This window comes from Vicia villosa, linkage group LG6 (genome assembly GCF_029867415.1).
Source record: "Vicia villosa cultivar HV-30 ecotype Madison, WI linkage group LG6, Vvil1.0, whole genome shotgun sequence".
In the NCBI taxonomy this organism is placed as follows: Eukaryota; Viridiplantae; Streptophyta; class Magnoliopsida; order Fabales; family Fabaceae; genus Vicia; species Vicia villosa.
In genome coordinates, this window is record NC_081185.1 from 156,101,335 (window position 1) to 156,173,423 (window position 72,089).

The 72,089-nt window shown below is 33.8% G+C and overlaps 6 protein-coding genes and 1 pseudogene across 6 annotated transcripts; 5 read left to right on the top strand and 2 right to left on the bottom strand.

Moving 5' to 3' along the window:
- Positions 1–8,935: 8,935 nt before the first annotated feature.
- Positions 8,936–10,431, top strand: LOC131612886 (uncharacterized). Its single transcript, XM_058884634.1, has 4 exons — positions 8,936–9,387; positions 9,474–9,671; positions 9,791–9,994; positions 10,109–10,431. Exons 1-4 carry the CDS (start codon positions 9,382–9,384, stop codon positions 10,163–10,165), a joined length of 465 nt encoding a protein of 154 aa, XP_058740617.1. The 5' UTR covers positions 8,936–9,381; the 3' UTR covers positions 10,166–10,431.
- Positions 10,432–12,820: 2,389 nt separating this feature from the next.
- Positions 12,821–14,414, top strand: LOC131612887 (uncharacterized). The gene is made up of 4 exons (XM_058884635.1): positions 12,821–13,386; positions 13,482–13,667; positions 13,751–13,969; positions 14,064–14,414. Exons 1-4 carry the CDS (start codon positions 13,381–13,383, stop codon positions 14,118–14,120), a joined length of 468 nt encoding a protein of 155 aa, XP_058740618.1. The 5' UTR covers positions 12,821–13,380; the 3' UTR covers positions 14,121–14,414.
- A 2,741-nt stretch (positions 14,415–17,155) lies between these two features.
- LOC131615256 (glutathione S-transferase T2-like) lies at positions 17,156–18,238 on the top strand (annotated as a pseudogene).
- Positions 18,239–18,686: 448 nt separating this feature from the next.
- On the top strand, positions 18,687–19,979 carry LOC131615075 (uncharacterized). The gene is made up of 2 exons (XM_058886587.1): positions 18,687–19,248; positions 19,462–19,979. Exons 1-2 carry the CDS (start codon positions 18,732–18,734, stop codon positions 19,977–19,979), a joined length of 1,035 nt encoding a protein of 344 aa, XP_058742570.1. The 5' UTR covers positions 18,687–18,731.
- A 2,373-nt stretch (positions 19,980–22,352) lies between these two features.
- On the bottom strand, positions 22,353–24,159 carry LOC131612888 (uncharacterized). The gene is made up of 4 exons (XM_058884636.1): positions 23,653–24,159; positions 23,367–23,564; positions 22,882–23,133; positions 22,353–22,767 (listed from the first exon to the last, which is right to left on the bottom strand). Exons 1-4 carry the CDS (start codon positions 23,656–23,658, stop codon positions 22,711–22,713), a joined length of 513 nt encoding a protein of 170 aa, XP_058740619.1. The 5' UTR covers positions 23,659–24,159; the 3' UTR covers positions 22,353–22,710.
- A 24,660-nt stretch (positions 24,160–48,819) lies between these two features.
- On the top strand, positions 48,820–50,643 carry LOC131612889 (uncharacterized). Its single transcript, XM_058884637.1, has 4 exons — positions 48,820–49,298; positions 49,386–49,583; positions 49,888–50,139; positions 50,216–50,643. Exons 1-4 carry the CDS (start codon positions 49,293–49,295, stop codon positions 50,270–50,272), a joined length of 513 nt encoding a protein of 170 aa, XP_058740620.1. The 5' UTR covers positions 48,820–49,292; the 3' UTR covers positions 50,273–50,643.
- A 5,854-nt stretch (positions 50,644–56,497) lies between these two features.
- On the bottom strand, positions 56,498–58,046 carry LOC131612891 (F-box/FBD/LRR-repeat protein At5g44980-like). The gene has a single exon (XM_058884638.1). It carries the CDS (start codon positions 57,773–57,775, stop codon positions 56,693–56,695), a length of 1,083 nt encoding a protein of 360 aa, XP_058740621.1. The 5' UTR covers positions 57,776–58,046; the 3' UTR covers positions 56,498–56,692.
- Positions 58,047–72,089: the final 14,043 nt, after the last annotated feature.

Sequence of the window (72,089 nt, forward strand, 5' to 3'; positions counted from 1 at the left end):
TTCGTTTCCGATTTACTTGTACATGCATGGTTTGACTTCCATTTGACTTGTATAGATTGTTAGCTTATTAACAGTGTACTAATGTGCTTTAGTTTGTTTGATACAGGTTTAATGGCTCCGGATAGAGATGCTCCACCTGAAAACTCACAAGAAAACTCACAAGAAAGAGATGCTCAAGAAAGAGATGCTCCGGATACAAATGCTCCACCTGATACTGAAGCAAAAGAAGTTGCACGAGGCATCACCATTATGAAGGGAATCATTCGACATAGAGACCAAGGATTAGTATACCATTTGGATTGGAATTCTGATAAACAAGCAATTGGTCCTAATTCTGCAAAGTTGACAAGCTATATTGGTACACTTGTTCGTATGCATATTCTGGTCTCCATAGCTAAATGGAATCTGAAAAGCGAAGAGTTGGATGCGAAAAAAAAAGCGATTTGGGACGAGCTTCAGGTATATATCATATATGGTTAATTGTTGTTATTATCTTGACGATAAATTGTTTAAATTACTTATACTAACACACTATGCGTATGTTTTTTTGCAGAGGACTTTTGAGATACCAGATGATCGTAGACGCTACATACTTAGTTTGGCCGGCAAAAGATATAGAGGGTGGAAAGCTTTTTTGACAAACACCTATCTTAAGGATAAAGATGGAAACTTTCTTGAAGAGGCACCGGGACGGCCAAAAAAGTATGAGATCTTCATTGATGAAAAAGATTGGGCTGAGTTTGTAAAGCAAAGAGATGAAGATTTTCGGAAAAGGAGTGCCACGAATAGTGCGAGAGCATCCAAACCCGCGTATCCATACAAAAAAGGGCGTTTGGGATATGCACGCTTAGAGAATAAAATTGTAAGTAAATAGAAATACGTTTTAATTAATTGTCTAAATGTGCATGTTTTATTTGACGATTTTATCATTTGTGTCAATGCATAGTTAGAGGAGACTAAAAGTGAGGAAACTTCACTTCCTGTACATGTGTTGTGGAAGGAAGCTCGTGTGGGCAAGAATCAAGCTGTCGATCCCGATGTTCAGAGAGTTTATACTGAATGTGTAAGTATAATGTTGTGTCTTTAATTAAATCAAATGTTTTTTAATATATAAATTATTTTTTATCTCCACTAATAATTATTGAAATGTAAATGAATTACAGGAGACCTTGTCGCAATCGGTATCCACCCGTGAGGGGAGCGTACTTAGTAGAGCACTAGATGCTCCTGAGTATCCCGGTCGGGTGAGGGGTAAGGGTCATGGTGTGACTCCAACCTCTTTTTACAAGAGTCCTAGGAGAAGATCAAATCTTACCAATGAAGAAGTGTTGCAAAAGTTGCAGGAATTGCAAGCACAAGTCTCTGAATTGCAAAGAGATAAAGATATGTATATGAGAGAAAAGTGCAACACTTCATCGGTGAAAGAAACTAGTGATAAGGCTAGTATCAACTGTCAAAGGAAATTTCCCGAGGTAATTATAAATTTTTTTCCTTACAAATTGTTCTATTTTATTAATGATAATGACTTTATATTTACTATTGGTTTAGGGCATTTCATCTTGCCAACTATACTTATCATCACCGAATTATCGACTAGTTGGCAAGGGAAAAGTGCACAACACTTTGGGAGATTTACTTCACCATAGACCGCTCCCGGATGGACACCTGAAAGTATCGGTGGATGTTGTATTAGATCATGATGCGATGCTACCGGTACCTGACATGGTCTCAGAGACGACATTGCTGCGAGATGCAATAGGATCATTTGTTGCATGGCCCTCGGAGCTCATTACCATTAGTGATGAGGTATATTGAAAACGATTATGAATCATTTAGTTTTCGAATGTCAATTCTAAACCGTTTATTAATTATTTTTTACATTTTAATTTTAGACTGCTCCTTTAAAACCCACAATTAAGGGTAAAGGGATTTTACAGGAGGAGGAGTCTGTTGCATCACTAAAAGAGGTACATTTAAAGTGTTAATATATAATCTGAATCTAAATCTGCATGATTTTATATTTTACCTAACTTATATGATTTTTAGGCATCCGCTCGGGAGTCACAACAAGTGACGCAGCAAGTTCGTAGCGTACCACCCACTGGTCCTCCGAAGATAGCGGCAAAAAAAGGCGGTGCTTTTGTGCCTCGATACCGGACGATGCTCGCAACAATGGTTGATATGTCCGATTTGAAGGATGGTGCTTTACGTGAAATCAATATGGATGAAAGTGTCTTCGGTATTGAATTCAAGTCACATATTGCAATTGATGACTTGGAAGAGATTTTTACGCATGAACAACTAGGCGTCGGTAATATGCACTCATACATCCGGTAATATTCAGTCATCCGATATATTATTTAATTAGTCCCACAATATAATTTATTTACACATTTCAATGAAAATAATCTAATGTTTATTATGTTTTTATTTAAGGTTGTTGTATGACAGAGTGTTGCGCGGGACTGTATTGTCTAACAGATTCCGTTTCGTGTCTTCCGCCCATTGCAGCGGAATGGCAATTGCTTCGGAACCGGAATCAGTTAGACAGCTCTTAGTCGATAGATTCATGTCCACCGGCAATTCAAAAAGTCTGCATCTTTGGGCGTATAATACCCGACCAGTAGGGTTAGTTTCTCATTCTTGGTTCATCTAATCTCTGTTTCTTTTGTGTATAGCAAAATTTTCATATAACCTATTGTTTTAATTTATAGAGCACACTGGTTGTTGCTTGCTATCAACCCTATAAGAGAAGTCGTGTATTATCTGAATTCGGTAAATGGTGACTGGACCAATTATCCGGCTATGAAGGAAATCGTTGATTTGTAAGTGGGATCGTTCTAAATATTCGTGTATATTTATATATTTACTTATTTGTGGGATTGATCTAAAAATATGCTTTTATATATTTGTTAATTAGATCAATACAAGTGTTTCGAAGTCAACGGGACGCACAGGTATCCCGGACTAAATCAAACAAAATTACTTGGATCAAAGTGCAGGTACATTATTTTTCACAATTTTGCTTATAATATTTATGCTACTTGATAAAACAAGACAACTATAAAATCTTATTTGTTTTTCTATGTAGTGTCCGCAACAGCGAAACAGTTCAGATTGCGGATACTTTGTTTTGAGGTTTATGAAAGAAATCCTTCAGGCGAATCAATTAGAGATTCCGCTCACGGTATGAATTTATAACTTAAGATAATTTCATATGATTTATTACATTTAACTAAATATATCATTCATATTATGTTTTTGTTTTGTAGTACCTTGACGAATTCCGTGCTGCTGGGTACCCGAGACTTAAGTTGGAAGAAATCAAAGAGGATTTGTGTCACTTTTATATTAAGCAATTTTTCATGTAGGATTTATGTCGATTTGAACTATAATATTATTGATGTTGTAATGATGTATATATATATATATATATATATATATATATATATATATATATATATATAATTTTGGATATTATAATGGTATTATATTAGTATATATATATTGTCTTACTGATGGCTGAAATTATATCGTCGAAAATATATTACAGGTCGAAAATATTACAGGTTGAAAACATATTACAGATCGAAAATATTACAGGTTGAAAACATATTACAGGTCGAAAATATTACAGGTCGACTGGGAGGATTAAATTACAGGTTGCACATTAAAATACCTCATTTAGCAACAACAGCGCTTTTAAAAAGCGCTCTTAAAGGTCCACCTACAAAAGCGCTTCTTAGTAAAAGCGCTGCCAAAGAATAATAAAAAAGCATAAAAAAAAACGCAACATACGAAAGCGCTTTTGGAAAACCGCTCTTATAGGGGGGCTACCAGAGCGCTTTTTCCAGGAAAGCGCTCTTATAGGGGGGCCTACCAGAGCGCTTTTTCCAGAAAAGCGCTCTTATAGGGGGGCCTACCAGAGCGCTTTTTCCAGAAAAGCGCTCTTATAGGGGGGCCTACCAGAGCGCTTTCTGAAGCGCTTTTGTTACCTACGCCAGCGCTGGCTTTCACAGCGCTTTTAAGTGCTTTTAAAGCCCATAAAAAGCGCTTTTAAAGCCCCGGCATGTTGTAGTGAATAAATCGAAGCGTTGTTCGTATGTTGTGATCTTCCAGCGCATCTGGAAGAATATAATCACAGTTTATTAAGTTTTTTTATGCATAAATAATTAGATTATTTTACAAAAATATGGTTACTCAACAAATTGATCGCAAAGTAACTAACTTCGTCTGCTAGGAACTCCTAGCGCATTTGATATAATATCATCGCAACCTACTAAAGTTTTATAACACATAAAAGGTAGAGTAGTAGCCATGACTAATTTTGTCTTATTAATCTTAGTAGACCTACAAGATTAAATTAATTAGATGTGCAGCTCTACAATTAGTTATAAGTTTTTATCTAGATCAGTTATCACAATTTCATAGACAAAAAAAGCATTAAAATCACATAAAATTGTATAATTACGATCAATAAGGATTGCATGTTTCACATGGTTATGGGAAAATCATCTAGGGGTTAAGTTAATAGAACTTTTTACTCATCTGTAAGGGATTTATGGAAATTACTATGGTAAACAAAATTACGAAATTTCTAATGATTAGGAATGATTCCGTAATGGCAACCTTCGTTTCCCCATCTCTTTATCCCCATAAAATGTCTATTGTTCTATCAAAATCAAACCCATAATGATTAAACATGTTTCACAATATATAAATTTCTTTTGAAAATAGCAAATTGGGCTCATATCTACCCTAACTACATTGCTAATTTGCAATGAGTCTGACTTGGCAGTTTGATATCATAAGAATCATGTCGTTCTAGCTTGTGAAATGTCACTATTTTACTTGGCATAGTTTTAAGATAATGATGTTGTGGGTTAGGAGTGCCATTGTGGGAGAGTAGCTCGCATTTATTATTAATGTTTTGCAATTTCCTCTATTTTTCGTCATATTTTTATGTGCTAGTCACCTCCTTGCTATGTTATCGTAACTTTCATATTAAAATACCATGAAATTGGTTTGGTTAGGATGATTTTGACTTATATTTATATTTCCCACAAATCTCCATAATCTTATTTTTATTTTAATTTATCTCTCTTTAGTTTAATTTTCTTTTGTTTATTTTAGTCATTTGCTTTTAATTTTGTATTGTCGTTAATGATTAATACTCAACACACTAAGTTTATGATGATTCCCGTTCTTCTATTAATGAATGTATTTGTTATTTGAGATTTAATTGTGTTCTTGATTTTTTTTTTCCAGTTTATAGTGCTAATGACAAATACAAGGTGATTCAGAAATAAATTAGGTACCTACATGAAAACTTTAAAGATTCATGGAAGTTCAAAAAGACTAAGGGAAGGATAAAAACTAAAGATTACAATCTATCTAATTTTTTTAATTACCAAATATATAAATAGTGGATCTTTGTGCTTGCAGGTACACCAGACTACAATTGATGTTTTGGTCTGTTGATCAATCATGTAAGTTTTAATGTTAACATCGTTGTTCGGTGGAATCCTAATGTTGGATCCTTTGTTTATTCATGATATATAGTTGGTCCCTGGTGATATCTTTTAAACTTTCTCTAATAATGATTATCATCCTGAATTTATCTCAAACCTCGTAGTGGAGAAGATTCAAAATTCCAGTGAAGAGATAAAGTTAAAGACAATGTAGCAAAAAACTTCTTACCGCGCTCTATGTGAGATGTTGACCAACTAGAAGACAAACCCATTTTCCTTTAATAATTTTTCCAACCTATATGTATTGTTAGAAACAGAGGTCGTTCCCAAGACCTCATTTTCCACCCTAAGAATACTAATCAACATCGACAAGAAGTTCAAGATTTTCTTGCCTCATCCAAATCATCTCTTCTTCATTTCCAACAAACAAAAAATAACGATGACGAGTTCTTGAGCAATCCGAAGATTCAAGATACCTCAGAACCTCATCATTGATAGATATCTGGTTGTTCAGACCCCTAATAGATTTAATGTAAACACAAGCCCTCAAATTACCTTGGTAATCCTCAATCCTTTATGAGTTCACCACAGACACTTTAAGGAAAGCGAAACCACATACCACACCTTTAGGTCAATCAATCTTATACACGAGGAAGCATTGCTTTCCTTATCCCCATTGGATAAGTCTAAAAAAAATTATTTGGGTTTCTTAGATTGGCCCAAGGCAAAGAAAGAATAAAAACAACAATAGTGGAATTAAAAAAGAGGGACATTATCTCACACAATCTGCAAAGATGGAAGCAAACAAAATGTTGAGAAAAGGACCTAGAAACTTTGAAACAATGAAGGATTGTGATATTGTTATATAAATTGTATTTAGATATGTATCAAAATTTAAAATTAGCTATTAATTTTAAAATGAACAATAATTATACAACTCAATTGTATTAAATAATCAAAATAATTATTGTTTAAAATAATATGTATTGTGCTGATAGTAACACGTAAAATAAAAAGTTTATTTGATACAATATTAAATTTATTTATATACATATGTAAATTTGAAACGGGTTATTTGATTATAAAATAAAAAATAATTATCATGCAAAAAGGGTCTAGCACCCTCCCTCTTGTCAAAAAATAATAATAATCAAGCAAAAAATGACTCGTGAGATGAAGAAATACAAAAAAGGAAATTTGATTTTTTGAAATAAGGATTTTGTTTTTCAAGTCAAGGCAAATTATTGATTAAAATAAAATAGAAATAATGATCCGTGGGATAAAAAAATTATTTGATGCTATATAAAATGTATTTATAACAAATGCAAAATTTTAAATGATTTACTCAATTGTAAAATGAACAATAATCATATAAATTTACTTGTATTAAATAATTATAAAAAAAAGAAATTGTGAGATGGAAAAAAATTAATATTTAAAAATAAGGATATTGTGTTGATTAAAATAAAATAGATATTGTGTTGATAGTGACCTGTGAGATAAATAAATTTTAAATTTGTATTAAAATTAAAAAATAGATTATAGTGTTTTTAGTGATAATAAATAAATAGAGAAAAAAATTGAAATGAAAATGAGAAAGTGTGGGAAAAAGAAATGTGAGAGAGATATTTGAAATTTTAATGAAGAAAGAGAATGAGTGTATGTAATATTTAATTGTGATTTAGACTCTGTTTGATAAGGCATAATTTTGAGCTTATGTCTTAGCTTATAGTTTATAAGCTCGTATGATAATTTAGACATGTTTGATAAGGTTTTTTCATCAGTAACCTATAGTTTATTTTACTAGCTTATAGTTTATTTTCTAGACCCTATTTCAAATAGCATTTTAATTTATAGATTATAGCTTATCATTTTTTCTTCCTTTTTTATCCTTAATATTTTAGCATAAACTCATGTTTATCCTTTATAATTTATTTAATTTCAAATCAAATAATTACGTATTAAATATCTTTTATGTCATTTTATATTTATAAGTTACTTGAACCGCTAATTTTATCAAATACTTCAATTAACTTATCAGTTATTAGTCTTAACCATCAGCCATAACATAAGCTATAAGCTATAGATCAATTATCAGTCATCAGTTATAAGTTACCAACTAACTTATTGGTCAATCGCTATTTTTACCAAACAAACTATTAATTGGTGAAGTTTGAAAAATGAATGTCACGTGTCACGTTGTAATAAGAGATGAGAATGAAAAAAAAATAAACATTACTTAATTACTTAAATATCATTTTTTTAGTGAAAATAATTTATTGTGAAATGGCAATTTAGAAAATTCATGCAATTGAATTGTTATAGATAGACAATAGATTTTAGTATGACAAATATTTTATTCTTGAATTTTTGTTTTTTTTTAGAATATACGTTTCAAATATTTTTGCTTGAAGATATCTTTAAATTATAATTACTTAAATTAATTAAAATTTCAAATATTAAAATTAATCAAAAAAATTAAACAATTCTTTATTCAATTATTTAATTCTAGAAATTCAATAACAAAATTAAATAGTTGAACAATAGTAATTAAGAGTAATTTTGTAAAAATCTTATCTTTATTGATTCAATCATTATTTTTTTTTAATATGTGTGTAACAACCTTAAACGACATTTATTTTGAGACGGAGAGGGTAAAATTATACTTGATTTTAGAGGTTTTTAAAGTGAATTCGTGAAAAAAGTCACACTTGACAAGTTTGACTCAAGATTTTGAATTGGATTTGGTCTTGGTAGCTTACTTGCTTGTGACAACAAACTCAATCAGGTGAAGGTGTTTTGATGGCAATGCAGACTTGTTGATGGTCAAAGAAAAAGTACATCATGAATTCTATTTGAGGAGCTATGATGGATAGATATGTTTAGCGTTTGGATAGATATGTACACTCTTCCATGTTTCTCTCAAACTTTTTTTCCAAGATTTTACTTTTCATACAACTTATTCCCCACCTTGGTTATTTTTTGTATTTTTGTCAAATATTTTTCCTCCCTTTATTACCAACAAGTTTAAAGTTCATTTTATATTAATAAGTTTTGTTTGAAAAAAAAAAATTACCATGTGGGGAATAAAAGTAAAACATAAGCGAAAGATCCGGTTTAGTTGAAAAAAAGACTAGATCCATAAATATGAAACAAATAAAAAATGTCTTCCATGTTGAAAAAGTTCTGCCTTTGCTAGCAAAAATTGTGCACAGAGAGGCATAGATCCAGAGAAGTAGGGTGTGATTCCTTTATGAGTGGAAAAGTTTTATAGAGTTCAAAACTCATTCTTAGCCTTTTCAGATAGCCAATACTAGTACTTCTCAAAAGTTAAACTCACTAACTTTTCAGCCACACTCATTATTATATGATATATCTACCTACAACCCCATTCTATTTTTTTTACACATACTAGTAGTAAAAACTCAACTACCGCACCAATTTCTTTTCTTAGTAGTTAGTACTAGTATTTGTTTATTCAACCAATTATCTAGTAAAAGGAACAAAATCAATGCTACATACTTACAACAGAGCATTGGCCAGGTCCTGTTTTTGTTCTTCATCTCATTACCCTTGTGTTTCTGTTTTCTCTCTGCTTTTATGTCTCTTCAATGCAACCCTTTCTTTGTCTCACTGTCTTCGTAAGTAAAAAGCCTTAACCCACGCACCACCCTTTGTTTGCTTATTTATTTCTCTCACTGTTGCTCACATTCCTTGCCTATAAAATTCTGATCACCGTATTAAATAGCCTAGTCTCAGGTTTTTGGGAAACACATCATCCTGTCTTTTTGAATTTTTTCCCCCTTTATAGTTTAAACCCCACCCATTTTCGTAAGGCACAACAAAAACAATAGAAAACGGCCACTTTCTGGGTGAAGCAAGCTCTTTGTTTTGATTTAAGAATCCAAATATGGATGTAAGCTTATTTTCAGTGACCCTTTTGTTTTGTTAAAGTTCACGATGAATAATGATTGATGGGTTATTGTTGTTTGTTATCGATAGGAATATTGGAAGACAAGTGGACAAATACCAGCTTTTGGTAACTGGGATTATGCGAATGAGTGGCCAATAACTCAATATTTCGAAAATGCAAGACAAGCTGGTTTGGTTCCTTACAGTTCTTCCTCCGGTAACAGTGATCCATACGCGCGTGAGGAACACGATCTTTACATTGTGGAGTTTAAGAAACAAGTTCCAAAGGTAACATTGTTTCCTTTTTTTTTGTGTGTGGCTTTTATATTTTGATTCAGTTTCAGAAAAGAACAACATTAGTGATGTAGAAAGAGTGTGTGATGTTGTGTATGTTTTATTATCTGTAGGAGATGAGGAACCGAGAAACAAGAATGAGAAAACAGAGGAAAGTGTACGATGTAACGGATTATCCAAGGAAACATCCTACGAACAAGAAGAAGGTAAACGACGTCGTTTGCAGTGCTCATCAGTTACCTTCAACACAATTTCCAAAAGCAGTGGATGAAGATCTCTATAAGATTTCTCCTGAACTTCTTCGCAAAACCAAGAAGGTCGGTCACTTTTTTGTTTTTTACTATGAAATGTTGTGAATTGTGTTGTCGGTGATTTTGATTGATACTATTATTATGTTTGACCATGGAAATGAATGGAATGTTAATGTGCAGAAAAAATTGTTGGGTTTCATTTTCAAGTGTCTGCTGCCTACTGCTTGTCTTACATGAGTCACAATGTCTCCAACAACATTTTTTGGGTACAACATTAAATTTAAATTATGAATGGAGTGGCGGTGACTAACACAAACTCTATAGTCATGGAAGTTTTAGATGGTTTGTTTCATTTTGCTAGGACTAGTAAAGGTGCTGGTTGACCATGTTGTGCTGTTTTCTTATGCACTCTCATGCAAGGAAAATCACTTTGTGTATGTTACAAGTAATGAATGAAGTTAATGCTATCTTAAATTCTATTAATTGCCCTTAATTTCCTTTATTTAATACAACCAATGCTTCCATTTATTCTTTTTTCTGAAGTACTAAATGACTGTCTGACGTCACACTAATTAAACTGATTTATGGTTTATGTGGAATACGAGATGATTATATGGATGATTGGTAATTGTAAAAGTGAAAATAAAGTGATGGAGCAAGAAGAAAAGATACAACAATACAATCTGAATAATTAATGATAATTTCTTTATCCACCCTTCAACCTTTTTAGAAATCCGTGCGAAATTTTTAAAATTTCATATATTTTGGAAATAAATCTTCAAATTCACTTTGGTGATTTTGGATGTGCACTTCCGTAAATACCTTATTTTTTAGAAAAAAGTGTTTTCGGAAATGCATCTCCGAAATCATTTTTTTCAGAAAATAAGGTGTTTTCGGAGATAAATTTCCGAAAACAATTTTTTTTCTGAAAAATGTTGAATTCGGAGATACACTTCCGAAATAATGTATGCTGCAGAAGACAAAAAACAAACGAACAAAGTTTCTATTTTCCATAAATAATCGAAATTACAAAGATAGATCAACAAAATATTAAAGTTACATATTGTTAAACACGGGTTGTTAAGGATGTGTCAACATTTTGATAACGTCGGCTCCCGATTTCTGAAGTTTCGCATCCAACTCGATTGGACCCTTCGAAGAAAATCAGTCGAAAGTTGTCCACAAAACCGCTAAATCTTCGTCGTTCTTGACTTCAAATGGGGTGAACTAGACGTCTCCCTCGCCGTAAAGCGAAGGCGAGCGGTACTCAAGCTTGACAAACTTTCGATTTTCTGGGTATTGCAAGAGAGAGTTAACCGACGATATCAATTTCGAAAATGCCGTGTCGTGCGAGAACCTAAATTGGAACGACATCGGATAACCCCTGCTGAAGTATACAAAAGCAAGGTGGGATAGGTTTGCATTATTTATAAACTTTTTGGAGTAATAATGACCCAACAAACCTTATCTTGCTATTAGTGGATGTTTCGGAAATGCATTTCCAGAATAAGCTCTGAAGCATTAAATTTTTTAGAAGTGCATTTCCGAATTAAGCAGAAATAGAACAAAAAAAATACATTTTGTTGTGTGCAGTCTGTTTTGTCAAATTCCACAAATTGAACCAAATGATGACAATAACATCAACAAATAAATGAGAATGACATAAACATTGACAACATTAATATAGATATATTATATATGTATTGAATCCGTTTGATTTTACATTCTAGACGACAATACATTCAAAAAATGACACACATCCGGTCATTACAAACAAAAAAGATTCGGTCTAATCTAAAATGCCCTGAACGATCCGTTGGCGCTTAAATCTAAAACCGAAAAGTTTTTCGACTTCTCTCTATTTTCCTAAGTGAATTTAATGGGACCTGCACGAGAGACACGATCTCAGAGGTGCAGAACCAGTGACCACGGACCTTAATCAATTAATGTAAAAAATTATTCCCACTTATAATCCATATTTAATTATATATAACTAGCATTTAATTTTTTTATTTTTGTTAGATATTAATTTATTATATTAATTATTATTAAATATGTTAATTGGATAATTATTTATATTTTTATATTAATTAATTGTTAATAAATGAAAAAAAAAAAAAAAAGCTAAATAGCATGCACTTAAGTTGAATTTGTGCCCTCGGTTTAAAATACAAGGAGGCACCAATAGTGTTTATTTCTCCTTTAATTGGTGTAGGAGTCAGTAATATTTAAGTGCTTATTTCATATCATTTCTTTTGTCAGAAACATTTTTTTTATAAACAAAATAAAATATGGAGAAAACATGACTAGTTAGAGTTTAAGTTGCAAAAGTTGATTATTTGGATAAAAAAAATTATATAGTGAATTCATAAAATAAAATAAAAAAAGTTACACTTTACAAGTAAATTGACTATATGTTGGTCAAAGTCAGAGTAGAACAAAAATTTAATATTTCACCATTGTGTTGTATCTTCCATGTTCCCTGCCTTTCCAAAACTTTCTTTCCTAGTTTTCACTTTTCATACAACTCATCCACAGTTGTTTTTCTATTTTTGTGAAATATTTTTCCGTCGTTTACAAATAATTTTAAAATCATTAGTATATGATAGTACTAAGTTTTGTTTGAAAAAAAATGTAGGTACCATGTGTGGAATAAAGTAAAAGAAAAGCGAAAGATCCGGTTTGGTTGAAAAAATAATAGATCCATAAATATGAAACAAATAAAAAATTTGTTCCTTGTTGAAAAAGTTTAGCGACTTTACTAGCAAAAATTTCCACACATAGAGGTCTAGATCCAGAGAAGCAGGGTGTGATTCCTTTATAAGTGGAAAAGTGAGATGGATCAGAGTCAACATGAGAGTTTTATAGCATTCAGATACCCAATATTACTCTTCAACAGTAAAACTCAACAACTTTTCAGCCACCCTCATTATTTTACTTTACCACCAAATATTACTTTTTACTTGTCACCATTTGTTTATTCAACTAATTGTTTATGTAGAATTTTACTAGTAAAAGGAACGAAATCAATGCTACAACAAAACACTTGAAAGGTCCCATTTTTATTCTTGAATCTGAGTATCTTATTAATATCATCTCATTACCCTTCTGTTTATGTTTTCTCTGCTCTGTCTCTTCAATGTAACCCTTTCTTTGTCTCACTGTCTTCATATGTAAAAAGCCTTAGCCCACACACCATCCTTTGTTTGCTTATTTATTTCGTTCACTGTTGCTCACATTCCATATCTATAAATTCTGATCAGGGTCAGGCTATTTATTACTAATAGCCTAGTCTGAGGTTTTTGGGATACACATAATCCTGTCTTTTTAATTTTTTTCCCTTTAAAGTTTCAGCCCCACCCTTTTTCGCAAGGCATAAGAAAAACACTAGTAGCAGTCACATTCACATTCTAGGTGAAGCAAGCTCTTTATTTTGATTTAAGAAACCAAAAATGGACGTAAGCCTATTTTTCATCGACCCTTTTCCCTTTTTTTTCTTAAGCTAGTTGTTGAAGTTGATGATTGATTATAAATTTATGTTTGTTATTGATAGGAATATTGGAAGAGAAGTGGCCAAATACCAGCTTTTGGTAACTGGGATTTCCAGAACGAGTTGCCAATAACTCGGTATTTTGAAACTGCAAGACAAGCTGGTTTGATTCATCATCCTTCTTCATATGGTGAAGCTGATCCATACGTGCGTTGTGAACACGATCTTTACGCTGTTGATTTCAAGAAGGTAACATTTTTTTTCTTTCGTAACAGTTGGCTCTTATATTTTGATTCACTTTCGTAATAGAGTGCGTGATGTTGTTTGTGTAGGCAACGAGAATAAGAGACAGAAGGTATACGAATAGTAAGGTAAAAGAAACAAGACTGAGAAAACATGGGAAAGTGTGCGATGTAACGGAGTATCCAAATAAACCACTGAACAAGAAGAAGGTAAACGACGTCGTTCACAGTGCTCGTCCGTTACCTTCAAAACCAGTTGATGAAGATCTCTACAAGATTTCTCCTCAACTTCTTCGCACAACCAAGCGGGTTCGTATTTTTTTTTTACTAATAAATGTTGTGAATTGTGTTATTCGTGATTTGATTCATTATATATTGACTTGAATAATTATTGTATGTGCAGAAGAAAATGTTGGGTTTCATTTCCAACTGCCTGCTGCCTACTGCTTGCTTTTCATGACTCACAATGTCTTAATCACAACAATTCAAGGAATTTTTTTTTGGTCAAGGAGACATTTTTTTTGATACAATATTTAATGTTATTTTTATTTTTAATTTGTTACTATAAAGTAAATTTAAATTAGGAATGGAGTACCATGACCGACACAAATTCTAGAGTCATGGATGTTAGTACTGTAAAGGTGCTGGTTGGCCTATGTTGTGCTGTTTTCTTATGCACTCTCATGCGGAATCACTTTATTGTATGTTAATGCTATCTTAAATTTTATTTATGGCTCTTAATTTCTTTTATTCAATATAATCAATGCTTGCATTATTTTTTTTTTCTGAATTAAATGACTACTACAATTATCCGGTGGTTTATTACGTCCAAATCTAAATTAAAGTGTCTGATGTCACATTACTTAATTTGATTTATGCGGGATAGAATATGAATGCGCTCGTTAGAGAAAATTTTCACCAAACTAACACTATTATACAATTTAGATAAAATTACACTCACCTTTTAAGTTTGTTAAAAATACATTGGATCTTTTAGTTTTAAAATATGCATTTATTTCTCCTAATTTACATATACCAAGAAAAAAATTCTAACCAAAAAATTTCTTTTAGTGTATACAACTGGCGGTAAATAAGATTTTTTCTTTACCCACCTTCCTATGGGGTCACCCCCAGCGAAAAACCGATTTTACCCCGCTTCGGAAATGCATTTCCGAAATATTTTTTTTTTCTAAATTTTTCCAGACTTCGGAAGTGCATTTCCGAAAAAATCTCAAAAATTGGGATTTTGATAAATTCGGAGATGCATCTCCGAAAAAACAAAAAAAATCTAAAAATTCCAAAAATTAATTTTAGAATATGAATTAATTTATATATTATAAATTTGATATAATTTATGAGTAATAAATAATAATAATTATATATTTTGATATAATTTATTAGTTATGAATAATAATTATTATATATTTTTATTCTGATTCATATTTTAAAATTTAAAATTATTTAAATTAAAAAATTAAAATAATTTCACTTACAAAATGAGTTATAATTTTTTATTTATATATTTATATATTTATAATAATCATTATGTATTTATAAAAAAAATTAAAAAAATGAGTGTTTTAATTTATATATTTATATAATAATTATTATATATTAATTATAAATATATTTATATATTTATATAATAATTATAAAAATTAAAAAAATGAGTGTTTTAATTTATAATAATTATTATATATTTATATATTTATATTCTGATTCATAATTAAAAAGGAGATAATTTTTTATTTAGTTTAAAAAAATTAAAAAAAGATTTTGTCTTAATTTTATTTAATGAATAAATTTTATATTTAATTCTATATAATTCAAAATTTACTTATGGAATTAAAATGTTTTTGATTTATATAAGTTAGTAAAATAAATTTTAACTTTCAAATAGTTTAGGATGTTTTGATTCACCTTGATTTTATTGATTCACCTTGACTTTATACCTATTAATTGTATTGATTCACCTTGATTTTAATTTTTTTAATAATTATTAATTATTTCGGAAGTGTATATCCGAAACATTCCAAGACCAATTTGGTCTTGGAATATTTCGGAAGTTCATTTCCGAATTCCTCCAAGGGGGTGCGTTCGGAGATGAACTTCCGAAACACCACATTTTCTGAAAATGTAACTTTATTTCGGAGATGCATCTCCGAAATCAATATTTTATATTAAAAAAAACACGTTTTCGGAAGTTCATTTCCGAAAACACCTTTTTTAACAAAAAAAAGTACCGTTTCGGAAATGAACTTCCGAAACAAGGGGTAGTGTGGTAAATTCACCGGAGGTGGACAAGAAGGTTAGGAGGTGGGTGAAGAAATTTTCGTAAATAAATGTCATCTATACTTATCATTTTTCCTTGCCAATTGAATTGGCGGGTCCTTGTATTTTTTTTTTCTGCAGATTTCCTTAGCCACATAATAAAATAAATCCACAAAGATACATTAGAACTACTCATTATTCGACCAATTAGAAGATCTTTTTAGTGCAGAGGAATACAAAACTATTAAGAAAAATAATGACATGGTCCTTACGTTAAGAACTATTAAAAATGGCTGCTAAATAAGCCATGTTCAAAGTGAATCTTTTTATTGTCCGAAAATTGTTCAAAGTGATCTCTTCAATAGGTGGAACTTCTTTGTCATCTATCAATTGGCCTCCACAACCTATCTTGAACAAGTCCATCTAACTTAAATCCAACTCTGGTTAGAAAAAGGTGATATGTTCCTTTGCTCCCTAGAAGTCAGTCATCTTTAAGGGCATATATTTCCTCCATAAGTCTCTTAAGGGAACTGAAGGTCCCTTCTCGAGAGCCCCTTAATTTTGTAGAGGCAAGAACATGGGTTTGTGCTTATTGCCACAATCCTAAGTAAGATCTCCAAGTTTTCTTTTTTCTTCATCACTTTTTCCTCCTTCACCAGGGTCCTCACTACTTCATGGGGTTAAGTGATAATTCATAATGTTGTGGCAACCATCGACTTCAAGTCATCAATGACTTGAATATACTTCTCCCGGTAGATCCTCTCTATCAAAAGTCCCCTTATTAAGTGAATTTCAGCCATACTATTAGAGCTTCTCCAACGGCTGGCAATTGCCGTTTCGTACGCCAGCTGGAATCAAATGGAAATAATAGTGTTCCGCCACGCAAGCATACGTACAATTGCATTGCAACGGTTATTTTGAATAAAATATTAATATAAATTGAAAATTGTGCATTCAACGGCTCTCTTGCTTTTTTTTTTCTTTTTTTTTAATAAGTTGCAATGCAACGACTCTTTTGTTTTTTTTATTTTATTTTTTTATTTTAATAATTTATTTGGTTATAAATAGAAGCAAATGTTAGTCAAATTTTATCACACAAATTTATTCCTTACTCCTAGTATTTTAATTTTTTCTCTCACAATTTCATCTTATTAGCCTTCAATTGATCATATATTTTACCAAATTTTTCATCTTCTTTGTTCAAATTATTATTGTTAAGGTCAAATGGACCCTAATCAATATAATTTTCAACAATCTATGTTCCATCTCATGCAAAATCAGCAAAATTCTAATCCTCAAAATTCTCAATTTCCCTCGCCGTCAACAAACTCTACCGTATTTTTTCCGCCACCAAACAACCCAAATATTTATTTTAGACCACCGATAAATACTCATGGGATGAATTTTTCTCATCATGAACCCGAAACACCAAATGGGTTTATGTCTGAACGCCAAGTTCCACAATTTTCAACTCAAGTTGGTATTGAAAATATTACAGTTGAAAAAGAACAAAGGCGTTCTGTTAAAAAAAAAACCTCGAGAGGTATTCACAAGGGAAGAGGATACACTTCTTATGCAATCATGGCTCAATATTTCAAAGGATCCAATTGTGGGAGTTGATCAAAAAGTCGATAGCTTTTGGTTAAGAATCACCGATAATTATAACCAATATCGTGGGCAGTCACGAGAAAAGCTACAAGGCCAATTAAAATCTCGATGGCATCGAATAAATGGCCTTGTTCAAAAATTTGTTGGGTGTTACAAACAAGCTGTTCGTGAAAAAAAAGTGGGGCATTAGAGAAAGATATCTTAGTCAATGCACATGCTTTTTTTGAACAAGATGAAGGTGCACCATTCAATCTTGAGTATGCATGGCGGCTTTTAAAAGATGAACCTAAATGGATGGGAGCATCCATTGAAAATTCTTCAAAGAGAACAAAGAATTCTGTTAGCGGTGCATACACGGCATCGCCAAACTCAGAGACACCTTCAAGTTATGAGTTTAACTCATCATCTCCAATGGAGCGTCCAATGGGACAAAAGGCGGCAAAACGAAAAGGTAAGGCAAAGGAAAATGCAAATGCAACTGAACCTCCTTCTAGTGTTATTTCTGATACAATGAATAAAAGAATGGAAGTAATGGAAAACCTTGCACGACTTAAGGAGGAAGAAAACAAATTAGTCAAGGAAAAGATGGAATTTGAAGCAATGCAATTCATAATGTCAGACACTTCTAAGATGAACGATAGTCAACGTGAATTTCATGAAAAACGTTGTAATAACCTAAAAGAAAAATATGGATGGTAATAATATGCAATGTTCTAGTATTTATTATATTTAAATATTATGTAGTATCAACACCTATTGTAATAAGATGCAATGTTCTAGTATTTATTATATTTAAAAATTACGTAGTACTTGTTATGTATCAACAATTATTGTAATAATATGCAATGTTCTAGTATTTATTATATTTAAATATTATTCAAAACTAGTCGTTATTCAAACTAGCCATTATTATTCAAACTAGCCGTTATTCAAACTAGCCGTTATTATTCAAGCTAGCCGTTATTCAAACTAGCCGTTATTATTCAAACTAGCCGTTATTCAAACTATCCTTATATATACTTTCATTCTTTTCTCACTTTTCTACCACCATCTATCATTCTTCTATCATTTTTTCTATCACCCTTCTCTCATTCTTCTATCATTTTTCTATCACTTTTATCTCACTTCAATGGATTCAAACAATTCAAACAACCTCAACAAACTTTTTTGGGAGGTGATTGAAGAAGAACTTATGGACAACACAGACGAAGAACTATTGTTGTCAATGCTCGAGAAGGAACGTCAATCTGGAAGTTCATCAAAGCGAAAAAGAAGATCAGTGATAGATCGGAATCGTGAAGAAGGGAATATACGATTATTCAACGACTACTTCTCAGAAAATCCAGTATACACTGATGCCCAATTCCGTAGAAGGTTTAGAATGCATAGGCATTTGTTTCTTCGAATTGTAGAAACCCTTGGAAATCATGATGAATATTTTCAAATGAGGGTCGATGCAACTGGTAAAATGGGTCTTTCACCATTGCAGAAGTGTACTTCTGCTATTCGTATGTTGGCATATGGATCTTCCGCTGACATTGTAGACGAATATGTTCGAATTGGTGAAAGCACTGCAATTGAGTGCTTAGAGAGATTCGTAAGGGGCGTGAATGAGGTATTTGGGGATGAGTATTTGAGAAGGCCTAATAACAATGATGTTGAGCATCTTTTACAAATGGGGGAGTCACGTGGATTTCCAGGCATGCTAGGTTCCATTGATTGTATGCATTGGGAATGGAAGAATTGTCCTGTTGCGTGGAAAGGACAGTTTTGTCGAGGTGATCATGGTAAACCCACGATCATGCTTGAAGCAGTGGCATCACAAGACTTATGGATTTGGCATGCATTTTTTGGTATTGCAGGTTCAAACAATGACATTAATGTGCTAAACCAATCTAATGTGTTTAACGATATTTTGGAAGGACGTGCTGCTACTGTGCAATATACAATCAATGAGACTCCATATAATATGGGGTATTATTTAGCGGATGGTATATATCCTGAGTGGGCTACATTTGTCAAGACCATTTCAATGTCGCAAGGAGAAAAGAGAAAACTATTTCCACAACACCAAGAATCAGCTAGAAAGGATGTGGAACGGGCATTTGGAGTGCTTCAATCTCGATTTGCAATAATACGTGGTCCAGCGCGTGCTTGGCACATGGAAACCCTCAAGCATACCATATATGCTTGCATTATATTGCACAACATGATTGTCGAAGACGAACGACACACGTATGGAGGTGATTTTGATTACTGTTACGATAATGGAGGTAACAACAACTCAACGACTGAAATATTTAACGGTCCTCATCCGAATCTTGCAACAAGACTACAAAGAAGGGCAACTCTTCGTGAAAAACAAGTTCATCGCCAACTTCAAGGAGATCTAGTCGAGCATATCTGGGAACGTTTTGGACATGAGGACGATGAAAATTAAATTTGAGTAATTATGTTATGTAATTTATTTTTATTGTTTTGATTATATTTTTATTGTTTTTAATTATATGTCATGTATTTGAGATTAATTTAAATTATAATTTTAAATTTTATGTTTAATTTTATTTATTTTATATTAATTAAAATTTAAATAATTATTTTAAATCAAATAAAATTTAGTATGAATAAAATATTATTATACAAAGGAAAATTGTGGGACCCAATATGAGTTCTTTTGAATTACACCATTGGAGTGAAAATTGGAGTGAGTTGCTTCAAGATGGTGTGGACTAATGGGTCCCACAAAGAACCAAATAATGGGTTGCACCATTGGAGATGCTCTTAGCGTTTTCATTCTCATTTATTCAACTCCTCCAACTTTGCCATATTTTTTTCTCAAATATGTATTACGTTAGCGATATCACTTAAGTTGAGAACCCTTAACAAAACTTGTCACCATAACTATTTTTCACAAACATAAAACACATAAAAATGAAAAATTAGAGCATTTAGTATGCTCTGCCTAATTTAACTAAAGTAGCGTAAAATATAAATAAATGAAATTGCTCAAACGCTAACCTAACCTAAAATTCAAGTACAGGAGGTTTAAATATCTCATAAATAAAAGAATTAGCAATTAAAAGACCAAGATCCTCTTTTCTAAAAGTACTATAGAGCCTGTTATAAGGAAGCTTATTCATTTGTCAAGTTTCTAGTAATTATAAGAGTTAGGCAGATATTTGGAAGTCCCTTTGATAAATAAGACCCCTAAGATGAAGGACTTCCATTATTTTATAGAGCTAGTCAAGATCAAACTAATAGCTTGGAAATGGATACAATTCTCCTTTGTATGAATGCTGATATGGTTTATTGGCCAATTAGAAATGGTGAGAAGTATAATACTTGGGATAACTTTTGGGTGCAACCAGGAATAATTTTGCCAATATGAGGCGACATTTATCGGATGATCATCATGTTGAGATAAGAGTAGTTGATATGGTGGACAAAAAAAGGATTGCAATCTAGAATGATATGATGGCTATACATCCAATGGTTTTAAATTACGGTTACGTCGCAGATGCGGTTGCGGGTGTTGCAATTGCCGCCATTGTAGTTGCTGCGATGCGCATTGCGGCGAAAATTTTGATTAGATATTTGAAATACACTGATAGAAGTGTATTATAGAATTTATATTATTAGTATTGTTATTGATATGGGGTAATAATGTAACTTATATTATTAGTATTGTTATTGGGCTCTTGTTGTATTTGGGCTTTTAATTGAACATCAACTATAGGAACTATATATGTAGTGTCTTTGACACATTTAAGGGTATCAAAGAAATCATATGAAGTTTATCTTTATTCCTTTTATTTTATTTACTCATTTTAGTGTTCTTCCCCTTTTATTGTAGAAACCCTAGTTTTATAGTTTTGAAAGGAAAATCTTCCTGTCAATTGGTGCTTTCATTCTTTGAGCACCAAAACCCTCATATGGCATACCAATTCCCCCCATCTTTCACTACCCAATTGTATCCACATCATCCCAACATTACCACGGTTACTCCTTCATTTCTGTCTTATTCCACAAACATTTCTCTTGTATTTCCATCTCAAAATTTACCTTATAGCCATGAATACACACCACATCTACAACCTTTTTATACCACTATTACAAATTCAATCTCTCAGTGTGTTAGGGAAAACATTCTAAATCCTTCTCAATTGAAGATATCTAATTTTGATGGCAACGAAGATGCCTACTCATGAATTCTTTGCTCTGAAAAATCTTTCATCAGTAAGGAAATTTCAGAAGCAAAAAAGATGGTGGAAATCACTTATTCAATGAGAGGCGCTTTTTATTGGGATAATTTCTTTAATGAAAATTTGATTGGATATATAAAATACAACTTTCAACATAGTTTAAGATATGGAGAGAGAGATGATTAGAGAGAAATATTGGTAACAATTTGTCATACGATTTGGTTTTAGAGAAATCAAAGAGAGCATGTGGAAGATTATATCTTTTCCACTAACTTGACAGTATATATATAAGTCATGAACTATCATATGATATGAGTTTTGGCCTTCAACGAAGAGTTACCAATAGACATTATCACACTCAACGATCAAATGGTCTCCTAGATTAGAAGACTTGATAATAATAAATACAAATGGAGTTATTAAAGAAAATAGAAAAGCAGGTTATGGTGGCTTTTCAAACGGGCTTAAGAATTAAGATAATAATTTCTCCGTTTTAAAATGAATGTCTGTTTAAGATTTTTGCATATAGATTAAGAAATGTAATCATATTATTATAAGAGATTGCTTTTTTACTAAATTAACTTTATAAATATATTAAAAATAGTGTACAGTTGAATAATTAAAAAGATACAATAGAAAAAATGAAAATCATTATTACATTAAAAAGTAAAAATGACATTCATTTTAAAACAATTTTATTCACTAAAACGACACTTATTGTGAAACGGAGTGAATAATAAATTAATTCATTCATTCATTATTAGCTTACAAAAAAAGTCACATGTGGCCTCTATGTGCCATAGTGCACAACCAGCAGCATTGCAAACAAAACTTTTCTTTGGTCACAATACTTTATTTAAATTTAAAATTTACCAATATAAAAATAACAACATTTAAATATTGTAACCAAAAAAGTGCTTGTCGACCAAAATAAAAAGAAAACTTCCTAGGCTTGGTTGGTGTTGTCACTCATGGAACGCAAGCAGCAGGTACCAAACATTTGGAAATGAACCCAAACATCTTTTTCTGCACAAACAATGATTATTCAAGTCAAACATAACATTAATGTATCAATCAAGATCTAATCATGGATATATAACACAATTCATTATATAAAAATAAAATAAAAAAGTGACAAACCCGTTTGGTTTTACGAAGAAGTTCAGGAGGTATCTTATACAGATCTTCATCAACTGGTTTTGCATGTTGTTTGGAAGGTAACTGATGACCTCTGCGAACGACGTCGTTTGCATGTACTACCTTCTTGTTGTTCATTGTCTGTTTCCTTGGATGTTCCTTTTCATCGTATACTTTCCACTGTTTTCTAACTGTTGTTACTTTCTCATTAACCATTGCATGATTCCTGTACCTTCTATCTTTTATTCTCCTCGCCTGTACACAACAAACAACAAACAACATTAGACACTATGTCTACATCATATTACACGTACTTATCGGAACCAAACAAAATGTACTAAGAAAAATAAGTACTCCTAGGACCCATGTACTATTCAGATTCCATCATCACTCGTGAAACCACAAAAATTATCACAAAAAAGTTAATCACATATTTGACTCGTGATTATTATTTAATCACAAAATATTATTAAACAAAGAGAAGTTACCTTTCCAACAGGTTTCTTAGAATCAACCGCATACAGATCGTGTTCTACGCGCACATTAAGATCACTCTCACCAGATGAAGAACTATAACGAATCAAACCAGCTTGTCTTGGATTCTCAAAATACTGAGTTATTGGAAACTCGTTCACGTAATCCCAGTTCCCAAAAGCTGGTATTTCACCACTTCTCTTCCAATATTCCTGTCAATAAAAAACAAATATGACCTATCAATAATTATTCATCAACAACTTTAAGAAAACAAAATAGGGTGACTGAAGATAAACTTACATTCATATTTGGATTCTTAAATCAAAACAAAGAACTTGCTTCACCCAGAAAGTGACCGGTTCTACCGTTCTAGTGTTTTTGTTGTGCCTTACAAGAAATGGACCGGGTTGAAACTTTTAAAAGGGGAAAAATAACAGTAATGTAAAAGATGATGTGGTTCCCAAGAAACCTCAGACAAGGTTATTAATTCCCTGGTGAGAATTTATAGATAAAGAGTCTGTGAACAGGTGAAAAAAGGCAAAACAAGAGTGGTGTGGGTTAAAGGTTTTTACTATATGAAGACAGAGAAACAAAGAAAGGGTTGCATTGCATTGGATTGAACAACAAATAGATGCAGAGAAAACAGAAGCAGAAGGTTGAAGAGTGTGATTTATCTGAAAAAACTTTGAATATATTTGAATAGCTCCAAACTGTCACTGCTCTATGCCTTTATGGATTTGGATTGGCTATATGTGTTGAAATTATAAAGTGGCCAAACTTTTTCAACGCGCACACTTGTTTGTATGAATGTTTTATTTAAGTTTTACCTAGATGTATTCAGTTTCTTTTATCGATGCAATGTGATTTACTGTAGGAGTAGTAAAAAAAATATATCATAGAGTAAGTTAGGTCGGTGAAGAAAACAGATATTTATTTATTGGATTAGCCCAAATAAAGTGTATAGTCAAAGAAGAAGACCTAATAAGTCAACACCGTAACGTGATAAAGATTTGTACTTAGACGAAAAAACTGACAAATCAAAACGAAAATCTGGGATGAGTTGTTTGAAAAGTGAAAACTTGGAAAGAAAGTTTTGAAGAAGCATGAAACATGGAAGAGTACAAAGTGTAGTGTGATTACGTTTTCATCCATAAAGGCTCGTGTAATGTTCGATTTTTTATTGTAAGTTTGACTTATACTTCACAAGTTCATACACAAAATTACTATTATCTCATCTCATTCCCAACATCTTATCATAGACACAGTCTGTAATTAGCTACTAGTACAATTGATTTAAGAATTTTATATCACAATCTACTTTAGCTTAAGTAACATGTGGCTCGTGTAATTTTTTATTTTTGGACATTTTTTATTCTATCTACTTGTTCTTATTAGATTGAGATATTTGTTGAAATATGTCATAAATCTTAATTAATTGATGAAAAAAATATAAAATATTTTGAGATTTTAAAAAATTAGAAAATATAAAAGAAGCAAGAGTGTTCAATTTATACGGTTCATTTATTTTGAGATTGATCGATTTTGTTTGCAGATTCATTCTTTAAAGTTAAAATATTAAATATATATTTTTATATTAATTTAGAGATACTATAAATTAATATTATACATAAAATATTTATAACATTCAAAAAAATATTATAAGATATTTATAATATTTTAAGAAATATTATAGAATATTAATAATATATTTTATTTTAATAATTACTAAGACATGTTTTAAAATTTGTTATAAATTTATTGTATTTTAACAATGTATTTCTTCTATTATTGTAAGTGGGACAATTTTAAAACTTTAGAGCAAAAAGGAGAAATATGTGTTTAGCGTTTAAGGTAATCTTTTAGAGTTATCTTGAAGGATTAGAAAATACTCCTTAATATCTTGAGTTGTGTGATTGCTATATAAGAGAGTTGGAATATTGAGAAACACTTTGCTAATAAATAATGTTTGTTCTTGAGAATTTTAAAAGTTAATTTCTTGTAACTCTTTCGTAATCTCTTTTAACAATTTTTGGAGTATAGTAAATTGGAGAGTTGCTCTCTTTTACAGACCTAGATCATTTGATTGAACTCAGTAAATAAACATTTTGTGTTTCTCGTCTTCTTTTATCTTTTTCTGCTAAGTTAATACACTATGTTATTGCATCAAAGAGTTATAGTTGTTGAAGGACATTATTTTGATTGTCATTGCTCTTTGTCTCACACATTAAATTTTTTGATGTAAATTGAACATTAGATTATCACAACAAGTGGCACCCACCATGGGAGAAAGGGGTATTGTTTACAAGTGAGAACCATTGCTAAATGAAAGATCGCGAAATTTTTTTGAGACAACGATTTTGGATCAACAAAAGTGAAGATGCAAGCAATTTTAACTCAAGAAAAATATATTGAAACTTTAAAAGGTAAGACATCAATGTCTACACGCCTAAAATAAACATAGAAGACCGGGATAGTGGATTAGGCTAAGAGTGACATTATCTTGTGCAAAGGTAGATAGCGAAAATCATGACGATTGGTGGAAAGGTAGATCTGAAACTAATAGTGGAAAGGTATATATGAATCAAACTTATACGAAAAAAAGATGATTGGAGGTAGGTAGTTCTCTCAAATTTAATTAATTTGAGGGCAGTGAAGTTTTTTATTTGGTTTGTTGATATTGATGGTTGAGTTAAAAAAAAATGAATTTGATGAAGGTGGAAAATGTTTGATTAGGAACGATCTGGTTTGGTTGATGCTGATGGTTGAGTTGAAAAAAATAAGTTTTTGAAATGGGATAAATTTTAGGAAAATGGTATGATTGTTGCAAGAATGGGATGAATTTTCGGGCAGTGATATGAATGTTGCAGGAACTTTGGTTTTTGGATGAATACATTACCACATTAAAGGAACTTTGACTAATAGGCCTAATAAAAATGTCTAAAGTGTCGCTGTTTAAATATGAAACTACATAGGTCTTTTTAAATGTTAATGAACAAAATGAACTCCGAAGTAAATATAAGAGATAAAAAGGGTATTTAGCTGACAAATATTTTATCCGAGCTCACTTAAATATTCATCTATCCCACTACCGTCTCCTCGATCTATGAGCAAAGGACGAAGAAGATGAAGTTGATGGTGTGGAAAATTTGAATTTATGAGCTTGTTATAAATATAATCAATTATTTACATAAAATTTAATAAATATATCACCATCCTAGTGGTCAAACGCGCGCCCTTTGTTTCCATAGGTATGGGGTTTGGGACCCCTTGTCCCAAACTATTTAGTGTTATTTTTTTAAACACATTTCAGCTTTATTTTCATATTTTAAACCTTGGCAGCCACAAAACCCTTTTTTTATCACTTGGTTCCTTTAGTTTTTTTTTTTTTTTTTACAATTTCATTTAATTATTGCAACAAGCTAATTAATTTATTTTGAGCTGATTTTTTGTACACTCATTATTTATCCCCTTTATTTTGAGAATATATTAAAAAACCCTAAAAATATATTTATTTTACCATCTTTTATTTAACTTAAAACTAGTACTTTTTGTATATTTTAAGGCCTTTATAAAATTCATTTTGATCGATTCCTTTGTCTGCTTTGTCTAATTAATTGCTTGTGCTTATGTGATTGTAACATGTCTTGATTGAGCTTCATTTGAAGTTGATAACATGATTAAAAAGTTTTTCCACCTATGGTTTAGTTTACTTTTAAATGCATGAACTTTGTTTTGAAATTAAAACTCTAATCCATGTATGATTTCGTTAATTTGAGCTTAATACCATACTTTGATGGTTACACTTGGTTATCCTTGAGTCATATTGATGGTTCTTTAAGGATTCCCCCTTTGATGTTACCATACCCATGTGAGTATACATATGTGAGGGGTGCTAATACCTTCCCCTTGCATAACCAACCCCCATACCTAAACTCTCTGAGTATTAGTTTTTATTTAAAAACTTCTTTGGATTTAACTTCGTTCTTTTCCTATTTCCTTTGGAAACAATAAAGCACGGTTGCAACTTTAACTAAAATACGAGTTGGTTCAATCCAATGGCCTCAGTAAAGTATTTTATTTAGTTTGTTGATGTTGATGGTTAAGTTAAATAATGAATTTGATGAAGGTGGAGAATGCTTGATTAGGAACAATCTGGTTTGTTGATGCTGATGGTTGAGTTGAAAAAATGAGTTTTAAAAATGGGATAAATTTCAAAAAAAATGGTATGAATGTTGCAAGAATAAGATGAATTTCAGGGCAGTGGTATGAATGTTGTAAGAAATCTGATTTTTTGGATGAATACGCCACCATATCCGAGCCATGTGTATGGCAAGTGGCCATTTATTTTGAATTTTACTAATAGACCTAACGGAAAAGTCTAACGTGTCGCTATTTGAATACGAGACTACATTGATCTTTTCAAATGTTACTGGACCAAATGGATTCCGAGATTAACATAAGAGATGAAAAGGGGTATTTAGGCGACAAAGATCTTACCCGAGCTCACCTAATTATTCATCTATCCCATTATTGTCTCCTCGATCAAGAGTAGGCATGGCAACAAAACCCCTACCCCAGGTTACCCTCCCAAACCTACCCAAAAGTTAACGGAAAAAACGCGCTTTGACTGAGTTGGGTTCGGGTTCGGGTTTTCTCCAATTATAAAATATGGGGATGGATCGGGTAGTGAGGACAACACTATCCACCCTGGACTCACTCCTGAATCTTCGTGTTATTTCATTATGTTTATTTTTGATGATTTAAAATATTAAATATGTGACCAATATTTTGATGATTTGATTTGTATTTATCATTTAAAATATTTGAAATGTATGTATGAAATTTGTTGAGATCAGTGTTTTAAAACCGGACCGGTCATCGAACCGGTGAGGGTACTGGGTCACTGGTTTATCGGTCGAAGCACTGGGTCACTGGTCGAACCGCATGACCAAACCAGATTAAACCGGATAACTCAGTTGAATAGACCTGTCATTATATAGGTATAAAACCGGTCGAACCGGATGATTCAGTCTCTAAAAAAATATAACTTTTAAATTTTTTAAAAATATCATATCATAAATTCACAATTTCATAACTTAAATTCAAATTTTAAACAAAGGTATCACACATAACAAAATAGTAAAAAATTACAAAGCCTAATTGCAAACAAAGTCTAATTCCAACATAATCTAATTGAATAATTTATAAAAAAATAACTCCAATGTATACAAAATTTAATTCAAAATAGGATCCTCCTAAAAAGAAAATCAAATAAAATTCAATATGTTTATCCTATTTAAGAAAATTTATTAGCAAAGATAACAAATAGACAATAAAGTTTTTAATTTGTCACTAACGGAAAAAACTATGTGAGAATGCTATTTAAGTAATACACTACTAAATATATTAAAAAAAAAAGTTTCAAAAAAAGTTAAAAAAAAAAAACAATTAAACTGCCGGTTTTCCAATTTTCCCGGTTTTCACCGGTTTACACCGGTTCCCACCGGTTTGATGGCATAGCCAATCTAACTATTGAACCAGACCGGTTACCTGACCGGTTCCCGGTTCGACCGGTCCGACTGACCGGTCCTGTCCGGTTTTTAAAACACTTGTTTAGATTGTTTTATTTTATTATGTGTAATGTAATTTGATTTTTGGAAAAAAGTAAATATTTTTATTTTAAAAAATTGACTTTTCCTAAATGGATTGATTTGTGATGGGACGGGGATACCCCCATGTGGGACGAGTTTGAATTTTAATTCTCTAACCTTGTTTGGTTTGAGACAGAAAATAAAATTGTTTGGGAATTCACGTTTGAGTTTGAAGAAATTAAAGGTAAAAACCGCCTCTGACTCGTCTCGTTATCATACTTAATCTAAAGTAATCGAGAATGAGGGCTCATGAACTTGAAATCATTCCATTCCTAAACCATCTCTTTTTTTTGTTCTTGCATTAGGATCATTCCATTCTTAAACCATCTCTTTTTTTTTTGTTGTATAAGAATGACAATCATATTAAGTGCATCATCCTTATAGGACGTATGCTTAGAGTCCCGGTGAACCACATTTATTTTCTTAAGCATCTCTATATTATCTCTCTATTACATGTCTCATGTAGGGGGTGTCGACTAAGACAAAGAATAAAACAATAAACCAAATTTTGAACATCCTATGGCCTAATTTTGACTCCAACAATTTATTTTCCAAGATTAAGCATGCTAATATTGAGTTAATTCTAATATGATCGCCACGATCACCTCCACCCTTTCGTCTAGTACAAGAACATGCTTTACCAATTACTCCATCTGTCCTAAATTATTAAACGGACGAGAACATGCTTTACCAATTACTCCCTCTGACCTAAATTACTAAATATTTTGTAGAAAAAATTTGTCCTAAATTATACTAAGGTCATGCTAACATGTGTCATAAGGGCACATGTTAAGTATACTATAATTAGAAAACATTAAATATAATTAAATATAATAAAATCATATAAACTTTCAACACATTGAATGCACGTGTTCCAAATTTTTTTTCTTCTATAAATAACTTATTAAGTCACATTACAATTTAAATGCAACATTAATGATATTTTTCTTAATATATCATATACAGTATCATTTATTATTATTTCTTTTTCCATCTACTTACATTTCTCTTTCAAGTGTAATAAATGAAGGACAATGTTGTAAACTCATACATAATTCTCTTTTCAATAAAAAATTAATCACTTTTCTCAAAGGAAAAAGCTAACATCTGCCCCAATAGGCACAAGTTAATAAGTTATTTATAGAAATATTTTCTTGAAACACGAGCATTCAATGTATTGAAACTTTAAATATGTCTTTATTTCATTTAATTTTTTATAATTATAGCATCGTTAGGTCACATGTTAGCCTTTCTTAAATTATGTGAAATGTACAAAACATAATTTGAGACAAAATTAATATGTGTTTATGGCTTATATTAGATATCCTAATCTAAATAAACCAAGTGTCGGTCAACATAAATCCTAATCATCAAATCATAATTCTTAAACAACTAAAGTTCTCATCATAACAACTCTACTAATTAACTTTACAAAAACATGATATTGTTTATAACAAATACTAGTGGTTCCAACTCATCTCAATTTAACAAGAACAATTAGGTTGAATCACAAATAATCCAAAAATGAAAGAGAATTTCTTTTTAAGACTCCTCTATGGGGAGAACCTCCAGCTAAAACTCAAAATACCCCTATTTCGGAAATACATTTCTGAAGTAATTTTTTTTCTTCATATTTTCCCAGAATTTGGAAATGCATCTCCGAAAACATCAAATGGGGGTGTTTTCGAGATGCATTTCTGAAAACACCTTTTTCACATTTTTGGGTGTTTTCGGAGATACATCTCCGAAATATGCAGAAATTGTTTTCTTTTTTGTTTTTCTAAACAACGTTTAGTCCCGTATTTTTAATTAAACGGCAACACTTGCAGTAAATAGTTCTTGATATAAATAAAATATAACCCAAATAAAATAAGCATAAAATACTAATATTATATATACAACTAATAGTGTACGAAAGTGTAGTGTACGTAAATGTCAAGAAATACAAGCCGAATATAATAAAGTCAAAGAAAACTAAACCGGACCCCCTACTGAGTATGCCTAACCCTAACGCCCCGGGACCTCCTCTTCCTGGTATATGCCATCGTGAGCTGTGCGGTCGAGGTACCTGTGATATGGTCCCACTACGTTGTTCCCCCTTTGGAGAACGTATCGGGCAGCCTGGGCAAAGCGTCATCGTACGCAGGATCAATGGCGAAACCGTGGATGCAGGGGAAGTAGGAGATGATCCATCCCTAAAACACAAACACGATAATGTATTAAAAATAAATATGAACCATAAATAAATGTGTAACAATTAAAAGGAAACATATCGTTAAGAGTGTGGCAGATCCAGTCAACTTCTTGGTCCTCTAGTTGGAGGCTTCATTCAGCTTCTAGTATAGGTATACCAGAATAGCCGATCCCCAATTTCACTGGTGAATGGTAGTCAGGTCCATGAAGAAACGGAGATAAGTCACGTCGACGTAGGTTGCTTTCTTGTCCACAAAGACTGCAGTGCCTACCAAGAACATGAACCAACGCCGGAGAGCGCAGGCACGGTGATACTCCGTAAAAAGCTCGTCCCCCTCCTGCTCGGACTCGGTCGATGCCACCAAGTGGTTCTCATACAACTTTCTCAAGTTGGAGAACCAGATATGGGCCACATTCGTCGCCCGGCTGTTTACTGTGGAAATTGGTAAACAACCGTTGGTCTTCCCAAAGCCTTAAAATTAAAGGTTACTTGCAAGATCGACCCGTTGATCTTAAGACCACGTGCTAAAGCTTGGGATTATATATGTTTTGTCGAAGTGTTTGCCTAAGAAACGGTTTTCTAAGGCTAGCAACAAACACAATTTTTTTCCACACTAAACGCCAGATCTGACCGACAGGTGACTCATGACCGATGGAACTAACCTAGACCTAAAAGATTTGGTAAAAGTACGAACATTCTGGACTTGACCTACTGGGGTGACTCGAGACCATCAGACAACATCGATTCAAGGGTTGTTTTTAGTCGTAACAACCAGTCTCAGCCTATTTGGTAGAAATGAAAATAAAGAGACAAAACAAATGTTGATTAAAGAACACAACATAAGTGAAAGCTTCGAAACATGCAATTAAAAAATAAAGGGTTTGCATTGAAAATAAAGATGGTGATTCACATACATCAAGACTCTCAACAACTCTTTTTTCCTTAAGGGAGGAAATGGGCAGAGTATAAGCAGGTAGTTGATTGTAATAGTGAACACCTCTTTTCTACATTATTGTGACCTATTTATAGGATTTACACGAAATAACTACCTAACATAATCTACGGTTAAGATTTGAATTAAAACCAACTGCTTCGTAAGACCCTTTTCTGCATTTGGCACTCTTGGCACACAATTCTAGCTTGGTAACCACCCACTAACATTTCAAACCTTGACATTTCGCACTTAGCCACTTCTGATAATCGTTTCCAGTTTTAACGTGTCCTTTACAATCGGAGGCTCGGTCCAATAATTCTCTAAGTATGGAATTCTTACGTTCGACCTTCGCCCTTTTCTTCGACTTCAGACGACCTCGACACTCTTCTACTTCGACTTTTACTTCACTCCTGGCATGTGAAATTTTCTTGTTAAAATGGGAGGGTCTTTTACTGAGGACACTGTTCTGCTTTGTTTCCAATGTTTTTCCAGGGTAACACCGACACTCAAAATCAGCCATGTGAGATTCCATATTGTAATACGGTGGGAGAACTGAATTTTTTGAAATGTGCGGATAGCAAGAGTCGCCACCGACTTTTATTTTATCCAATTGGAAAGGCTAAAAGAACAGAAAAAGACCTTTTAAAAGACTTTGAGTTCGGGGGGTAAGTTATACAAAGGGAAGGTGTAAGTAAAGAAGTGCCACGCGTGTGAGTCCAACGGTCAGAATTAATGTTCATCTTCTTCTTCTCCATTACTTGCGGAGTTTATCACAGCTTTAACTGCGACCTTACCTGCAGAAATTCCTTCGTTTTTCCTGTAACATCAAAACTAAAAAAAACATGTGAATCAAAACAATATGAGTGCCCAGATTAACTAATTAGGACACTGCGGGTTCAATGGTGTGGTCGTTGAGTTCTGAAAATGGCTGTAACACAATGCACGAAGCTTAACAGTTATGATGCCCTAACAATGGCATCTCTTCATACCTGCATCAAATCTTTCCAACGATGATTCTAAAAGACTCTAAGCATCATTATTATCATGAATACATGCAAAGAACTCATTTATATGGCATGGATCAAACATTTGAAATTTAAAGAAGGTGAGAAAACCGGTGATAGTGGGAGGGAGTGAATGAGTGCGCTTCAGGCTTCAAAAACGATCTGGTTGTGCTCCTGGACGTCTCAGAGTGATGATATGATGTTTGGTTTTGATTGAAACTCGCTGAAAAAAATTTGTGATCGTGCCCTAGCTTTTGGAAACTTTGGAGCTTGCAAACCCTAGTCTTCTTGCCCAAATTTTTCGTCCCCTTGCATCGGATTATATTTGCATATTTATAAGGAAGAGATTAGATCAAAGAAAATAGAAAGCAATCATGCCCTTAGAAAGATTGAGATTTGATTTGAATTAAGTCAAAAAAATTCTATTTTTGCATCATATCTTTCCTATAACCAAACCAACAAATTTCAATGATTTAAATTATATATTGTATTCATGATTTGATTGGAAAAATAATCTTTGAGCATTCCTTGAATATCTCCATTATTAATTTAATTTAATTTGATTTTTAATGGATAAAAATGAAAAATAGATAAAATAAATGAAAGAATAATGCATGGATGGGATCATTGGTCGTGGACCATGTTAGAAACAAATTCCCAACGTAAAAAGATAGGCCCATTTGGAAAAAAAATCCATTTTGCTCAATGTTGACTTCATGCACTTTCTCCAAAATTGGTCAACTTCAGCAATGCACAAGTCTCTCAATTTTTAAGGTATGAAAGTGTTCTAGGATTTTTTGGAAAGCCCAAGATGTCCTCTACAAGATACTTTGGAACCGTTTTTGAATTTGGAGATTTTATCTTGAAGATATAGGTCCTGACAAAAAACAACTTTTTGCGAGCTTCTAGAAGGACCTGTAATGTTTTGACTTATATCTCTTAGGCGGAAGCATTTCTTGACCTTGGTCCCAACATCAAAGTTGTAGAGAATTGAATTTCCTTGAGAATGAGCTTTGGTTGGGAAATTTTTGGTGAACCATGTGGGAGATATGGTCAGTCAAAGTTAGGTTGACTTTTAGTTCAAATCCCTAATTTAGAAACTTGGACATTGTATTTTTGAAGCTTTCCTCAATGAATCATGATCAATACTTGATCAAATGATGAATGTGACTTCAAAATATTGATGTTGACTAAAAATCAGGAATTTTGACTGTAATTTGACCATAGTTGACTTTTAGGTCAAACTGGTCGACTATTGATCATTTGAGCAGTTGATTGATCAAGCTTGTGAATTGTTAGAAAGTATAGGATAAGTATTTTTAGTATCGTCTCCTCAGGGATTGATGCGATATTATCGCCGTTCTACAGCTTAGTGTATTTTGAGTTAAGGCTCTGGATGTGTTTAGTATCATGAAAGATAAATAGCATTAAAAGAAATTAAAGACAATAAATTCAGGTTTAAAAACGATTTGGTAAAACTGTGTCAAGATTAGTGTTCATTAGTTTGCTTCATATGTACTCTAAAGATTATATATATGAACCTATTCATGGTTAATACAATCACGTATCCTCTCGATACTGTTTATCTCTAAAGCAATATCGTGATTATTATCATATTCACCGTCAGATGATCTCTCATGCCGACAATCAACATGATAATCTTAAAAGCTTGATACTTGTGAATATCAACTCACAAATCTATCTCTAGAGTTTGTTTGTTGATAGATGAATATCTTTTAGGTCTAGCTTTGAAACATATCTCTCAATAGTGATCCAAAACAACAAATGAAACATAAATAACAAGATATTCACCATGTATTAATCATTAACCAAGTTCATACATAATAGATCAAAGAAAGTACATATTTACAAACTAACTACCTCTAATCTTGACACAAGATGAAACTTAGCCCTCCATATCCATGGAAGCTTCAACAACAAGCAACAAACCAAGATTTAGTGACATCAAACTCAAGAAGATCAAAGAAAGATGTTTGGAAATCTTGATTTTCTCTTAAAAATGGTTTTTCTCTTCTTCTCTTGCCCTAACTTTTCTTTCCAAATGTGTCTTATGATAAGAACAAAGCTAACCATGCTTAATCATCAATTTTATGTGGCTAAGAACAAAAGTTGAAAAAGTAGGTCCGCTGAGCGGAGCAGGTCCGCTGAGCGGAGCAGTAAAAATATCTGTTTTGTCTTCAAGGTCCGCTGAGCGGAGAGGGTCCGCTGAGCGGAGGTAAATTTTCTGCTCTTCACTGCCCACGTCCGCTTCAGCTCCGCTGAGCGGACTTGCTGATGAAAAAAATTGTTGCATCACTGCCTGGGTCCGCTTGGACTCCGCTGAGCGGACCTCCTTGCACAAAAATTCTTCTTTTTGCATTCCAACCTCATTGCAAGCTTGTTTTGATCAATCTTCTCATTCCATCTTGTCCAAAAATTGTTAAAACCTAAAGAAAACATAACAAGAGTTAATAAACTAACTTAATTTAGAAAATAAACATAAATTTATTTATTTACATACTATTATATCAAAAAGTAATCAAATTTGGCACAAGAGTTTCAGAAACACCACAAAACATATATACAAACTATGCACAAATGGGATTCTAACAACTCTCCCCAACTTTGATCTTTGTTTGTCCTCGAACAAAGCTAGCTCAAAAACATACATCACCGAATCACATGAGGTTAGCAACATCAATTGAATGGTTCAAACTTGAGTTACATACCTACAAGATAAGTCTTCCTTGCTTGTACAAGATTCTAACATGACTATGAACCACTTTCTGAACACAAACTTTCAACACAATTGCATTAAAGAGATAATGTTCATGAATGAATCACCTATGTTTCACTTCACAAAAATAATTGAAGGACAATTGCCATGATAGCATAAAGGACAAATCACACTCCCTAGTAATGATGCACATCCAAAACAATTCATATATTCATCTATACTATGCACACGAGACAATAGAGACAAAGATCACTGAGGACTTCATTTGGTTGTAACTTGGCCTGGGTTCCAAACAAGTGATATTATATATACACGGCCATTGAAACAAAAAGGGTGAATGATCATGGAAAGCATTATTTATGTACAACACTACTAATATGTTACCCTTTTGTTTTTCACCATACAATGCATCCTTTCCTTTTCTTTAGACCATTAACACAAATTTTTTCTCTTTTTTTTTCTTTTCTTTTATCATTGTCTTTCCTCTTTTTTTTTTTTCAAAGAATGCAATGCACCACCATATTCTTTCTTTTCTTTATCTTTAAGAAACATCTCTCCCCAACTTTAAACATTTCTATCTATAAAGACATCAATGCTTCCCATTTAAGGTTCAAGTACTATTGGGTTAAGTGTTTACCAAAGAAATTGTCAAGTGAATCACTTCTCTTTATCAAAATTCATTGTTGTTTTTTTTTTTTTTTTTTTTTTTTTTTTAGTCACTTGACAAAACAAAAATTTTAGGCTCAAAATTGGTTACAAAAGATCACACACTCACGGGTAGCCTTGTTTAAGGTGGTTTTTCTCATACTACTCAAAAAAAAAAAATTTGCCTCGATCCCTTCTAAGCTCTAATGTCTCATACAAAGCAAGATTAAACATGAATCATTTGAGTTAACATCAATCACTAGAACACTCTTATTTTTGTACACAATGGAAGTCCACTCACTTATCTAGTTTTGTCCTATTTTTGATTCAAACACAAACAAAATTTCTAAAATGCAATGTGATCAAAACTTTGTGTAAAGTCCTTAATTCATAGTCACCTTATAATCTACAAAGCAACAAAATACTTACCTTGGTATGAACATCATCAAGAATATCATCATCACCATCCAAATTTTTGATGTTGACACACCTTATCACTTTTTCTTCTTTAGAGCATCACTTCTATTCCAAGACAAACACAAAAAAATTATATACACCTTAACATATAATATATGTACACTATTCTACTACTAAAACACAATATTATAACAACAAGGGCATAACTTGCCCACACAAGCACACATTACTTAAACCAAATACTTAAACAACAAAGGCATAAGTTGCCTACAAAATATGTTCGGGTGGCACCCACGGCCACCAAAGTACAACAAACCTCATCCCCATATGGATGGCACAAAAGTAGTTACTAATACTAACAAAGGTGCTAGAAATTATGCTACTAGTTCCACAACATAAAAGTAAACAACAAAGTATTATAAAACTAAACATAAACTACATAAACAACAATAATAAAAATCACTGAAAATCCTCAATCCTCCTCATCATCCTGCTCCATGCCATCTCCTTCCTCTTCTTCCTCTTCACCATCCCCCTCTCTGAAAAATGGCCTCTCCGCAGGCCATGCACAATGAGCCTCATAATCCTCATTAGTAGGAAAAGAGGGAACATCCGCCGGGTTGACTTGGTGGCGATAGAGCTTGCACAGAGAATCATGAATCATCGCCTGCGATCTTCTGTTGGCATCAAAATACGCCCAATTGTACCTGCAAGCTAATTCTTCATTATACCTACCACCAGCAGGAGGAGCCATGTTCTGTGGCTGAGGATGCTGCTGGACACCTAGCTTGGGAGAGCAGTGCCTATGCACATAACCTGCGTCCACAACACTAGTGGATTTCATGCTTGCAACATTAGGGAACTCCACACCTGCATTCCTACATAATCCCATAATCAAACTTGGAAAACCAAGCTGAGCAGACGGCTTTGTCCCTCTTTTGGTCCCACTTGAAGCCACAATCCTAATCTCCTCAGAAATGATTTGAGCCACATCCACCTCTCCACCTGTCATAATCCAAAACAAAAGACAAGACATGTCAATGGTTAGGTCAGATGTGTGGCTTCTCGGCATGACATTGTTCAGGAGGAACACTGTGTACAGCTGTGCCATTTGAGTCATGTTCTTCCTGTCCATTTTCTGAATATAACCCGAAGGGTTAAGAGTGAACCCTCGGTGCTCAAAGGATAGCAGATCAGCAATCTCCTGCATATTCCAAGTCTTTGCAGCCTTTTTTCTTGCATACTCACACTTCTCACCTGCAGCACGAGGAGACGGTCTTCCCAAAAAATTGTTAATTGCATCCCTTGAAAAAGAAATGCCCCTACCTCTCACATAGGACGTGTAAGTGTACACCCTTCCCTCAACCGGAATCGCATTTGCATAGAACTCGCGCACAAGGTCCGCATTGATTTGAGTATCTGGAGAAATCAGAGCTTCTCAATGGCGTTCCGCGATATTTTCCAGAAACTGATGAAAGTTACCTCTGTGTGAGAGGTCAAACACCTTTTCTGGCCAAATCTTCCGACCAACCAATTTCTCAAACCTCTCCTGCTGCTCTGGTCCTAGAAACCTATGGGAATCGAAGGGTGGTTGCGGAGCAGCTCCTGAACTTGAACCTGTCAATTGCCTAGCTCGCTTTCCCCGATCACTTCTTGACGACATCTACAAAAAAACAACACAACATCGAACAAACATCGTCAAAAGCAACATTTATAGCAATTTACATGTCCATTAGTAGTGTGAAACCAGGCCCTAAACCATTACATAACATTCAGAAAACAGAACTGAAATTCTGCACTCAGCAGGGTCCGCTCAGCGGAGGGGGTCCGCTCAGCGGACCTGCGCAGAAAATCAAAAACACCTGCAGAAACAGGTCTGCACCAGAACAGCCATGGGGTTTCAAACCCCTTTCAATCACAAGGATGCAAGCACATAAGCAGCAGACAACAAGAATATTAACATCAAATTTAAGAAACCCTAACATTTACAATTTAATCTAACCTAAATCTAAAACCTAAACAGAATTTCTTACTAAAATCAAACCTACTTTACAATCTAATCTTACTTATACTACCAAAGCATACTAAAGCTTAAAAGAAACATAAATCTACAACCCTAATATAGTTTAAACAAAAGATTTCAACCTTAAACCACACATACCTTGTGAATGCAGAAAAACACAGCACAACACTTGATTGAAGAAAAAAAAATTGAGGCTTGAGAGTTTGAAAATGATGGAGATGGAGAAGAGAGCTTGTAGAGGCAAATGAATTTCACAAATGTGGTGAGTTAGGGTTCTGAACCCGCTCAGCCACAGACTTCTTTCTTAATTGGGCCTTTGGACCGGTTTGGTCCATTGGGCCTCTTTTTTTTTTTTTCTGGTTTTTAGCAGGTCCGCTCAGCGGAGGGGGGTCCGCTGAGCGGAGCAGTAAAAATCTGGTTTTTCTGGTTTTTCAGCAGTCTGCTCCACCCGATTTTTTCTCCACCGATTTTTCAAACATCCCAAAGCACATAAAACAGAGAATACTTACAATGTTGGGGTGCCTCCCAACTAGCGCTTTGTTTAACGTCGGTGAGCTCGACGGTCCGAGGCGGCTTTACGGATCAAAAATCGGAACGGATTCCGAATTTCGATCGACTTCACCACCAAGATACGGCTTGAGTCTTTGGCCATTGACGGTCCAACTTTCATTTGTTGACGGATTTTCAAGCACAACCGCTCCATAGTCTTTTACTTCTTTGATTCGGAACGGACCCGACCATTTGGATTTCAATTTGCCCGGAAACAACTTCAACCTTGAATTGAACAATAGAACCATTTGGCCTTCTTTGAAATCCTTCTCCACAATCTTTCTATCATGATATCCTTTCACTTTCTCCTTGTAGATTTTGTTGGATTCATAGGCTTGTAATCGCAATTCTTCCATCTCAAGCAATTGCAATCTTCTCATTTCACCACTTGCCTTCGGATCAAAGTTAAGCAACTTCAAGGCCCAAAATGCCTTATGCTCCAACTCCACAGGTAAATGACAACTCTTCCCGTAGACCATTTGAAATGGAGTAAAACCAATCGGTGCCTTGTATGCCGTACGGTAAGCCCACAAAGCATCATCCAACTTTTGTGACCAATCCTTTCTTGATGACGAAACTGTTTTTTCCAAGATTCTTTTGATTTCTCGGTTGGAAACTTCGGCTTGACCATTAGCTTGCGGATGATAGGCCGTGGTTACTTTGTGCTTCACACCATATTGTTGTAAGACTTTTTCTAGTTGTGTGTTGCAAAAATGTGAGCCACCATCACTAATGAGAATCCTTGGTGTTCCAAACCTTGTGAAAATGTTTTTCTTCAAGAACTTGATTACGGTCTTTCCATCCGCCTTCGGACATGCTAACGCTTCCACCCATTTTGAAACATAATCAACCGCAACCAATATATACTCACAACCAAAAGATGAAGGAAATGGTCCTACAAAGTCTATTCCCCAACAATCAAACACTTCCACTTCTAACATATTTGTCAATGGCATTTCATTCCTTTTACTCACTCCACCACTTCTTTGACAATTATCACAACTTTGTGCATGTAAGTAAGCGTCTTTGAATAACGTCGGCCAATAGAACCCGGATTGAAGAACTTTTGCCGCCGTTCTTTGCCCACCATAATGCCCACCATAAGGTGAATTATGACAATGCCACAAGATTCTCATTGCTTCCTCTCTCGTCACACATCTTCTTAGCACACCATCCACACCAATTTTGAACAAGTATGGATCATCCCACACATAGAATTTGGCATTATGGAGAAACTTCTTTATTGCACTTTTACTCCAATCTTCCGGCATCCAACCCGATGCCTTATGATTAGCCATGTCAGCAAACCACGGCCTTTCTTCCACCATGAACAACTTTTCATCCGGGAATGATTCCAAAACCTCTTCTTCTTTGTTTGTTACCTCTTCATTCACCAACCTTGATAAATGATCCGCCACCAAGTTTTCCGCTCCTTTCTTGTCTTTAATCTCTAAGTGGAATTCTTGTAGCAACAATATCCACCTAATGAGCCTTTGCTTTGAATCCGGCTTGGTAAGCAAATACTTTATCGCTGCATGGTCAGTGTAAACAACAACTTTCGAACCAATTAGATAGGACCTAAATTTTTCTAATGCATATACAATAGCTAGTAGTTCTTTTTCAGTTGTTGCATAATTAATTTGTGCTTCATTAAGAACCTTACTAGCATAATGTATAGCATGAAAAATTTTTCCTTTTCTTTGACCCAACACCGCTCCTACCGCATAATCACTAGCATCACACATTAGTTCAAAATCAAGTTTCCAATCGGGTGCTATGATTATGGGTGCGGTGGTCAATCTTTGTTTTAATTCATTAAAAGCTAAAAGGCATGCATTATCAAAAACAAAAGACTTATCTTTGTTGAGCAAGTTGCTCAAAGGCTTAGCAATCTTTGAAAAGTCTTTGATGAATCTCCTATAGAATCCCGCATGGCCTAAGAAGCTTCGAATTCCTTTGACATTTGTTGGCGGTGGTAACTTCTCAATAACCTCCACTTTTGCTCGGTCTACTTCAATTCCTTTGGAAGAAACTTTGTGACCAAGAACTATGCCTTCAGTAACCATGAAATTGCATTTTTCCCAATTGAGGACCAAGTTGGTTTCAACACATCTTTTCAACACGGCATCCAAATTCTTCAAGCAAAGATCAAATGAGGCTCCAAAAACGGAGAAGTCATCCATGAAAACTTCCATTTTCTTTTCTATAAAGTCCGAGAAGATAGCTTGCATACATCTTTGGAAAGTGGCCGGTGCATTACACAATCCAAACGGCATTCGCCTATAAGCAAAAATTCCAAAGGGACAAGTGAACGCCGTTTTCTCTTGATCTTCCGGATTGACCGAAATTTGGTTGTACCCGGAGTAGCCATCCAAGAAACAATAGAACTCTTGACCCGATAACCTTTCCAACATTTGGTCCATAAAAGGTAAAGGGAAGTGATCTTTCCTAGTAGCTTGGTTAAGCTTTCGGTAATCAATACACATCCTCCAACCCGTTACGGTCCTTGTCGGAATCAACTCATTCTTTTCATTTGTGATCACGGTCATTCCTCCTTTCTTTGGTACCACTTGGACTGGACTCACCCATGCACTATCGGAAATAGGATAAATCATTCCGGCTTCCAATAGTTTCACCACTTCCTTTCTTACAACTTCTTTCATTGTAGGATTCAACCGGCGTTGAGGTTGAGCTACCGGTTTAAAATCCTCCTCCATCATAATTTTATGCATACAATAGGCCGGACTAATTCCTTTTAAATCGGAGAGAACCCATCCTATTGCCTCCTTGTTAGCTTTCAACACATAAATTAATTTCTCTTCCTCCTCTTTAGACAATGAACCACTAATTATCACCGGCTTCTTACCACCTTCTTCAAGAAAAACATATTTCAAATGGGGCGGTAACATCTTCAATTCTAATTTGGTTTCTTCCACCTTTGGCTCATCTTTCAACTCCTCCATCTTTGCTTCAAAAGGACTTATCTCTTCAAAAACATCAAGATCTCGCAAACACTCTTCAATCTCTTTTTCTTCTTCTTCATTGAGAGCATCAAGAGCTTTGGTTAATGTTTTCTCAAGAGGATTGAACACATGAGCTCTACTTTCAACTTGCATGATAACTTCCTCCATAGCATCAATTCTAAAACAATCACTTGTATCATTTGGATGTTTCATTGCTTCCGAGAGATCAAAACACACTTCCTCATCTTGGAACCTCAATTTCATCAAACCATCATCAATGTCTATCATCATCCTTGCCGTCTTCATAAAAGGTCTTCCTAGAATCAACGGGGTATCAACATCTTCCTCCATATCAATGACAACAAAATCAACCGGAAAGAAGAACTTGTCAACTTTCACAAGTAAATCTTCCGCTATCCCAAAAGGCATAGTTGTAGACTTATCGGCTAATTGAAGTGTCATTCTTGTATTTTTCATATCCACAATGCCTAACCTCTTGACCATGGATAAAGGAATCAAATTGATACTTGAACCCGTGTCAACCAAACCTCTTCCAATATGAATGTCACCAATAGTAACCGGCAAAGTAACTCTTCCTGGATCTCTTTCCTTCCTTGGTAAAGTACTTTGAATGATGGCACTACATTTAGCATCTAGGACAACCGTTTCGGGCTCAGTGTAACTTCTTTTCTTTGTGAGAATGTCCTTCATAAACTTGGCATATTTTGGCATTTGCTCTAAAGCTTCTCCAAAAGGAATATTAATTTGCAATTGCCTAAATATGTCAAGAAAACGAGCATATTGTTTCTCATTATCTTTCTTCGAAGGCGCACGAGGGTACGGTAAATTACGAACGGGAGGACTCGTAACTTTCTTCTTTCCCTCTTTAATCTTTCTCTTTTTCTCTCTATTTTTTTCTTCTTCTTCCTCACTTTTTTCTTCACTCTCATTTTCAACTAAGACTCCCTCATTTTTCTTTGGTTCTACTTCACCTTCCACCTCTTTCTCTTTTTCTATCCTAACTTCCTCCTCCTCAACCTCCTTCTCCACTTCACTTTCAAGCACCCTCCCACTCCTAGTTACAACCGCTTTGCAATGCTCCTTAGGATTGGTTTGAGTGTTTGCCGTGAATGATGGTCCGGGTTGCTTCTCGGCTAATTGTTTTGCAAGTTGGCCGACTTGAGTCTCTAAATTCTTTATTGCCGCTTCATTACTCTTTTGATTCGCCATTGATGCTTGCATAAATTGATTTAGAGTCTCCTCCAACTTTGAAGGCTTGTCTTGAGAAGGTTGTTGTTGTTGATAAGGACTTTGTCTTTGTTGATAATTATCTTGTCTCTACCCTTGACCATATTGCGGTGCATTAGGTCTTTGTTGGTATCCACCTTGGTTTTGGTAAGGAGCTTGTCTTTGTTGATAGCCTCCTTGATTTTGATTCGCCATGTAATTCACTTCATTCACCGGTGGACAATATCCGGTAGGGTGGTCTCCACTACAAAGCTCACACGAAGCAACTTGTTTGTTCTTGTTAGGATCATGTAATTCCTTGAGTTGTTGAGGTAGCCTTGCCATTTGTTTTGTAAGCTCCTCCACTTGTTGAGAAAGAAGCTTATTCTGAGCAAGAATAGCATCATTGGTTCCTAATTCAATAAGTCCCGGTTTCTTTTGAACAACTCCTCGGTTATGTTGCACCTGATGATCATTCCTGGCCATTTTCTCAATTATCTCTATTGCCTCCTCTGCTGTCTTAGCCATCAAAGAACCTCCAGCAGTAGCATCCAAAAGAAGCTTCGGTTGAGGTTGTAAGCCATTACGAAAAATATGAATCTGGGTGAGTTCATCAAAGCCATGACTCGGACATTTTCTCAACATCGACTTATACCTTTCCCATGCTTCATTAAGAGTTTCATTCACACCTTGAGAGAACACTGAAATTGCTGTTTTTGCTTCAAGCAACCTTGACTGAGGAAAGAACCTATCAAGAAACTTTTCTTCTAACTCATTCCAATTTGTCATGGTTTGAGTAGGTTGATCAAGGTACCAATCCTTTGCTTTACCAATCAGTGAGTGAGGAAATAATCTTTTAAACACTTGCTCTTCCTCCCTTTCAGGTGCTCCGACTGCTCCGGCAATTTCATAGAACTTTGTCAAGTGTGTATATGGGTCCTCATGATCAAGTCCTGAAAAAGGACTAGCATAAAGTAGTTGAAGAATGCCAGTCTTCATTTCAGAATTTCTTGCATTGTTGTCATTTCGTGCAAACTGGGCTGCTCTTCTTGGACTGTTAGCACATGGTGCTCTTGGAGGTGGTGGTGGTGGTGGGTCTTGTTCTCCATGCCCTGCCATCTCTTCTTCTATAACTTGTGGTGTTGATGAAGTAGTTGCTTCTTGGGCTAATCTTCGTTCTTTGGCTAGTTTCCTTCTTCTTCTGGTTTTACTGTTCAATCTCCTTGCAGTTCTTTCAATTTCTGGATCAAAAAGAAGCTGATCTGCTGGGACACTCCCACGCATAAACCAGAGCTGAAACACTAACCAAAAAGTGAGCAAAGACTAGGTAATAATAATAATATTTATACTCAAAACACACAAAAACTATTGCTATGCTTATAATATCTTAACGCCAATCCCCGGCAACGGCGCCATTTTGTTAGAAAGTATAGGATAAGTATTTTTAGTATCGTCTCCTCAGGGATTGATGCGATATTATCGCCGTTCTACAGCTTAGTGTATTTTGAGTTAAGGCTCTGGATGTGTTTAGTATCATGAAAGATAAATAGCATTAAAAGAAATTAAAGACAATAAATTCAGGTTTAAAAACGATTTGGTAAAACTGTGTCAAGATTAGTGTTCATTAGTTTGCTTCATATGTACTCTAAAGATTATATATATGAACCTATTCATGGTTAATACAATCACGTATCCTCTCGATACTGTTTATCTCTAAAGCAATATCGTGATTATTATCATATTCACCGTCAGATGATCTCTCATGCCGACAATCAACATGATAATCTTAAAAGCTTGATACTTGTGAATATCAACTCACAAATCTATCTCTAGAGTTTGTTTGTTGATAGATGAATATCTTTTAGGTCTAGCTTTGAAACATATCTCTCAATAGTGATCCAAAACAACAAATGAAACATAAATAACAAGATATTCACCATGTATTAATCATTAACCAAGTTCATACATAATAGATCAAAGAAAGTACATATTTACAAACTAACTACCTCTAATCTTGACACAAGATGAAACTTAGCCCTCCATATCCATGGAAGCTTCAACAACAAGCAACAAACCAAGATTTAGTGACATCAAACTCAAGAAGATCAAAGAAAGATGTTTGGAAATCTTGATTTTCTCTTAAAAATGGTTTTTCTCTTCTTCTCTTGCCCTAACTTTTCTTTCCAAATGTGTCTTATGATAAGAACAAAGCTAACCATGCTTAATCATCAATTTTATGTGGCTAAGAACAAAAGTTGAAAAAGTAGGTCCGCTGAGCGGAGCAGGTCCGCTGAGCGGAGCAGTAAAAATATCTGTTTTGTCTTCAAGGTCCGCTGAGCGGAGAGGGTCCGCTGAGCGGAGGTAAATTTTCTGCTCTTCACTGCCCACGTCCGCTTCAGCTCCGCTGAGCGGACTTGCTGATGAAAAAAATTGCTGCATCACTGCCTGGGTCCGCTTGGACTCCGCTGAGCGGACCTCCTTGCACAAAAATTCTTCTTTTTGCATTCCAACCTCATTGCAAGCTTGTTTTGATCAATCTTCTCATTCCATCTTGTCCAAAAATTGTTAAAACCTAAAGAAAACATAACAAGAGTTAATAAACTAACTTAATTTAGAAAATAAACATAAATTTATTTATTTACATACTATTATATCAAAAAGTAATCAAATTTGGCACAAGAGTTTCAGAAACACCACAAAACATATATACAAACTATGCACAAATGGGATTCTAACATGAATCAGAGCTTGAAAATTCGCATGAGGATCATTTGAGATGTGTGAGAGGCCATGAGGTCCACTTGAGGTATAAGAAGTTGATTTTACTTGGAGAGAAACAAAACCCTAGTTGAGGCTTGTTGCTAAGGAGACAAGTAAGTGTGCCCAAATCTTGTATAGTCTTGAGCAGTTGAAAGTTATGTGAGCCAAAATATGATGGGAAAATTTTGGGGTATGACACATACCCAGATAGTCGACCATCCACTCAATCGCCTCGACCCTTAGTATCCAGGAATGGTGCAGCAGTCTCCCTCTGATCGACAGGTGGAGCAGACAATGAATATCGTGTAAGGTGATCGTCAACTCCCCAACCGGTAAGTGGAAAGAATACATCTCCCTATGCCACCGCTCCACGAAAGCCCCCTGCATATCGTGGCTGATAGTGGTGTACTCGGTCATGCACAACCCACCGAGCCCGGAAGCAGTCACCACATCATTAAACCACTGCGCCTCTGGTTTAAACAAATCAAAAATATTATGCGCGTGGTTCACCGTTTTTAGCGTTGCCCTTTCCTGTTGCAACAAAAACAAAAACAAAAACAAAAAATATTGTTAATTCGACCGTGAAGAAAATGTGAAATAAAAAGCTAAATAAAAAACGGTTAAATAATAAAGTCGGTTAAATAAAAAAATACCTCTCCCTCCTAGACACGTCGAGCGACGTGCTCGTGGTAGTAAATCAGCACAGAAGTGTCCCTAGGGCTAGGACCCCCCGGAAAGCCATCCTCCTCTTCCTCCCCGTGCGGAGGGCCAGCATCAGGTATCTCCTGATCATCCTGGTATCTTACATCCTTCTCCTCCTCCCGTACCTCCTCCTGTCGGGAAGAAGACACCCGAGCCAACCGACTCCTCGATCCAAATGAGGGACCAGCCTCATCCATTTGGACGGGTACTTATACTCTACCTCGTCCCTGTGTTGCTGCCAGCTGTGACGCCCGCTCGCGTCTAACCTACCTTGTCTAGGTCTCTTTGTCCTGTCTGAGTCGGGTTGCCTGCCATTTTCCTGAAAAAAATGAATTCCATAAGAATGCGAAACAATCAAGAAAATAAAAAAAAACATTTTTGGGTATATTTCAGAAGTACATTTCCGAAACTGGTCAGGGACGTGTTTTCGAAAATGCACTTCCGAAACCCCCTGCAACACCAATTTTGTAGAACTTTAAAACCTTACCATAAGTGCATCAAAATTTCATTTTTCCTATCTAAATATATCCAATGACATATAATAACTTAAATATACTAAATTATACTAATTTCTAACACCCCTAATATCAATTTCAATCCTAAATTGAAAGTTTGAAAAACTTACAAATTTGAGGTGTTGTTGGCGGTGCTTTAGAAGTGGTCTGTGAGCCTTTGGAGTAGCCTTTGATGGTCTTTGAAGTTACCTTTGGTGTTTACGCAAATGCTTGAGAAGTAATTTGGAGTGTTTAAAAGATTTAAGGTAAATAAAAATGGAGGGAGGCTGTTTTGTTTAAACAACAAAACGGGCATTATCTCGGAAATACATTTTCAAAATGTTGTTTTCAAAAATGTGTTTCTGATTTTTTTTTTTTTTTACATAAAAAAAATGATTTTGAAAATGCATCTCCAAAATTACTCTTCTTTTTAATTTCGAAGTTGTATTTATGAAGTAAAGTGCTTTTAGAGAATTTCAGCTATGGCAATAAAAAAAGTTGGAGGTTCAATAAAAAAAATTCTATAAATAAAATACTACACAAGCCACATCATGTTTCTAAAATTGAATTGTACTAGTAGTTGCTAATTAGAGGCTCCACATCATGTTTCTATGCTTTGATGTTGGCATTGGCAATGAGATGAGTTAGTACTTACTAATTTTGTGTATGGACTTGTTGGTATAAGTCAAATTTTGAAAGAAAAAAAAATCAAATATTACACGAGGCTCGATGGATGGATGGATGGATACATTACAATGTTTCCTTTTCACACTCCGCTTTGTACTCATCCATGTTCCCTGCTTCTCATGACTTTGTTTCCAAGTTTTCACTTTTCAAGCAACTTATTCCTAGATTTTTGTTTTTTGGCCAATGTTTTTTCCGTCTAAGTAATGTTATGGTGTTGACTCATTAGGTCTTCTTTGACTATACAGTTTATTTCTTGTGCAAATCTAATACTAGTACTCCGTTTTCTTCGCCGACCTAACTTACACTATGCCACCTACTATTGACTCTATTCTTTTTTAAATAATATATTGCATCGATAAATGAAACTGAACCCATCTAGCAGCATCATCTCAGCTTCTATTATAATTTAATCAAATCAAATTTATACTAAATAAATGACAAACTTACTGCTACTAAACTTGGAAAAAAACATTCATACAAACATGTGTACCCGTTGAGAAACATTTCAAACCTCATTAAAACCTTTTTATAAGGGTAAAAGGTAAAACAAAGCGTGTAATCCATAAATATATGAAATAAATAAATAAAAGTGTTTCCTTTCTCTATTTTCCCATTCCCTTCCTCACATCATCTCACTAATTACCTTTCTGTTTCTGTTTCTCTGCAATCTGATCGATGAAGTATGAACCCTTTTTCTTTGTTTGTTTCTCTGTCTTGATAAGTAAAAAGCTTTAACCCATCACACCACACCACTCCTACTGTTGCTCACATTCCTTATCTACAAATTCTGCTCAGGGTATTTAATAGCCTAGTCTCATGTTTCTTGGGAACCAACCACATCATCTTTTACTCTTACTTAAAAGTTTCAATCCCACCCATTCCTAACAAAAACATTAGAAAACGGTCAATTTCTGCGTGAAGAAAGCTCTTTGTTTTGATTTAAGAATCCAAATATGGATGTAAGCTTATTTTCAGTCACCCTTTTTGTTTTGTTAAAGTTCTTGATGAATAATTATTGATAGGTCATATTTGTTTTTTATTGACAGGAATATTGGAAGACAAGTGGTCAAATACCAGCTTTTGGGAACTGGGATTTCGCAAACGAGTTGCCAATAACTCAGTATTTCGAGAATCCAAGACAAGCTGGTTTGACTCGTTATAGTTCTTCATCTGGTGAGACTGATCCATACATGCATGTAGAACAAGATCTTTATGCGGTTGATTATAAAAAACCAGTTGTAAAGGTAGGTATGCTCTTTTTGTTTAATTAGTTTTTATGATTAAATAATCATCATTAGTCAAATTTGTAATTTTTTAGTGATAATTTTTGTGGTACAGAAATAAATGTTGTCACGAGTGATACTGAATGATGCATTGTTAATAATGTAATAATGGTTGAGAGAGAACATGAAATATGAATAACACACATGGGTCCTATTTATTACTGATAGTATTTCTTAGTACATTTTGTTTGGTTCGGATAAGAACAAGTTATATGTTGTAGAAAGAGTGTGAGTTTGTTTGTGGTTAATTTATTATGTGCATCAGGCGATGAGAATAAAAGATACAAGGTACACGAATGCTATGGTTAATGATAAAGAAACAACAATGAGAAAACAGTGGAAAGTGTACGATGTAACCGAACATCCCAGGAAACAGACAATGAACAACAACAAGGTGTTACATGTAAACGACGTCGTTCACAGTGGTCATCATCAGTTACCTTCCAAACAAGATCCAAAACCAGTTGATGAGGATCTGTATAAGATACCTCCTGAGCTTCTTCGTACAACCAAACGGGTTTGTCACTTTTTTAAATTATTTTGTTGTGAATTGTGTTATCCGTTAATTTGATTTAAATAATGTTAATGTGCAGAAAAAAATGCTGGGTTTCATTTCCAAGTGCCTGGTTCCTGCTGCATGCGTTTCATGAATGTCAATGTCGAAGACATCATCAACCATATTTTATTTGTAGGATACATTATTTAATGTTTATGTCATTTTTATTATTTATTGAAATTTTTTAATTTTAAATTGAATTCTGTGACCATTTGAAGTTTTGCATGTTTGTAACGGTGTTGGTTGTGCAGTTTTCGTTTGCTAGTAAGAAGTAAGAACGAATGAATGTAGGAGTATTGTTTTCCAATTCTACCATTTACTAACTATCTATGATAATATTGGATCAACCAATTTTAATAAGGAATTTTAATAAAAATATTATTTTTTTCTCGTTTTTATATTACTTTAATTTGTGTGAAATCAACACTCTCCATATGTCTCTCTCTTCATTTATGGTTTTTAAAGGGACGTACTATAAAAAAAATACTCATCTTTTACTACCAAAATGTCTTATAAATCTCTTATCAAAAAAAAAAAAAAAGTCTTATACTTCTACCCCAAAAGCACTTGGATGAGATGGCAAAGATCTCTTTCCTCTTAACTAGAGGTTCTGGATTTGATCCCTGTCTTGGACACGGAGCAAACCAATCTTAAAGTGCTCTTTTTGGGCCTGAAACATATAATTATAGTCATTCTGATATCAGTCGTCAAACTTGCCCAAATTCCTTCGAACTTTTTCAACGCGTGACTTCCTCATCGATATGCGCAACCAACCTTCCTACATCATTCTCCCTACATTTGAAGAACTCGACCCCGAGTTGCCTTCTTGATAATGAGCCTCTTGATATTCATAAATATCAGCAACATTGAAGGATATATTCATGGAATCCGAAAGAGCTACCAAATAAGCATTATCATTGATCTTCAAGTCACTTTGAACGGTCCATACTTGTGCGGTTGTAGTTTATGTAAATACCAACTAGGAATCTTTCCTTACGCAGAAACACTGTTACATCATCACGTACATTGAAAACTTTAACTTTCATATGTTTATCAACATCTGCCATATTCTTTTACCCATTAGCCTCTAACTTAGCCTTGATAGTTTCTTTAACAACTACCATCTCCTTAGCCATATTTTCAACAGTCAGTCTAATTCCAGACGCCTTAGGAAACTTAACCAAATCAACCACATACTTAGCTACAAAAGTATAAACAAGAGAAATGGTGATTTCCCTGTAACTAAATGCACAATGCTGTTGTAAGCAAATTCAACCTGAGACAAAACCAAATCCCACTGTTTCGGCTTGTCCCCATAAACACCTCGAATCATATTCCTCAATGTTCTGTTGGTTACCTCCGTTTGTCCATCTGTGTGAGGATGAGCTGTAGAAATCTTGTTCAATGCGATTCCAAACAATCTCTAAGTTTAATCTAGAAATGACTCAAAAAAATTGTGTCCCAATCTAAAATAATTGACGTAAGAACCTCGTGAAGACGCACAATTTTCATGAAAAACAATTTGGCTAAGTTTGACGCATTGATCAATGTATTTTAATAACCTCATTTTACTTTGTATTGAGATTTATTTCACTTGTTACTTTTAGTTATTTCTTTTAGCATGTTTCCTATGTTTAGTTTATTTCTTCTATTATTGTAATTTCTTTTAAAATGATTCGATAAACGGGGAGTTAAAGTGATTTTGATTTCTTTTGTTTAAAGTCATTTTGATTTCTGACAAAGGGGGAGTTAAAATGATTTTGATATACCTATTCTCAAAGATCATTCCCATACATGTTCTGATATTTTTTCTTTTAACCACTGTTTGACTCGAGAACTTTGTAAAAATTCATTGAACTTTTCTAGATAGGAAAAACTCAGAGATATTAAAGGATAATCATAAGACATGGTCAAGATCTATGAGAATCCAACAAATATCAGAAGTTCTGAACAAGGTCAAGATTCAATATGAAACATGTTATACTGCTTAGTGCATCTTCATAACTCAATTCTAACACTTCCTCATATTCTGATAACAAGTCAGGATCCCAGATGAAGAACCATACATTTCTAGTCAGACTCTGATGAAATTGCAAACAAGGAAAGTATTCTTTTACTGGTACCTTTTTATACTTCTAAATTATTTTATAAGCCTTGAGCTCAAGGGGAACCTCTAAACAACCTAAGATGAATTTTGGGAGTATAGATTTCAGGGGGAGTTGTTTAGCTAACTCTGAATGTGCTTTATGTGACTAAATCTAGTATAAATTGTTCTTCAAAATACATGGTTTTGTCATTATCAAAAGGGAGATATTGTAAGAACAAACTTTTGGTTATGCATCTGACCTTGAGTTCTGATGTTAACATTACATGATATATTAGAAACCAATTTAGTACTCTAATGGTTTATGTCAAGTGTGTAGCTTTTGCTTACAGGTTCTGACTCTGGAGATAAGGCGTGTGACGCCACCAGGTTCTGAACTCAACACACTATGACTCTGGAAGAAACAAGTGGTGTTTACAAATACCCAGTCAAGTTACTGAATGCTTCTACAACAACAATGAATGTTATTGATAAAGCTTCTGATTGTGACTTTTTTGGAAGAACTTCTGAAGACTTCTTTAGCTTTGTTATTATGTACTCCCTCTGGTCCCATTTATAAGAAAAGATTTCTTTTTTAGATGAATTGAATAAATAATGTACTTGAACAAAATGTTGTCTAAATACATTATTTATTCAATGTATCTAGAAAAGGAATATTTTCTTATAAATAGGACCGGAGGTAGTATGTCTAAGTTTTGAAGATTCTAAAGACAATGTTCTAGAAGAACAAGTTTTGAAAATTTTGAAGACAACGATTTTAAAGACCAAGTGCTGAAGACTTTGAAGATAAGGTTCTAGAAAAATAAGTTCGGAAGTCACTGAAGTTCTGAAGATTCAAGTTTTGATCCTTATAAGCATGCTTCATCACCAACCATCAGAAGGCTCTGAATATTAGAATATAAGATCAAAATTATTTTACGTGAGTAAATAGTACAAGGTACAAATTTTCCCACTACTTGATATGGTGGTGCAAGAATAGAATTATGGTACTATGTTGTTTACCACTCCCTCACTGACTGTTGTGGACAAAATAGCTGGAATTAAGTACTCTTATTCTACCCTCCAACGGATTTCTTTTTGACTATAAAAGGAAGAATTGGAAGATTAAAGAACCCACAAATTCTCTACAAAACTTACGCTAAAACGCTGCTCAAAACTCTCTAATCCATTTTTTGTAAAGTTTTGTAAACGCAAGGAACTTTTGTTCTGTAACTTGCAAGCAAATAGCTTTTGTTTATTAACTTACTATTAACACTTTTGTGTTTTTTGATTGTATTCAGACCTGTGTAACCTGCTTTCAAGAAGCAACCTTGTAAACACACTCATTGTTGAACTTTGACGAATAATATGACAATTAAAATAATTTTATTTACTTTCATTGTATTCATAAAACATATAGAAAATATTTTTAGCTTTCATATAATATATGTTTTATCTTAAAATAATATTTGTTGTTAAAGATATTATCATTAAAAGCAAGTAATATGAGCAAATAATGAAATATAATAACTTAGGTTTGTAACAAATATTTTATTACGTTGAATTTGGATTTTTTTAATCGACAATTTTGTAAATTATTTTAGGAAATTTCTCTATAGACCTCCCAACCTTCTAGTCCACCTCTGGTGAAAAACCCAAACTACCCTTGACTTCGGAAGTTCATTTCCGAAATGCAAGAAAAAGGCGTTTTCGGAGATGCATCTCTGAAAACGCCTTTTTTTTTAAAAAAATTATCTTATTTCGGAAGTTCATTTCCGAAAACAGAATTTCAGAAATGAACTTCCGAAATACTGCGCGTTCTGCAGATTTAACAAAACACTCCCCCTCCCCCATTCATTTACCCTAACTCAAATCAAAACACAACCCCTCTTCAAATTTTCTGCCAAAATCAAGTGTAAGATCAAAGAGCATTCCCAAGTCTTCTTCCAAACTCATCATCAAACACTAATTGGTAAGTTCTACATTGTTTTTTCAAGTTTTAGATCTATTTGAATAAACTCTAATAGGGTGTTTAGAAACTGAAAAAATCACATTAAGATAGGTTAGTACTGATATTAGGATGTTTAGTAGGCATAAAAGTAGTTTTGGTTTAGGTTTTGTGGGTCTGCCATTGGAGGCTGTATTGAAGGTCTGCGCAGGGGTGTTTCAAAAGTTCATTTCCGAAAACACCTCCATCCCAGTTTTCGGAAATGAACTTCCGAACTGTACCAGAAGTTCATTTTTTTTTGTTTTTTCATTTGTCTCGCATATTAATCGATTTCGATTGTTTACAGGAACATGTCAGGCAACCAACCAGCACGCATCAGACAGGGGAGAGAGTTCTAGACTGCGTCGGCTAGACGCGAGCGGGCGGCGGCGCAGCTGGCGTTGACCCAGGGACAGGGGCAGGGCCGGGGACGCCGTGTGCGAGTTCCCGCGGACGTGGTAGAGGGTACATCTGGTTCAGGATCTAGGAGTCGGCTGGCTCGGGCATCTTCTTCCCGCCAGCGAGAGGAGGAGGAGGAGGAGGAGGAGGAGGAGGTGGCGGCAGTGACTTACCACGAGCCGGAGGGGGTACCGGAAGTTGACCCTCCAGCCGGGGAGGAGGATGAGCAGGAGGACGGCTATCCGGGAGGGCCGTTTGACACCTCTGTGCTGATTCACTACCATGATCACGTCGCTCGGCGGATCTGGGAGGGAGAGATATTTTTTTAATTTAACCGTTTAATTGTCACCATTTTTTATAGTTTAACCGTTTATTTGTCGCTTATTTAATATATGTCGCTTATTTAATATATGTCGTTTATTTGTTTTTTTTTTTCAACTGGAGCGAGAGCCGTTGAAAATGGTGAACCACGCTCGGAAGATATTTAGTCTGTTTAAACCAACAACTGAGTGGTTTAACGACCATGTGCGAGGTTCAGGGCTTTGCGGGCTCTGCATGACGGGTTACACCACCATCAGCACCGGCATGCAGGGGGCATTTGTGAAGCGATGGCACAAGGAGCTTTAGCACACTATTTTTATTTGTTTCGGTTTGTATATATTATTGTCATCAGATTATTATTTTTTTTGTTTATTTATTATATTAGTATTTTCAGTTTATCTGTTGCTTATTTTTTTTTTGCGTTTACGTTTAATTAAAATGCGAGACTGTTTTAGATAAAACATAAAAAAAAACACAGTTTCTGCATAATTCGGAAATGAACTTCCGAATTCATCCCCCATGAGGTGTTTTCGGAGATGCACTTCCGAATTATGGAAATTTTTTTAAAAAAAAAGCGCTTCGGAAGTTCATTTCCGAAGCAGGGATATTTTGGGATTTCCGCTGGGGGTGACCCCCATAGGGAGGTGGCTAAAGAAATTTTCTTATTTTATCATCTTTCAATTGATATAAATAAATATGAAAACTACATCTTGATGTCTTTCATGAACAAATAAATAAACATGAATCAAACGAGTCAAACTATACATAACTCCAAATCAACTCATTTATTTTACGAACTTAATTTTGAGCTCAAGTTCGACTCATTTAATTAATGAACCAAGTTCAAGAAATTAATTATCAAACAGAGTCTCGAACTATTTTTGAATTTCTGCAGGTCATTGTTAGCTCTTATACTAAGGTTCATAAACGTAAATTAAATCATAATTTAAATTGTTTTCATTAAATATATCGACATAGGAAGTATTTTGAACTAAGATATGATAATCAAATGAATATTAGTAAAGGTGTGGCCAATGTTAACGATATTCTATAAACAAGTACCTACCATAAAAACAAATTGTACTATAAAAAAAAAATCACAAAATTGTTATAGGAGCAAAAGTTTTTCTCGCCCCACAACTTGTTCACTTTGAAGAAGCTTTTCACTAATCCTTTCACGTGCACTTTGAAAACACTCAGGATCAGAAATCCAATCTAATGATGGGTCATCTGCTTTCGAACATGGAGTCAAAACTATTTGCTCAAGCTTCTCAACATATTTTAGAACATTTATAACAAATTCAATTTCAAACCAATTGCCAAGAAACCCTCGGAATTCAATAACTTTGATCTCGTCATGAGAAAATGTTTCAATATCCCTAATATCTTTTTGCTGTTTAAGGAACTCTGGATATCTAAACTGACAACAACAAAAAAACATGAATGATATTATATTAGAATGATAATTATACAAAATAATAATTAAAAAAACAAAAACATGTGTACTAACTATATTCACTTACCATGACTGAAAGTTTTTGTAAAAGTGGAGAAGCTTGAAGGATGTTTAAAATCCACGAAAGGTCATAAGTCACACGTGAAAGAGTGAGGTTCAACCGTTTAAGATGTTTGAGTGGTTGAGTTATACTGAGGGAAGTTATGACCTAGAAAAAATATGTAAGATTCAAAAGACAAAAAAAAAAACATATATAATAAATTAACTCTTACAATACTTTATGACTCACCGTGGATGTTATGTTTATACGCATAGTTTCAAGTTGAAGAAAAGTTGCAAAGAGATCAAATATGTTCAAATCTTCTTCATATGAAATGAAGAAGTCAATGCATTTCAACATAGGGGTATTAATATTCATGGTATGCAAGCCATATCCATCGTATTCCAATGAAGTTAGTTTAAGACAATCCAATAAAGTCAAGTCTACTTCCACCAATGAGTTGATGCGGGGTGAAATATAGCCGTTTATAATCTTGAGAATTAATAATGATGAACTTACTATCTTTGGCATTGATGCTGTGAAATTACAGGAAAATAAGTGAAGCTCTTCAAGAAGACCACAATTGGATAAGAGAGTTTCAATAAAGATTTCATCCAATTTCACATGGTTCAGTGAAAGAAATCTCAATTTTTTTAGCGGACTAAAGTCGTTGTTAGTGGGATGGCGAATAAGACAACATTCAAGACTCAAATGCTTTAGAGTTGAAGCTTTAGTCTCCAAAAGTAAATCTAAGGGAAATTTATAAAAATTCCGTAGATTATTTTGTGCATATGGCAACCCTAAAAAGAGTAGATCGATTCTTTCTACTTCCCTTGCAAGTGCAAAAGTTATCCATTGATCAATAATTGCACTTTGGTCGCAATTCAAATAGAATTTCACCAAAAAAGAATCAATCTTTGTACCATGAAAATTCTTAACAAATTGATCAACTCGTTTTACAAATTCATCTCTAATAGTATTCAAATTAGTGAGTCTCCTCACAATAGGTCTATCGGGAATATCATATCCGGCTTGTAGTAGTTCTTTCTCGGTTTCTTCATCACACATAGGACTATCAGGAACATCAATGAGATATCCAGTTTGTAGTAATTTTTCTACCGTCTCTTCAAACACATTGAAAATATCAAAATAGATATCTTTTCTTAGAGTCCAAAGTTTGCACCACCTTTTAGATAATATACTGATTTTTAACAAGTCTTTCAATGAAATGCTTTTTAAAATATAAGATAGGACGTCGTCAGGCAATTCACTAATATAATCAACCATATTACTCTCAGGGTCCAAAAACATCACAATTCACCTGAAATTTAGAAATTTCAATACAATTTATAACAATTATGATTATTTGGGAATAAATGTAACCTAATGTTGAGAGCTATACCCATATATCCTAAATCATGGAAAACAGAATATGGATCCTAAATCATGGAAAACAGAATATGAATAGTAAAAGTAAGCTAATGTTGAGAAATTGAGGTATGAGAAAAACATACTTGGGATTGGGATGGAACTGGTTGTTCCTGATGAACGGCAAACACAGCCCTTGAGGCATTACTCATTGTGTGAATATATACAATCAAATAATAATAATCACAATCAATTTAGGAGTTTTCTTTTTTATTACAATTTAGAAGATTTTTAAGTAAATTAAGTTGAGCAAAAATAGGAGCACGTTAAACAAAACTGAATATGTGGATATCTCCCATTAAATTCCTCATATTCTTGAAATCTCTAAAATATATATAGAATACCCGATCCTTGTGATTATTATTCGTCAAAAATATACTTAATATTTATTTAGGATATTGTAATAAAATATTCTTCAAATATATATTTTTTATTTAAACTATAAATATTTTATAAAACTAAAAGAAAAAATTCAAATAAATTTATGACAAGGATAATTATAGTTTTAAGATCTTATCTAAACTTACTGTTAAAACTATATAAAACTCACAATATATTAATAACAAAATAAATTAAAAAATATAATTCTATGTGTGGATAGGTCTATCCGGAATTTTTTAAGTTTTAGTCTTTTTCTGTCCCTAATATAATGACTTGTAAATAGTTTATTAATTTTTTAAATCTATTTATTTATTTAAAATGAAATTTTCTAAAGTTGATTTGGCTTAATTAATTTTTAATAAATATTAATAATTAATTATTTTAATTACACAGATTGAATGAGAAATATTTATAAACTATGTATACAACTTTTATAAAATCAATATGGGACTAGCATTATATAAGCAGTGTTATTTTTTTCACTAAAGAAGCACGTTACATAAGCAGTGTTATTTTTTTCCTAAAGAAGCTCCAAACTCCAAAGCCATAGTTGACGCACCACCACCAATATTACAAGCTCCACCAACTCATATTTACCACTTGAAGCTACACAAATTCCACGACTATTCTTCTTCATCAACAACAAACTTTCCATAAACTCAACTCAGCTTATATCACTAAAAATTTCTCTGTCAACATCAAACAAAGGAAACTCAACATTATTTTCACTCCAAGGACTGAGAGCATAGTTTCCATTGTTCTCTGTCTGCTCCAGCGATTCAATTTTGCCAAGGTTAAGTCCAGAACTTCACTTCTGCAGACGGAACACATTAAAATACAGAAACCTATCACAGAGCTAGGGATGTTCATAGTTGGATTATTCACATATCCAATCCATAATTAATATATAACCATTTATCATAACCGAATATTATAACCAATACATATAAATGGTTTTATTTTTAAGAAAACGGTTATATCCATAACCACTGTTTAAAACCGGTTATAAAAATTTTAACCGGTTTTGAAGTTCATATCCGGTTTTCAACTTAACCGGTTTTGAAGGTCATATCAGATTTTCAATTTAACGGTTTTGAAGGTCATATCCGGTTTTCAATTTAAATCCGATTTTGAACATAAAAATGTACTTATTAAAAATTGAATATCTAATTTTTTTAGTTTTCAGCATAAAACTGATAGCAAATGGATGGTCTGATAAGCTATTTCTGCAAACATTTGGAAACAGAGATAATTTACCTATCAAAAATTTCTTATTATGATTGGAACACTATATAACAACTAAAAGCTTGGCATTTTGCAATAACTATCCACTTCGTCACTATCCATACTCCTTGCAGCAGCAGTGAATATACTATTGGACAGCACCCTTCAAAAGACACAAAAATATAACATTAAAAATACATATCATAGCAAAAGCAGAGATGAACAGATAATGACACTAGAACTATAACATTACTTGTGCAATTTGTCATGCACAATGTGTTGGCACCTCCACAGCTCATGGCACAAACCAAAAATTTCAAAACCTTTCTACCCACCCAAGAAAAAACATCATCTCCACATTGACCAAAAGTTTATATCATTGTATAATTTATGTTCAATGCAGGTTCACAAAATATGTTAAAATAGCATGACAAGTTATATAGAGGTGTTAATCTAAAATTATTAACCATCATCATGAACGGATTTACAACAGTATCACATTTGCAGTTTTTTAATTCATTAGATAATAAAAACACATAACTTTTACGGAGTAAAACTGAACTATTTTGTTATATGCAATAACTAAAGGAATTGAATCCTGTTAGGGAGAAATTTCAAAAATCGACAATTTTTCAACAACTAAAAACAGCATTCTAATACCAAAAAAAAAAAAAAAAAAGATTCCAAGTTTGTTCTAGCTAAAGTCTCACTTTGAACGCATAAAATAGTTAATCAATAAAAAGATCCCTTATGCATTTGTATACAAAAATCAATAAAACAAAAAAATACATTCAAGATTCAATCTAGCTAAAGTCTCATTTTGAACGTGTAAGTTATATCGACAGAAATAGTCACATTCTATGTTTTATCAACAAAAAACTCCCTTGTGCATCCACATGCATGAAACAAGACAAATTTAAAAAACTCACATAACATTCTTAAAACAAAAAATAATACATTCCAGATTTGATCTAGATAAAGGCTCATTTTGAATGCCGAAGTTATACTAAATGTTTTTGAAAGAAATAGTCATGTTCTATGTTTTCTCAATGGAAAGTTTTCTAATTACGCATCTTCATACATGAACCAGGACAAATTTCAAAAATCAACACAACATTCTTAAAACAAAAAATAAATATATTCCAGATTGACCTAGCTAAAGTCTCATTTTGAATGCATAAATTATACTAAGTGTTTTTGAAAGAAATAGTAACATTCTATGTTTTCTCAATAAAAAGTTTTCTAATTACATATCTTCGACTTCACGACTTCACGCCTAAAACAAGACAAATTTAAAAAATCCATGGATGGATAATAAGAGGATAATAAAGCGAATATAATAAGACTACAATGCAAATTAGTTGCATGTTTTATTGCTAGTTCATTAGCAATTTTATTCACATATTCACAAACATGTTCTACATTTTAAAATTCCAACCCATACTGAAAACAGAAGGCAATTCACAAAATATGTTAAAACAGTATAATAAGTTAGTTCCTACTCTATCATTCGCACATCATATACTTAGCAAACTCTACCAAATCTTGGATTCCTAAGACTCCATCTTTGAATAAGATTTTGTTCCTAATCTATCTCCCACAAATGTCACTCCTAGTTCAACATCATAACTACCATAACAACTTATCTATTACATTAAAGTTGCAAAATAATACCTCCCAGTTATAAGTCTCATTTGTCATAGTGGCAGGCTCTTCAAACCAAGAGTAACTCCTTGTATGGTTTCTTTTCTTACACATATTCCAATGTAAACAAAGAGTAAATCTTACCCTTCAAAGTATACTTAATAATGAATAATGATGATGACCTTACCTTACCTATTGGACTGAAAATCATAGTTTTTTTTGTGCCTTTGAGCAACTATGCTTCAGGTTCAAGTTATATACCATTTTAATTTTTCCACTACTTTTGTTTGAATAGTGGAGTGATTCTACAAAACCTTTATACTGACAGTGCTTGATCATTTTCAATAACCTTTCTGCTACTAGTAGTAGTTATTTTAATTTATTTGAGAATGGAAAAATTTGTGACGGAGAGATTGTAGGCACGCATCAAACCGGTTAATTTGAGAACCCCTAAAAAGAGCAGTCCGAATAGTGGGGAGAGATCAGTCATGAAGGTCAATGCAAATTATAATTGTATCAAATAACATGAGCTATTTGGCTGTGACCAAACATAAATTGAAACATATATACAATAAAAAGTGATGAGTAGATAAATTGTTACCTGCGTTATTGACAAACTAACATCTGCTCGAACCATATAATTGCAGCAAGTATTTCATTGCGCTTATCACACACTAGAATCTCAATGGTGGCATGTCCATGCGCCTCAGTACTAGAACCTTCATCATCACTTCCCTCCTCAAAAAAAGCTTTACCAGAAATCCCAACAACCTGGAAGGAAAAATAGGCTCATAATTTAAACCAAATTCGATGATTGAGTTGTTGAAATAGAACCCCTACCTATGAAGTTCCGACATGCCAATTAGAAGGCATGTCCCCACGCCAGACAGGTATTGGACACCGACACGCGTACGACACGTACGACAAGTATCGGACACGTTTTTGAAGTGTCCAACAGAAGAAAAAAATTAAAATGCAATGGACACAGATACGACACACTATTTCAAATAACGGACACTGCAATCTCTCAAATTCTCATGATTTAAAAAAATAAAAACATATTTTACCTTTCATATTTTATTTTTCCACTACAAAAAGATCTCGCATTCCTTTTTTTTTTTCATCTTTTCCACTAACTACCCTGGTTTCCTTCCTAAATTACCAAATTACCCTTACCTCAATTTCCCTCCAAAAACAGAATAACTTATTTTTTCCTTTAACTGTCTTAACTACCTTTCATCTCCAATGCTATTTAGTAAAAAAAAAACACTCACCTTAATCAACAAGCCTCAAGCTTCACAGCACTTCATCAAGAGCCAAAGTTATTCCTCAACCATCAACCTTCACACCACACTGAAGCCATAGGTATGGATCGAATATTTTCAAGCTATATTGTTGAAACTTCATGCTGAACCCTGAATTATATTGGTTGTTGAATGTTTAATTTCAATGTGAGTGTGTTCGTTCTTGGGTTGCAAAGCCAGTCTATGGATAATTGAGTTTTTTTTGGATAATTTTTACATTGTTTGTTTAGTTAGTTGATATCTTAGTTGTATAAGAAATGATCAACCCTCAACCTTCACACCACACTAAAGCCATAGGTAAGGATCGAATCTTTTCATGCTATATTGCTGATACTTCACACTGAACTCTGAATTATATTGGTTGTTGAATATTTAATTTCAATGTGAGTATGTTCGCTTCCTGGCACATTTCTGACACATTTCTGATTTCCTTCTTGGGTGTGAAGCCAATTTTTCCCTTCGTTTTAGTACCTTAATTATTTGTTTTAATTGTGAATTTTTTTTTGGATAACTGGATAATTATTCCCTTCCTTGTTTAGTTAATTGGTACCTTAGTTGTATAAGAAATGATCAAAATGTAATTTTGTAGATGGACATAGGATGAAATGGAAGTAGCAACTTTAACCCTTGTCAATGACAACTAGCAGCTGAGGCGGCCCGTGCAGTGGCAAGGACAGCTTACGAAGAAAAAGCACAAGAGGTAGGGATGGTACACGGATTCAGATCGTTTATTATATTACCAATTATGCAAGTCTTATAAATGCTCGCCAGACTATGGTTAATTTGCATCACATGGATGGCTCTAACAGATGCAACGCTTATTCATCCACCCTTCGAATGAAAGTTCGGTAGCTAATCTGCGGAGGGAAGCAATTGATATGGCATTTGTGTATGGATACTATTGTATCTTACTCGATAATCACCCAGGGGCGGCATAATAAACATGTAGATTTTCATTTTCATGATTGACTTGTTTGAGTGATATTTATGATATTTTGCTTAAAGAGTAACAAGTCATCGTTTAAATACTTCAATACATAAATAGATCCAAGATATGTAGCTTTGCTTTTGTAAGACCTTCAATTTCTAAGAATGTTATAATATATCTCTAATAGCTAAAGTTTCTGTTATGAGTTATAGATCCAAGATATGTAGCTTTGCTTTTCTAAGACCTTCAATTTCTAAGAATGTTATAATATATCTCTAATAGCTAAAGTTTCTGTTATGAGTTGCAAGGAAAACTTGGGAATTTGGGAATGTTCCTATCAGGGCCGGTCCCGACCTTTTCGAGGCCCTGGGCCAACAAAATAAATGAACCTTAATAATAAATAACCATTAAAAATAAAATTTGATTTAAAATCTCATTATAAATTTTAATTAATTATATACAATTTATTTTATAATTAAAATTTAAGAAATGCTAATTGTCACAAAAATGAATTAATTGTTTGAATAACTATTAAATATTTAATTATAACATATATCTCATTGTAAATTGTAGTTAATTATATACAAATTATTTTATAATTAAAATTTTAAAAATGCTAATTGTCAAAAAAATTATACAATGATGATTTTACTTGATATTCTTTCTAAATGAACCACAATTTGTTGTAATGATATTTCATTTAATGTTTAGATTGGAATAGCTATAAAAGAATGGAGTTTATGTACAAAATAATTAATTGAAAATTTTTAAGCGCACTAAGTATCAAACCGGGAAGTGAATGCCTAACAAGCGTTTGCTAAGCCACTAAGCTACAACCAACGAGATGTCTTTTGTTTTCGCTAAAAAGTATATATTTTATTCAATTATTATAATTTCTTAAGTGCACCTCCCCAAATTGAGGCCCCCATTATTTTGAGGCCCTGGGCTGTGGGCCTGCTTGCCCAGGCCCAGGGCCGGCCCTGGTTCCTATATGAATATTGGTTGATATTTGAATGCTTAATTAGTTCATTAAAATTAAGTCTATCACAAACTTAATTTTTTCCTTTCTTGTTTTAGAAATTTGTAAATGCAAATTGATTAGAAATTCCATGAACTGCTCATTGGCTACCCGACCGATGATGACTGTAACAAACTTATGAGGAATGTGTTTCTGATCAGCTAGCGCTTTCATAAAAGTCTGAGCTTTCAACAACTTATTTTTCAGCTCATGTAACACAGTATCACGGTCCAACAAGGTAGCTTCTACGGCTTGAAGTTGAGTACTGCCAGGTACATAATCCGCTAATGCTAGAGGAAGTCTGCCGTATACAACCTGGAAAGGAGACAGCCCTGTAGTAGTATGTACAACCGTGTTACAGTGCCACTCTTCACAGTGGAGATATAAACCCCATTGCTTCCGCTTGTTGTGCACAAAGCAACGTAAATATTGTTACAATATCTTGTTGACTATTTCGGTTTTCCCGTCACTTTGGGGGTGATAAGCAGTTGGCATGCGCAGCTTAGTACCACTAAGTCAGAACAATTCTTGCCAAAAGTGACTCAAAAACACGGGATCCCTATCTGATACAATACTATACAATACTACGAGGCATGCCATGAAGCAAGAACATGCAGCTGTACAACAATGGTTGTTTGCGGGAGTGTTCAGATCTACATTTCTGAATTGTTTCTTAAGCAGCATCAACTCAAAAAGAAAAGTTTAAATGAATACCAAACACATTTTTTCATATTTTCCCTATCATTCATACGTTTCTCTCAATTTGATAAGCTTGTCTCCTTTCTCAACATTATCTAGATACGCCTATGCTGCATATCATAGTTTCTGTCCAACAGTGTCACTTAGGACACTCTTTGGTAAAGCTAAACACAAGTCTGCACATTCTTTTGTCATTTGTTCTATCTCTAGCAAACCTTCAATGCATAACTTTTTGCAACATGCTACCTGAAACTTGACAGCTACTATCAAAAGATCCAACAACCTCTGTGGTGAGGATAACATGATCCAACAACCTCTGTGGTGAGGATAACGTGAGGCTATTATTTTACATGAATTTAAGAAGGTCCGTCGAGGGTTCTTCCTCTTCAAGATATACAATAAAAATCACTATCTAGAAAACTCTCCAATTAGTAATTAAAGAATTCGTTGTTCTTACCAAATTCAGTAATTTTCATAATAGCAAGCTTCTGAGAGGATTCAGTCCTCCCATTTGAGAACAGCTAAAAAATATAATTGTAAACAATTCATGCTTCTTACCACTTTATTACTAATTTAAGTGGTAAGAAGCATGAATTGTTTACAATTATAATTTTTAGCTGTTCTCAAATGGGATGACTGAATCCTCTCGGAAGCTTGCTATTATGAAAATTACTGCATTTAGTAAGAACTATGAATTGTTTAATTACTAATTGGATATTTTTCTGTTTAATTACTAATTAATGATTTTTATTATGTATCTTGAAAAGGAAGAATCCTTGATGGACCTTCTTAAATTCATGTGGAGTAATAGCCTCATGTTATCCTCACCACAGAGGTTGTTGGATCTTTTGATAGTAGCTGACAAGTTTCAGGTAGCATGTTACAAAAAGTTTGCGTTGAAGGTTTTCTAGAGATAGAACAAATGACAAAAGAATGTGCAGACTTGTGTTTAGCTTTACCAGAGAGTGTCCTAAGTGCCACTGTTGGACAGGAACTACGTACTACAACACAAGCGTATCTAGATAATGTTGGGAAAGGAGACAAGCTTATCAAATTGAGATAAAAGTATGAATGATAGGGAAAATATGAAAAAATGTGTTTGGTATTCATTCAAACTTTTTTTCTAAGTTGATGCTGCTTAAGAAACAATTATATAATAGCTTTTTTTTTAATTTTTTTAAAGTATCAATGTGATGCTTCATGAATAGCTTCTGTAATATAAGCTCCCACTTTCCTTCAATTTTGTACAACCACAATGATTACACAAAAATAGGGGTAGGCAGTTGGCTTGGATTATGAACGTGAGTTATTTCAGCGTTTCTAACTTCCGCGTCAGGGAAATCGCTCGATTGTTGATTACACTGCTGAATTTTAGGAGTTGAATCACGAAACTACAAGCGACTCATAAAATTCAGCGGTGCAATCATCAACCGATCGATTGCCGCAAGAGCCACGTTCCAGTGAAGGCATTCGTTGTTTTAAATGGGGAGAATCGGGCTCTGCCCCTTAGACCCCGACGGGGCGCTGCCCTAACTCGTTTTAAATAATACATAAGTTGAAAAAGAAAATTAATAAAATCTAAATCATAAATATAATTAATAAAATTAAAAAATTAATATTTACATAAATTTTTATCAAATTAATTTATTATTATTTTATTTTAAATAAATCATATTTTTAAAATTAATTGATTATTTAATTTGAATTAATTAAATATTTTAATAATTAATTGAATTATTATTATAATTAATTAATTATTATTTAATTTTAATTAATTTGAAATAAGTAAATATTTATATGTGTGTTATTTAGTTAGAAGTAAATATCATTTCATTTATTTTTGTTTGATCAATTATTCTTAGAATTTATATTTTATTAATTTTATTTTTAAATTAGTGTGTTATTAAAATAAAATATATTTATTTATGAATTATTTAAAATAAGTAGATAAATAACTATTTATTCTGAATTATTAAGTTAAACATTCATCACTAAAAATATTAAGAACAATTGATAGAAGTTATAGGCCATTTGTCAATTGTTCTTGGATTGTAAAGGCATTCTTCAAGCACATGGACATTCTGATGGCGTGCGTCTGCAGTATGGGACTCATTTAAGACCACAGGTACCTATGTCACAAAGCTCATATATTAGATGCTTCGAGGCTCTAAGCCAAGAGTTTTGTGGAGAAAGCTGATGATGGAAAACCTTGCTCAACCAAGAGCTACTTTCTTGTTGTGGCTAACTTGTGAGGGGAGAATCCCAATAAAGGATAAATTGACAAGATTTGGAACTTTAACTGATGGATTATGCGTTTGCTACAAAGTCAAGAGATCATTGATGTTATCCTATGGCGGGTGGACAAAGATAGGAAATTAGCTAAGTATTGTCATCGAATGTAATTTCCCAGCCTCTTCTTGTTAGTTAATATAGTCCATTGGATGGCTTGAATCCAATCATCGGCCTTGTAACCCAATTATTTTTTGGAATAAAATCATTATATTGCTTAAAAAAACCAGCAGTGGATCAACACCGACCTGCATAGAGGACTTTGGTTTCTCTCTAAATTGTAGCCTGCCTTCTTTCAACGCCTTCTTCCCCAAATCCCTGAAAAGAACACATTGAAACATTTTATGACCCAAAAAATTATGAAACTTATAAAACCCTCTTTTCTTTTTCTGTTCTAAAGGAGGATTCTTTAGTCCTGGGGGCACTATAATTTTCCCGTCAGCTACTAATAAGTCAAATATCTCAGCACATTTTGTTATGTCGAACGTGTATGTTTTATTGACGAACTTCTCGTTTTTATTGTTCTCAGTGGAATTTTTCCCATTTGAAGGCTTGAGCAATTTACACACATAAGTAGGCCCTAGCTTTAGTTCTGCCACATTAACCACATTCTCGTCATAACTACTTTCGACATCAGGGTTGATTTCATCTGCTGCAATATATGCAACCCTCTCTTTTTTATGGTACTTGTTCGCTCTAGCTTTCTCAACATTTAAACGCTCGACTTGACGAACCCTATCTGCCAATTGTGCCATGTCCCTAAGATATTGGGTATCTAGCTTATTCCTAATGGAATAATCTAAACCCCCAATAGCCATCTCAACTAATTCATGTTCAGGAACTTGTGTAAAGCATCTGGCTTTTAATAACCTGAAACGATTTAGGTAATTGACTATGGACTCAACAACTTTTCGCCTAACCTCTGCTAATTCTTAAGTCTAATCTTTGAATGCCCCATATAAAATTGCACATGGAATAGTCTTTCCAATTGGTTCCAAGAATGCAGAGATTGTGGAGGCAAAGTGGTAAACCAATTAAAAGCATTCTTTGTTAAAGAACTTGGAAAGTATTTCATTTTCAATTTTTCCTTATTGGATAAATCACCCGCTTGAGTCTGAAATCTAGCCACATGCTCAACTGTCGATTCACCAGTTTCGCCAGTGAATTTAGTGAATTTTGGAACTTTCCAACCCCAAGGTAACTCCGTTTGCCTAACATATTTCGATAATGGAGACACGAAATTAGGCCTATGGAGTCCGATGTTGAGACCATTTTGAACTAAGATTTGGTCTGCTACATTCGAAATATTATTATGGCCAATATATGGGTTCTGTTGGATGTTTCTAAGAACTTGGTTTGTGTCTTGATGACGCTGCACCATCCTTGGAATATTCTGGTTGATACATTCCTCTTCGTCCCGATCTGGGACTTGTCGCTGGTTTTCTGGCCTAGCCCCATTTCCTGGTGTTTCAACCAGCCTTATATCGATGCATGCAGAGTGGGTTTAGGTGGGACTGGTGGAGTACCAAAGAAATTTGTTATTCTAGCCATTTGACCAGTCAACGACTCATAACTTTGATTAGTATTATTTATCATGGGAGTAAAATAGTCCCAATTTGTTGTGTTAAAGCATTCACCATGTCATGATTGCTCTCGTCCATCTGTTGCCTAATAGACAACATAGATGTTGTGTTCAACGAAGGTGATGCCTGGGGAAAATGTCCTATCCATGTTGTTCAATCCCATGGATTGAAGGAAGTACCGGTAGCCATTATATTATCAGAATAAGTCGACGGGTTAGTTTGTAAACCTACCATCATCGATGTGGGCATATGCTATAAGGGGTAAAACCAGACGGAGGAATGGTTCCTCCTGGGAATAATGGTCTTGCCAGATTCATAGGCAACCGTGGTGGATTTACTTGTGAGGAAGCAATGGTTGTCGTCGCACCAGCGACGATTGATGTCCTGACCGGAGATAAAACCGTTGAATTCTATGGAAGTGTACCAATTGGGACGACATCCACGTTATTTCTAGGGGGATCAGAAGCATTTGTATTATTATTAGACATTTAATTCAATTGTCTACCACTTCTTAATCTCATTTATAATTGTAACACTGTTTTATCACCACAAAATAATGAACAAAACAATGATTTAGTAAGAATGAATATCAGCACCAATGTGTCCCACTGGGCGTGCCAATTTGTTTACCTAGAATTATGGTAAACAACCGCTAGTTTCTTTTTAAAGGTTAATTTGCAGGATCAAGTAGTAAATCCTAGGACGTGCTATATTCCTTTCCTATCTTGGTTTGACTTATATTTAATGCATAAAAGACGAACTGTAAAGGGGAGATTGTGCACAAGATTTAAAGCATGACAGAAAATAAAGACATGTAAGGAAAATTGGCAGGAAATAAAGGTACCAAAAAAGGAAGGTGTAAATATGTAAAAGACAAATGAAAATCAATTGCATAATGATTAAAATGGTACGCATACGTACATTTTCAGAAAGCAACACTCGTTTCTCACTTTTGTACAGAGATTTAAAGTATTCTTTTGTAACATAGAAATGCGGACCACTAAAACCTACTAACATAATTGCTTATATAGATTTCTAAATAATAACTGTCCTAACGGTCGACCAAGCATCTGTCGACCCGTGTCGCGATCACGCAATCTATTCATGTCGAACCTCCACGTGTTCTAGAGAAATAACCGTCAAGTCTTATCCACCACCTTCGACTAGTTCTACTAAACACACGAGTATTTCTCAATCCTTTCTTCTAAGATGCAAACCTTATCGTCGACTGTGAAACTCACCTGATGTCGAAGACTCTCCGACTCAACAAAATCCCTCAACTCTTCTCTTTGGATCGACGTGCTTCCACCATCATACTTTAAATAGTAAGTCGAAATTCTGGGGTAACAACGCCTCATAACATTGAATAAATATTTAGGAAAAAGGAAAATTAAATTGTTAATGCTATAAAACGGTCAAATTTGGGGTAGACAAACATCAACATTAATTTTTCATCAATTTTACCACAACTTTCCAACATCAGCATTACAATTTTCCATCAACATTGAAATTTAAATCAAAATCTAAAGTTTTCCATCAAATTTGTTTCTGACACACACACACACACACGCACGCACACACGCACGCACGCGCGCACACACACACACAAGTCTAAGCGGGTGTGATTTCGGGTGTGGATTTCACACTACCTAAACCCGCACCCGAAATATCAAGTGGAACCCGAACCTAGTCAACTCGGGTGAGGGTGAGGGTGGGTCCTGCGAATTTGGATCTGCCTGCCATCCCTACTACTGAGGTTGAGTTTGTGTCAGTTGTTTTTAGTGTTTGTGAGTGCATCTGGATGAGCATTGTGTTGAATCATTTGCATCTGAGCCAAAGTGGCTACACTATCATAAACTGTGACAATAATTCATCTATAGAACTGTCAAAAAATCCTATTACGCACGGAAGATGTAAACATATTGATGTCAGATACCATTTTCTAAGAGATCTTAGCAATGAAGGAATTATTGAGCTAAAATTCTGCAAGTCACAAAACCAACTGACTGATATCATGACTAAGGCTCTTAAGGTTGAAACCTTCTACAAACTAAGGGAGGGATTTGGGGTGTGTGATCCATGGTGCACCAAGTGATCCATTAGAGTTGTTGCCTTTTACTTTCTGCTTCTATTGTTTCATAGTTTTATACTCTTTAATGTTGTATGTTGATCAATTGTTGAATACAGATCAACTTAAGGGAGGGTATATTGGGTATTAACATGTTGTTTGGGCTTATTGGGTTGTGACCTGTGTTGAGGCCCATTGATTTGTATCCTTTACTATATGTATATATACAAGGAAATTGTATGATAATGAATAGACAAACTCATACGTTTTTACCTAACAAAAAAATGTAGCTAAGTTGTCAATAGTAGAGGTACACTACATAAACGAAAGGAAATTTAATGCATCAATGTAAACAAATGACAATCTAGTATACTCACTATATGATATACCCAGATAGATATATCCTTAAAATAATTTCTCTAACTAAAACTCAAATATCCGCTCAAGTATATTCTTATACAAAATATTTTGAACATCAAGTAACTAACTAAATACCTAAATACCATGACAAACATAACAAGCATAGTTGGTTTATATATTACAACAAGACGACAATCTTTTAACCAAACATTTTTTTAAAAAATGACTGTAAAAAATTTAAAATACCATTAAAAAGTAATCTATTTGTCAAATCCTCATCTAATTTAGAAATTAAACAATCGAAATCCGTGGAGTAACTTTTTTTTTTTTAGACAAAATCACATTAATAAAATAATAATTCCAATATCAGCTAGTCATATTTTTAGATATACTAGGAAGTAGGAAGATAGTGTAATATTTTGCCATGTGCATGACAGGATGGGTAGAAAAAGATTTTTTTACCTATCTGCCACTATTCTGAAATAATAATACGAATATGCCCCATGTTAAAATTAAAACACTAAAATGCCACACTTTTAGTTCACGTCCGTCCAGGAGTTGGCCGGACCGATGAAGACTTTTTTTTCCCAGTTGGGGTCCGGCCAGGGGTTGGTCGGACTCTAACTGACCCTTTTTTTTTTCGTTTTTTTTTTAAAAAATTATTTAAATCAATTAAAATAAAAAAAAAAACAAAAAAAC

Coding starts and splice junctions, on each gene's coding strand:
- LOC131612889 (XM_058884637.1), top strand. Junction 49,584..49,887: donor ATAAAAAACCAGTTGTAAAG/GTAGGTATGCTC, acceptor TATGTGCATCAG/GCGATGAGAATAAAAGATAC. Junction 50,140..50,215: donor TTCTTCGTACAACCAAACGG/GTTTGTCACTTT, acceptor GTTAATGTGCAG/AAAAAAATGCTGGGTTTCAT.
- LOC131612891 (XM_058884638.1), bottom strand. CDS start 57,775: ATGTTTTTGGACCCTGAGAGTAATATGGTTGATTATATTAGTGAATTG.
- LOC131612887 (XM_058884635.1), top strand. Junction 13,668..13,750: donor ACGCTGTTGATTTCAAGAAG/GTAACATTTTTT, acceptor TTGTTTGTGTAG/GCAACGAGAATAAGAGACAG. Junction 13,970..14,063: donor TTCTTCGCACAACCAAGCGG/GTTCGTATTTTT, acceptor TTGTATGTGCAG/AAGAAAATGTTGGGTTTCAT.
- LOC131612886 (XM_058884634.1), top strand. Junction 9,672..9,790: donor TTAAGAAACAAGTTCCAAAG/GTAACATTGTTT, acceptor TATTATCTGTAG/GAGATGAGGAACCGAGAAAC. Junction 9,995..10,108: donor TTCTTCGCAAAACCAAGAAG/GTCGGTCACTTT, acceptor GTTAATGTGCAG/AAAAAATTGTTGGGTTTCAT.
- LOC131615075 (XM_058886587.1), top strand. CDS start 18,732: ATGGACAACACAGACGAAGAACTATTGTTGTCAATGCTCGAGAAGGAA. Junction 19,249..19,461: donor TGGATTTCCAGGCATGCTAG/GTTCCATTGATT, acceptor ATATTTTGGAAG/GACGTGCTGCTACTGTGCAA.
- LOC131612888 (XM_058884636.1), bottom strand. Junction 23,134..23,366: donor CTAAGAAACCTGTTGGAAAG/GTAACTTCTCTT, acceptor TGTTGTGTACAG/GCGAGGAGAATAAAAGATAG. Junction 22,768..22,881: donor TTCTTCGTAAAACCAAACGG/GTTTGTCACTTT, acceptor TTGTTTGTGCAG/AAAAAGATGTTTGGGTTCAT.